Source organism: Rhinatrema bivittatum, chromosome 17 (assembly GCF_901001135.1).
Source record: "Rhinatrema bivittatum chromosome 17, aRhiBiv1.1, whole genome shotgun sequence".
Taxonomy (NCBI): Eukaryota; Metazoa; Chordata; class Amphibia; order Gymnophiona; family Rhinatrematidae; genus Rhinatrema; species Rhinatrema bivittatum.
In genome coordinates this window covers 9,977,525-10,049,613 of record NC_042631.1, presented here as the reverse complement: position 1 = coordinate 10,049,613, position 72,089 = coordinate 9,977,525, and the positions used below count along the sequence as shown (strand labels likewise).

The window sequence follows — 72,089 nt, the reverse complement described above, 5'->3', positions numbered from 1 at the left end:
TCTTTACTGCATATCAGGTGGGCAATTCAGTAAAAGTACATTTCTCTAGGTAAAACTGTACCCACGAAAGTCCCTCTGAAAATGACCCTTTCTGTGCTGCAGCACAGATAATATTTGTCATTTTGAAATGTAATTCAAATCTAAATGCCATAAAATATATTCATATCTCACTGGTTAGTCATGAGCCTGTAGTTAAAATCCTGTTTGTCACTAAGGTTACAAAATAGTGCTGTTCTCGGCTAGAGTTTGGGAATTCATGGATCAGAGCCCTACAGCAGCCCTCGGATCGCTTCTGCTATTGCTGCTTCCTGGTTGCTACACTAGGGGCCAGCATGGAACAGGAAATGCCTACTATTTAGATGAGCAGGAATCTTGATGTCAGCCAGATGTTGCAGAGATGACTGATCCATCAAAGGCAGGTAGAAAAGAGAAGCAGATATATAATAGAGGCTGCACATGTGTGCGTGTATCTCTAGAAGCAGGATTAGGACTCGTGTTTGACATCTCTTGCATGAAATGCATTCAGTTTGACAAAGTACATCATGAGTTACTCTTGAGGAAATTAAAAAGTCATGGGATAGGAGGAAGTGTTCTATTGTGGATTGAGAACTGGTTAAAAGATAGAAAACAGAGAGTAGAGCTAAATGGTCAATTTTTTTTTTCAACGGAGAAAGGTGAATGGTAGAGTGCCCCAGGGATCTGTTCTGGCACCACTTCTTTTTAACGTATTTATAAATGACCTAGGAATGGGAAAAAGTGAGGTGATCAGATTTCCTGATGATACAAAATTATTCAACGTTGTTAGAGGATTGTGAGAAATTGCAAGAGGACCTTGTTAGACTGGGCGTGCAAATGGTAGAAGAAATCTAATGTGGATAAGTGCAAAGTGAGGCATGTAGGAAAGAGCAATGCAAATTATAGCTACACAATGCAAGGTGCCACCACCCAGGAAAAGGATCTAGGTATCATCATGGATAACATGTTGAAATCCTTTTCTCAGTGTGCAGCAGCATTAGCTAATAAAGCAAATAGAATGCTCGGGATTATTAGGAAAGGAATGGAGAATAAAACAGAGAATATCATAATGCCTCTATATCGCTCCATGCTGCAACTGTACCTTGAGTATTGTATGCAGTTCTGGTTACTAAATCTCAATAAAGATATAGCAGAATCAGAGAAGGGTGACCACAATGATAATGGGGATGGAATGAGTCTCCTATGAGGAAAGGCTGAAGAGGTTAGGATTCTTCAGCTTGGAGAAGAGACGGCTGAGGGGGAATATGACAGAGGTCTATAAAATAATGAGTGGAGTGGAACGGGTAAACGCAAATTGGTTGTTTACGCTTTCAAAATGTACAAAGACTAAGGGTCACATTTAAAACAAGTAGGAAAAAATATTTTTTTTATGCAATGCACAATTAAACTCTGGAATTTGTTGCTGGAGGATGTGAGTGTAGCTAGGTTTATAAAAGATTTGTCAAGTTCCTGGAAGAAAAGGCAACAAATCATTATTAAGATGGATTTGGGGATATCCGCTGCTTATCCCTGCATAAGAAGCATGAAATTTATCAACCTTTTGGGATCCTGCCAGCTACTTGTGACCTGGATTGGCCACTGTTGGAAATAGGATACTGGGTAGCTTGATGACCCAGTTTGGCAATTCGTATGCTGTTAAGTTAATGGTTTCTTATGTATTGCATGTGGCCAGATGAAAATCCCATCATGGTCAGGTGACAAGGTCCATTCCTATGGATGCAAAAACCGAGCTGGAATGCAGATATTTGGTGGACGAATAATGTTCGCATGAGCTGTCACTGTGGCTGGTTCCTCATTACTTCCTGCATCCATTTCTGTGTTTTGCTTTCTGCTTGTTATTTACAAGGGATTCCTCCAAGGTTGGGATAGACAAGAGAAAGGGATCCTGGAGATGCTCTCCGGGACCTACTGCTAACCTGTCATGGAAATGTTTCTCTTCTACTCATTTCTTAGTTCCTACCAATGTACATAGCCTTGGTAAGGTAGAACCTGCTGGTGCAGTGATTTTGTCCATCTTTGGAATGCAATAATCTAGGTTTAGCGAATTATAGGAAATCCTCAGATTGCAGTTTGTAGTCAAGTTGTTATGATTTGGCATATTTCTGAGAGGCAATATGGAAATAAAGAATTTGGCCTAATTTCCTAAGAAATTTGAGCATATTCAGCGGTCCCACCAATAGCACTCAATCCACATATGGTCTTCAGAGAATGACTGTTGTGACTGTAGCTCTGCTGAAGGAATTTGCATCTGTTAACGTTATGGAGAAGTGGAATTTCAGTTCATTGCATCCTTCTATTAATGGTGCTTACTTCACTTCAGAGCAGTCTGTTTTATGAGTGCGTGTGTGAGCGGAAAGCTAGAAAGGATACTCACCCTGACTTCATTCAGAGCCAACTCTAACCAGCATACGTTCTTAGCAAATCTGACTCAAACTCTTCCTATGGAAACTGCTTAACAGGGATTATGGTTTCTCATGTGCCAGAGTCTTGATTCTATAAAGTCACTGATGAGATTAAAAAACCCCCAAAAACCCAAAGATCTAAGGGAATGTGCTTTCTAAGAAATCTATTACAAATCCTTACAAAATGAACAATGTAAAACTTTAGAATGAAAAATAAAATAAGAGAAAACAGTAATCTTGCTTAATATGCAGTTAACAGATAGTGCAAGGATAGGCTATAGGACCTGGCTTGGCCAAGGAGAGAGGTTATTCTTTACCAGCAAATGGCTGTCTCTTTCTTTCTTTCTCTCTCTCTATAATCATATCCGCCCTTTAATTAATATTTCTCAGTTTTCTGTACTTTTGTTTCCCTGGGTCTCGGAGAAGACAGAAAGCAGTTTCTGTGTTGGTCAGACAAAGGCATGGCCTTCTACAAAGGAAGAGTTAGGGAGTATATTTTGCGCCTCCTGTTTAAAATCTCCGTGACAATGTTAATGTTATTGCGCTCACATTGGGACCTCATGCCCAAAGATGTTAGCATAGATCGTAGAAACAATGGCTGCTCCTACATGAATGAATCTGTGGCCTAGCTATGGGTGGAGCTCCTTCTCCTTTGGCTCAGGCCCTCACCCCCCTAGCCGCAGGGTCATGTCTCATCTGAGTCAGCAGTTGGAGGGCCTGGAAGCACGGGAATTGTTGCCAGCCGGTGATCCCCCTGCTCCTTTAAGAGGGATAACCTCAGCGGGCAAACGCCACTGCCCTTGGGGCTAGATCTGTTTACATTTGGCAGGTGCTCATTTATCTCCCTCACCCTTCCGGCAGCCCCTTAAAAGTTCAGGAGTGCCTGGGCGGAAGCCTATTTACATAGCTGCTTTTCAGTAGCCCGAGAGATTAACCCTCGTATAAAGTGGCTGCGTTATCCACAGAGGGAGAGCGAGGAGCAGCAGAGGGCAGGGCAATGAAAGAGGGAAGAGGCAGGAGACGAAGAGCGTTTGCCAGAAATTAAAAGAGTTTTGTCACCACTGCGGTGAAGACCCGCATGGGACGGAGGCAGGGTGGTGAGCTCGGCCGCTCATGTTAACTTTGGGGCCGCCCCAAATTTCCAGTTCTGGCTGTGCCCCTGGATGGACTGCCGTTGACCTCTTGCCTATCCCAGAAAACCAGTTCCTGCAATGGATGCAGTTATAAATGCTTCTGGAGGTTACCATTCAGCTGCCAGGAGCCTGTCAGTTTTCCACTATAAGTCTACAAAAAAAAAAAGAGTTTGCAGAATACAGGAAAGTAAAGTTTGAGGGCCTTGTCATGCAGGAAGTTACCTGCTTTACACTGCCACACTGACATGGGATGAACCAAGGCTCCCATCCGCGCACTCAGTAGGTAGCCTTGGGCTACAGCATCATTGTACCTTCATGGCTGATGAATGTGGAGAGAGTCAGGCGGCAGTAATAAGATGAAAGTGAGCTTTTGTTGGTACTTAACACAGAGCTGCAGAGGTAATTCTCTCACCTAAGAGCTGGGGGGGGGGGGGAACCTTAGTGCCTGGGAGAAGGGCGATGCAAATTTGTAACCCAATAGCCTTGAGCTGCCGCAGATTCAGATCACCTGGTTTTACTGTTCTGGAGCCTCCATTCAGGTGTGCGAGAGAGCAGACTGGCCCGGGTTGGTTTACTGCCCCTCTTCTCTCCAGGCTCAGATTGAACCGGCTCCAGACATAATACAGGGGCCCTGCCTCCAGCAGTATTATCCTGGGCAAGGCTCTTAGCAAAGGCCACTTTAATGTGGCATTCAAACCCGTCTCATGCCAGGGAGAATAATCTTATATTTCACCAAAACGAACCCGTATTTGGTTTCCTGCATCCCAGATAATTGATGGGTTTCATTAAAAGGCTGGAACAATTGTTCACTATGAGTGGGAAGAAAAAAGCCGCTTTGCTTTAAAATTCAAGGTGAAGGTGTTTAATTGAGACAATAAAACTCGGATCAAAGCGGCCGACAGCAGGCTGGGAGAAGGTCAGATTGCCCTTTAAACTTTATCATCTCATGCAAGGACCAACCTCTTCTTTTTTTTTTTTTTTCCTTTCTCTAATCAAATTTCACAAAAAAATAATAAAAGCAGCTCTTCTTTTATGTGTGTAATTCAATCGGAGCTCTCGGCAGGAGAGGCACCTGCCTTTTCTGGCCTGTGTTTTTGGCCGGCGCGCATTCCCCGTGCGATAGCAGTTGGTTAATCCATAACCCAGGCGGGAGGGCCCCAGCAGCACCTGTCGTCCAGGTGAGCTGTTAACTTCATTACTGTCATTTGGTCCCTGATGACATAAATCTCCTCCCCCCCCCTGCTATCCACTTCAAACAAGTGTTAGGTGTGAGCAAGTGTAAATGTAATAAACCGAGATCGTATACAATCGTCTCTGGAATATGTTTCTCGTAACTTTGAACTGGGATCTCTTAAGGCTGCATGTGTGAGTTTTCCGGCAACTAAAGGTATAAAACAGAACTTATTGCGTAGACCGGAACTCTGTACCATCCCAGGTTATGGCAACGTATTTATGGGGGTTCCACGGTTCTATTTTATTCAGTCTATAGCTTTCACCTCTGGCCACGTTTGTTCAGAGTCTTGGCTTCGGTTGTTACTTCTGTGCCAATGACAGTCAGATTGTGGCTAGGCTGCATCCAAAATTTATTTATTTATTTATTTATTTAAAGGCTTTTATATACCGGAGTTCATGCACTAGTGCATACCACTTCGGTTTACACAGAACAAGGAACAGAAAATTACATCAAACAGATTGAACAATTAAACAAATATACAATTACATCCAACGATTGGGTATAAATAACATGGCTAACTTAGTAGGAACTTAGAGTTTGAGGTAAAGGAGAGAAATAGTACCAAGTGGTAACAGAACAATGTTAATAGCTAAATAATAAATATAAATAGTAAATACAAATTCTTATAATAAATACAGGTGCTTACAGATTACAGTCTTCATGAAAAGTTTACGTCTACAGAATAGGGTTAAGTAAATAAGAACAGGCGGTTATTTCTATAGGAGTGAAGACTTCAAAAACTGAGGTTACATCTGGATTAAGAGGTATTGGTGTAGCATACTCAAATATTTAATGATTTGGAATTGTTATGAAAATCATGAAAATAATCATGAAAATAATCATGAAAAAAATCATGAAAATAATGAAAATCATTGGATTCTCTCTAGGAGAATTCAATAATTGTCCCAACGAGGTTGCCAACTGGCTCTGCTCTTCAAAGCAAAAAGTGGATCCCGACAAATCTGAAGCATTGCGGTTTGCCAGAAACACGGAGTCTTTTATTCTCTCCCGCCCCTGTGATGTCAGATATTCAAATTCAACTCAAGGGAGTTGTCACGACCCTTGCACTCGTTTGACTCTCTTCCTCAAGTTTTCTCCTCAAATCTGTAACAGTTTGACCATCCTACTATTTTCAGCAACTTACCTTTTGCTTCAGATACTTTTTAGATATGTGCGAACTGAAAACATTGACCAACTCACTGGTTGTAAGCCATCTTGATGACTGCAACACCCTAGATCATGGTACAAAATACTGCTGCTAAACTTATTTTCGATAAAAAGAAATATGAGCGTGTGACTCTCTCCACTGGTTACCTATTTCTTATCAGATCCACTTTACAATCGGCTTCCTTGCATTTAAGGCTGTATAGCGGGGTAAACCTCCCGTCCCCCCATTTTGCTTATCTTGTAATCCTTCATCGACCCCGCTGTTCGTTCTCCCCAGGAAGAACTACTAAAACTGCCCTTTCCCAAGGAAATCAGAGGAGAAAATCCAGGCGATAAGGTTCTCCTACCTAGCCTGCAGTCTGTGGGATCCTCTGCCCCCTCAGCTTATGCTGAGAGAAAGATTTTTGTAAATTTAGAAAAGGCCTCAAGACCTGGCTTTTATCTCATGTCTATGCTACTTCAACTTCCTGCCTGCAATGAGGTACATTACTGACACACGATGCTTATTTTACGCCTTTGTAAGATGTCCTTACTATTTGCTTTATGCTTATGATTTGTGCATTTTATTGTATTTAAATTGTTTCTATGGGTGGTTTTAATATTCATTCTTTTATGTTTATGGTCTCTGTTCTTTTACTGTATGTAATCATGTGAATTTTATTGATTTACATATGGAAGAAAGGTGATTTATCCGATGTAATAAACTAATGAACTATCATTTGAATCCATAGTTTCTGTTGAATTCGTGTTTTGTGCTACAGCTCCTTCCCTCATAAGAACATAAGAAATTGCCATGCTGGGTCAGACCAAGGGTCCATCAAACCCAGCATCCTGTTTCCAACAGTGGCCAAACCAGGCCACAAGAACCTGGCAATTACCCAAACACTAAGAAGATCCCATGCTACTGATGCAATTAATAGCAGTGGCTATTCCCTAAGTAAACTTGATTAATAGCCGTTAATGGACTTCTCCTCCAAGAACTTATCCAATCCTTTTTTGAACCCAGCTACACTAACTGCACGAACCACATCTTCTGGCAACAAATTCCAGAGCTTAATTGTGCGTTGAGTGGAAAATTGTGCGTTGAGTGAAAAGCTCATTGATACATGGTGACAGGAGGTACATCTCAAAATTTCGGCACAACGCACCGTGACCAAGTCTTGCTCACCTAGAGAAGACTGTTACTGTTAATGTGTGAATCTGGGCTGCATGTGGTGACTAACTGACCTGAGACAGGTAGAAGCAGTGTCAGCCGTGATCCTCTAATTAGAGATGTGTCCTCCTCTTTTAAATCCCCTATTTCTTGCCCCTCCCCTCTACCTCTTTGCATGCCTTAGACGGCATTGCCTGAGAAGTGCGGCATCTTGGAGGGGACCCTCCTCTGAGGTTTAACCCTGAGCAGAGGGGCAGTTACCTTACCTCCTCCTCTTCCCGAACCCTCCGGGAGCTTCAGTACATCAACTCTTCCCTGTACCCAAGGCTCACCGGCTCAGTTGCGCTGATTTCCCCCCACACTCTCTCTCTCTTTTAATAAAAGTTGTGCCCTTGTTATTATGTTCATACTCCTCTGTTTGTAGTAATCTCTCTCCGTCAGGTCACTTTTAAGTGGCGTTGCACTCAGATTTTTCAGTGTCTCGGTTTTTCCTTAAGCCTTAGAGCTGAGCAAGTGGCTAGGCTAGAGGATCTTTTGTTAACTCCGTAGTTCAGGAAAATCATATCATGGCTGCTGCCACCTTATTTCTTGATTGCGTATTTATTTCCAGTCTCTAAAACCAGGAGTCGCTTTTCTTGGTCATGGCTTGCTGGTGTATCAGCTCCCGCTTCAGGAAGCAGTGCCGAGGGAGATGCTTGAAATAAGTGGAACGACTTCTCTTTGTCGTCCAGGCAATGACCTCTGTTCTGCAAAATCCTCAGCCGGGTAGGAAAAAGTTGCACTCGGGACAGAGTCGGAATACCCCACCCGCCCCACCGGAGTCGGTCTAAACAATTTTGCAGCTTGAGAAAATCTTCCACGGGCTGAGCATCTCCAGCCCTGCTCTTCGGCCGTCTGCTCAGCTCGGTAATGAGAGGAATTGGGCTGGCGGGGTGGCCATTCTTTTATGCTCCTGATTTGAACAAAAGCAAGAATTAAATATCAACACTCGGCTGCAGGTGCTAGTTCTCTCCTGAGCCAATATAGAACACTAAAATTTAACTTCATAAATCTGATCCTAATTTACCTTGAGACTAGCTTGGAAAAGGCAGAATATCAAATCTTCATAAATCTCAACATTCATAAAACAGAGTCTGACCTGCTGGATTCACTGGGCAGAAATCGTTTTTCCCAGAGTTGGCATGACCAGGATTTGTGCATGCCGAATTGATCCTGTCTGTGTGTATAAAGTAATTTTTTTCATCTTTGGAGCATTTCCCTTCCTGTTTCAGGGACATCTTCGTGCATCTTCAGCAGGACTCCATTACTTTTTCTGGAGATCAAGTCACAATTCCAGTATAGCTTTTCTCGAAACCTGCAGTATTTTTATTTTTTTTTTTATTAAATTTCATTCTCTCTCTTTCTCTCTATACACCAGGATATAGACTTCCTGAAATAATGAATTAGCAGGTGCCCTAATGGCTCTGCAATAGATGGCGTTGGAGTCTGCTGCGAAGTGTTGGCTTTTTTGCAATGCCTTCCGAAGAGATTTCAGGAGAACAGTGACAGCTTGCATATGATTTCATTTGTCATTTTAATCTGGCAGAATTTCCCTTCTGTATGATCAGCATAGCATAACATTACCTGGGGTGCGGCAACAGGGCCTCAAACAACCCAGGGCTTTGTGAAGAAACCAGAGAACCAGCTGAAGGAGACAGGAGGCCCGACAGGATCCCTGCTAAATCAGTGCTTTGATCAATTCTAGAGCAGAAGAGCTGTGGGAAAGGTTCACTGCGGTTAGAACTTGGTGAGAATTATCTCCGGGCAAAGCCAGAGCATTGTCAGCCAGAAGACATTAACTGGCGGAGCAGGAAGGAAGGTAAAGATTTTGCTTCAGCTGGCAGAAAGCTAGAAAGAAGAGGGGCTATTTGCATGCAGGTGAATATAAAAGCCGAGTGATTCTAGGGCAGTGCATGTACGCTCTATGCCTGCTGCAGGATGGGACATGCAAACCAGTACAAGGAAGAGTCATTTGGTGGCAGCAAAGACCTTTAAACAGCTGACCTAAGCTCCAGGTTTTTTTTTTGTTTTTTGTTTTAGAGTTTGTCGACTGTGGAAAAGCAGATTAAGACACATTCCCTGCTTTCAGCTGGGTTCTGACAGGCATGAGGGAGGTAAAGTGACTCAGCCAAGGTTACAGGAAGAGTCAATGGCACAGAAGGTGTCTCAGGCTCACACCCAGAGCTTCTCCTAATTCTAGCCTTGCGGATCTTAACCATGTTTACTTAAGAGGTTTCCGGAAATGTCTTTATTATTAGTCCTGCCTGTAAGCCCCCTTATATGTTTGTTTCCAGTGCCCTCCAAAGTTCAGGGCAGGGTACATAAAACATACATAATATTAAAACTAAAACATACATAATATTACATACATAATATTAAAACTAAAACATAATATTAAAACTAAAACATACATAATATTACATACATAATATTAAAACTAAAACATAATATTAAAACTAAAACTATCCCTAACTAATTAAGCTAGATATTTCACTTAGATGCAGCTCCAACACTGCTCTCTACATTAATGGTGGGGGTGGAAGGGAAATAGAACCAAAAGGTTACTAAGAGCCAAGAGAAACAGATAAGTATGGGAGAAGAAATGTGTGAAGCTTGCTGGGCAGACTGGATGGGCCGTTTGGTCTTCTTCTGCCGTCATTTCTATGTTTCTATGTTAAAACAAAATAAGACTTTCATGCAAACATCAAGAGGACGGTGCTGCTATAAACAACCAGTAGAGATATAACGTAGTGTCTGGAGGCAGGTGGCATAGAAGACATCTAGAAGATTTTGGCTGGAGGACCTAGTAGGGATCTAAAGACCTAGAGTTGAGCCAATCCAAGGGGGAAGTGAGATTATTCAGAAGGCTTTTGTATTAGTACAGCAAGTTTATGTTGTAGGCGCTGTTGCATCAGCAACCAGTGAAGTGAGTGTGGGACAGGGGAGATATGATCATGAATACTGGTACCTGTAAGTGGACGAGCAGCTGCATTCTGAATGATTTGGCGCGCTCTGAGTATAACATGTTACAGAAATCTAAGCCTGTGAGTATTAATGACTGGAATATGGTCCTAAAGTCACTGGGTTCAAGTGGTGTTAAGATGTTGGAGCAGCCTAAGCTTAGCAAAGGAGGTCATGTGTATCTGCCAATAGAAATGGTAGGCAGTAGAGACAGGAGACCACTCCTCCAGACAGATCTATAAAGCTGAGAAGGCTCAAGTATTATGAGTGTAGTTGAGCCTTCTAAGATTTTACTAGGGTTTTTTTTTCCTGCAGTCCTTCCCCAGGGAAATCTCTGTTTTATAATTGTTTTTATGCCATGGCACAATGGGATACTTACTTTTCATTTTTCAGCCTAGAACTCCTTTGGCGTCTCGGGGGTGAGAATATCCAAGACCCACGCCAGTTTCTCTCTTTTACTTTTGCCAGTGCTGCCCGAAAGCGAGCAACGGGCTCAGGGGGTAGGGCATGCGGAGAGCTCCCGACTCGGCCCCCGAGTGAGGTCTTCCAATCCCTGGATTGGCAGCACTCACTGCCCCCTGGGAAGAGGGAAAAAAATGGCATCACGGTCATCGCTTAACCTTGTTGTGTGTGTGTGTGTGTGGGTGTGTGTGTGGGTGTGTGTGTGTGTGGGGGGGGGGGGGGATGGGTGTCAGTTTAACTTCCAGGTAAAAAAAAAGAAGAGAGAGAGAGAGAAGAATTGTAAGACTTCAGGCTGCAATGCTCCATGCCGTTGATGCTATTACAGTTTGCCACACTGCAAACAGTTTTTAGGCTTTTACATGGAAAAGCTGCACCAAGCAATAGTTTGGAGGATGCGGAATATAAGGCAATTTACATTTAAAAAAAAAAAAAGGCTGCATGGAAGACTAATTAAAACAGCCAATAATGATTCTAACAGCTACTAACAAGTAATAATTGTCTACTATAGTGAGAATTCAGTTTCTTTGAACGATTGCCAGCAGCAGCGAGGGCTGCCCTGATTCGTTAATTGCTCATAATCTGTGTCCTGGAAGCATAAGCGCTTCGTGTGGACACGTAGAGACCAAAAGCAAGTGGGATCCGTCACCGACACGTTCATCTTGGGTTTTGCAAACTGGATATTTCAGCGCGCGTGCTAGAGCTGCGCGACGTTAACGAAATCGCCTGACCAGACAGCGCCGGGGACCGTGGCCAGGCCTGAGAGGAACCGCTCCCGTTGTCATCTGCAGTACTATGCCGGGCTTTGCCTTCGGGATCGGCTGCTGCAGTCTGTGAGGGCTCTAAGGTTTTAGATGCATAAAAGACAAAGGACGGAGCTCCGATTACTGAAGGCTTTGTTGGGTCTGTGGGGGGGCAAAAAAAAACAACGCTTAAAGGGCGAGATGCGGCGACCAGAATTGTACACAGTATTCAAGGTGCGGTCTCACCATGGAGCGATACAGAGGCATTATGACATTTTCCGTTTTATTCACCATTCCCTTCCTAATAATCCCCAACATTCTGTTTGCTTTTTTGACTGCCGCAGCACACTGAGCCGACGATTTCAATGTGATCCACTATGACGCCTAGATCTATTTCCTGGGTGGTAGCTCCTAATATGGATCCTAACATCATGTAACTACAGCAAGAGTTATTTTTTCCTTATATGCAACACCTTGCACTTGTCCACATTAAATTTCATCTGCCATTTGGATGCCCAATCTTCCAGTCTTGCAAGGTCCTCCTGTAATGTATCACAATCTGCCTGTGATTTAACTACTCTGAATAATTTTGTATCATCCGCAAATCTGATAACCTCACTCGTCGTATTCCTATCCAGATCATTTATATATATATTGAAAAGCACCGGTCCAAGTACAGATCCCTGAGGCACTCCACTGTTTACCCTTTTCCACTGAGAAAATTGACCATTTAGTCCTACTCTCTGTTTCCTGTCTTTTAACCAGTTTGTAATCCACGAAAGGACATCGCCTCCTATCCCATGACTTTTTAGTTTTCGTAGAAGCCTCTCATGAGGGACTTTGTCAAACGCCTTCTGAAAATCCAAATACACTACATCTACCGGTTCACCTTTATCCACATGTTTATTAACCCCTTCAAAAAAATGAAGCAGATTTGTGAGGCAAGACTTCCCTTGGGTAAATCCATGTTGACTGTGTCCCATTAAATCATGTCTTTCTATATGCTCTACAATTTTGATCTTGAGAATAGTTTCCACTATTTTTCCCGGCACTGAAGTCAGGCTCACTGGTCTATAGTTACCCGGATCACCCCTGGAGCCTTTTTTAAATATTGGGGTTACATTGGCCACCCTCCAGTGGCCAATGTACAATAAAGCTCTGGAATTTGTTGCCAGAGGATGTGGTTAGTGCAGTTAGTGTAGCTGGGTTCAAAAAAGGTTTGGATAAGTTCTTGGAGGAGAAATCCATTAATGGCTATTAATCAATTATACTTAGGGAATAGCCACTGCTATTAATTGCATCAGTAGCATGGGATCTTCTTAGTGTTTGGGTATTTGCCAGGTACTTGTGGCCTGGATTGGCCACTGTTGGAAACAGGATGCTGGGCTTGATGGATCCTTGGTCTGACCCAGCATGGCAATTTCTTAAGGGCGTAAAACCCCAAAATGGGATCGTTCAGACTTGCCTCCCCTCTGGCTTTTAAGGTACGCGGGCAGGGCCAGCACACGCATGCTTTTATGCGCAGATAGAGGAGGAGTGCCTGGAGGGTGGGCTTGGGACTCGAGCGTGCGCGTGGAAGTTGCGCTCACGTGCCTGCCTGCAGGGGCAGGGCTCTCTGTGCAGTTTTTCACACCCAGGTTTCCAAGGGATATTTTTCCCTTTGAAAATTGAGGTAAAGTCTGTGGGTGGGGGGAAAGTTAATAGTTGCCCTCTTAGTAAATAGGGTCCTCAGAATCTTATTCAAGGACTTTCTCTCCTTCTGTGCCTTGCGATCTGGATTGCATAAGACCCTGAGGATGGCTTGCAGACAGAGGACTTGATAACCTATCAGTGTGACTGTTGCCTCTCTGAGCATTTTAGTAGTCATCTGTAGACTTTCCTAAGGTCTCTTCACCATCACAAAGGCCTTTTCCTCTTTCAGAAAACCCCATGATTTCCATAACTAAGATAAAAAATGAGAGCGGGAGCACTTCATTCATTTTTTTTTTTTTTTTTTCAGATCGGAGATGGGACTTGGGTTGCGAAATGCATTTTTTTTTTTTTTTGCCAAGCAAGTCAGGTTGAATAGCGTTGATAACATGACCTCTAATATTTCCTCGTAATCTTATTTTAAGGAAATGTTTGAGAATTAAGTATTTTCCCACAGCATTAAGACAATCTGCTTTTTTCCTGCCAAGACGGTGTTCACATTGGATCCCCCCCCCCCTCGTCTCTGAGGGCTGAAGGTGAGGAAGGGCCTGGAACGGGTCCAGAAGCGCCTGGCTGCCAACTTGCTGGCGCTGATCACTATCAGGAGTCGTGTAACGGGAGCATTCGGTGCACAGTAAGGGAAGTCTCGGGTTGTGCACTTTATAGATCTTGCCCGGTGCGCTCGCCTCGGCATTCAAGGCAGAAGATTCTGAGCCCGGACGGGCAATACTCTGCATCGTGAGACGGGTCCAGAGCTGGCTAGCAGCAGCTATTCACTGGCACTTTGCATTTGATCCCATGTCTGTTACCTTTTAACTTCAACATACTTTTTCAAAGTAAATCATTATCCCCTCCCAGAAAACTGCCTGTCAATAAGATGAATTGAAACACATCGGTTTATTTTTTCTTGTGGCTTTTTTTTTTTTTTTCAAGCCTGCATGTTATCCTAGAGAAGGCTAGGAACCAAGGTTTCTGCTTATTTCATACTTCTGCCCTCAGACAGATGTTCATGTTTATTGATTTAATGAATCGTTTCACTGCAAGTAACCAAAGTCATACACATTTAACCTACCTATTGACTGGTCTATGCTTAGTGCATGATAAAAGTGTCACACAGCCAGTTCAGCGAATTCTGTCCCCGCTCCCACCTGTGGAAGCTTGGGACCAAAAATAGCCCTTCCATCTCACACTGCCGGGTTGCAAGAGAAGCACACCAGCCTGCCACATGCGACTTGGCAGTTTAATGGACTCATTTCAAGATCACTAGCACAGCGAACGCAAGATGCGTTCGGATGTCTCATCGGTCAGGGTGACATGGACCGTGTTGTGCGGGTTCTAAGCTGCAGGAAGCATTTCCAATGCTGACTTTTTTTTTTTTCTGCCAAGTTAAATCAGGTCACTGGTCCTGCAACCTGGAAATGTGACAGAGCACTTTCTGTTCTTCACTGATAGGTGGAGGCCGTCACTCAAGGAAAATCACCACTGGGCTTCTCTTTCACCTGTCGTCGAGCTAGGGACCATGGTTTGCCTGACAAGGCCATAAAGTTAGGTTTAGCTGAGAAAAGAAATGAGGGATACAATTATTCCCCATTTACTTTCTCCAAACCTCACATGATTCCAAGAACCTCTATCTTGTTTCTCCTCCATCTCTTTTCCAAGATAGAGAGTCCTAGTTTTCTGAGTCTTTCCTTACATAAAATTGTCACACACCCCTGATCATCTGTTGCCCTCTGCTGTATCTTTTCTAGGTATACTTAGTCTATTCCTTTTTGAAATGGTATGATTAATCCCATTAAAATCTCAATTCATTTAAATAGTAGCGATAGCTAAAGCCAGAAGAATACTGGGCTGCATAGAGAGAGGAATATCGAGTAAGAAAAGGGAAGTGATTATCCCCTTGTACAGGGCCTTGGTGAGGCCTCACCTGGAGTACTGTGTTCAGTTCTGGAGACCGTATCTCCAAGTGGACAGAGATAGGACGGAGGCGGTCCAGAGAAGGGCGACCAAAAAGGTGGAGGGTCTTCTTCGAATTACTTATGAGGAGAGATTGAGGAATCTAAATATGTACACCCTGGAGGAAAGGAGGAGCAGAGGTGATATGATACAGACTTTCAGATACTTGAAAGGCTTTAATGATCCAAAGACAACGACAAACCTTTTCCATAGGAAAAAAATCAGCAGAACCAGGGGTCACGATTTGAAGCTCCAGGGAGGAAGACTCAGAACCAATGTCAGGAAGTATTTCTTCAAGGAGAGGGTGGTGGATGCCTGGAATGACCTTCCGGAGGAAGTGGTGAAGACCAAAACTGTAAAGGACTTCAAAGGGGCGTGGGATAAATACTGTGGATCCATAAAGTCTAGAGGATGTGAATGAAGAGAAGAGGCATGGGGGTGGCTTGTGGGAATGATAGCTACTACCTGGAGATTAATACCCTTATTCAATAAACATACTCACTGTTAATGCGACTCCATCATTGCTCTATACTTCAACGGCAAGAGGAAATGTGGAAAAAAGGATTTGCATTCACAAAAAAGCGGGGCAGTAGCTTGCTTTTTGCGGCAGTTACTACCCCAAACCAAATAAGTCTGATACTTCACTTTCAATGCATATCCAGCATAGCTCTCTGCTTCAACGGCAGGGGGAAAAGAGGAAAAGAGGATTTATATTCAGGCAGCAACCATCAAGGTCTGAATTACATAGTCTGGGTAAACAAATAAGTATGGGTGTAGCTTGCTTGTTTCGGCAGTTACTACCCCGAATCAATTAAGCCTGATACTTCACTTGGAATACATATCCAGCACAGCTCAATGCGTCAATGGCAGGGGGGAATAAAGAAAAGAGGATTTATATTCAGACAACAACCAACAAGGACTGAATTGCACAGGCTGGGTAAACAAATAAGCGTGGAGAGTAGCTTGCTTATTGCAGCAGTTACTACCCCATACCAATTAAGCTTGATACTTCACTTAGATGCAGCTCCAGCACTGCTCTCTACATCAATGGCGGGGGTGGAAGGTAACTAGAACCAAAAAGTTACTAATAAGGGCCAAGAGTAACAGATAAGTATGAGAAAAAAAAATAGTGTGAAAGCTTGCTGGGCAGACTGGATGGGCCGTTTGCTCTTCTTCTGCTGTCATTTCTATGTTTCTATCAAATTATACAGGTCAGAAACAGAAGATATTAATCCTGAAGGAGGGAATACAGATTGACATGATTTTATTGGCTAAGTTCTGAAGGTAATATTATCTGTGGAAGTCATCGTTTACAAAAAAAGAATAATCAAACAATTTTATTGAAGGAGTTGCATCAATTATTCCTTTTAGGCGAATACACGTGCAACCAGTCTCTGTAACACAAGTCCACTCTTTCTCTTATTAAGTGAATGTTGCGCTAACCATTTCCTTTATATTCCTCTGACATTGCAGGAGGAAAAGGTTTAATGATATCATCAGGGGTGACTCTTGCCTGCTATAGGAACATGTAACTCCTTTAGAGGACAATAGTCCCCTCTCTGTTGGATTTATAATCTTACAAAACCCAAAAGCTGATTCAATAGTACCAGACATCCGTCTATATAAGAGACTACATGGTCCTCTGTTTGTTGGTAATTGGATTTATAATCTTGCTTGCACTAGCAGAAGGTGATAGAAGAATTCAATCCAATGGTAATTTCTCCTTCACAGAACTCTTACAGACAAGGTCAACGTTAAAACGGGCAGGAAGACTCTAAATAGCCAAGGTGGTTTTCTTTTGGCGAGTTAGCTGAAGATGCACGTGGAACAGAAATGGGTGAGCTGTGAGCAGGGAAAGAGTTCACACGCTCTGCTGCCATCCTGTAGGCTGCATTAACCCTGGTTTACCTGATCTGTTAATGGTGCCTTCTGCCTAGACCTTTGGAACATTCCTTGGTTTAATGTGGGAAGAATAATTTCTGGAATTAGCATATAAATTGGCCGGAGTCAGCAGCCTCTCCCTGCACGATGTTTCCCTGGCGTCATGGCACAATAACCTCTGATGTTAGAAAAATAGAGCGGTATTCATGTTTCGCTGTCACTCCCCATCTGAGCACTTGATGTGTGCGTTGAACTGAGTCCTTGGGACCTGCCAGGTTCATGCAAGTTTAAGATCACAAGAGAATAATAAGTGAAGGACAAAATACTTTACTGAGTGAGGCTCGTTGGAAGATGAGCACTAGGAAATATTAATGCAGTAAACAATATGTCAGCAGCTTGGTAGCCAAGTGACAAAGGGCAACCATAAAACCTGACCTGACTACCACTTTTCATGAGTAGGTGGTTAAGAACTGCCGTAGTCAGTGGAATTTAGACTTGTTTGGCTATCGGCTTTCATTGGTAGGTGGCCAAAATAGGCCACTCGGCCTGAGAGGGGTGTCTGCCTTGCCGATGAGGTTCCGGACCTCTGGAGGTTTCTAGGAGGGAGGATCTTTTGGTTTTACTTAACCACTCACTAACTTTGGATGCAACAAACAGGCGCGTGCCACACGGAAGCTTCCTTGTGCCGTGTTCATGCCCCAAGGAAGCCCATAAGAACAGGGCTTAAACCTTTCCATAGTCAGGTATTTGTTTCCCTGGTGGAGATGAGCAAAATTACTTGATTATTTTCTGATTGTCCCACACATCTTGAAAGTTTTGCTCATCACCACTAGGGAAACAAATACCTGACTATGGAAAGGTTTAAACCCTATTCTTATGGGCTTCCTTGGGGCATGAACATGGCAAAAAGAAGCTTCCATGTGGCACGCGCCTGCCAGTCCTGTCTTTTCAATGTCTGTCTTAAAATGTTCATATTTATTGTTTTAAAAAGTTTAAATAAATGTAGTGTACTAAAATAGTTAACACCGAGGCCATTATTCCAGAAAACTAAATTTAGGGACTGTTATATTCAGCTGAATTTAGGATCCTAAGACTAAGGTGGCCAAACAGGAAAAACCCAGAAAGATGCTTGGCTGCATAGGGAGAGGAATGGTCAGCAGAAAAAGGGAGGCGATATTGGCCCTGTATAGGTCCCTGGAATACTGAGCACAGTTCTGGAGACCGCACCTTCAAAAGGATATACACAGGATGGTCCAGAGAATGCCTACTAAAATGGTCAGTGGTCTTTGTCCTAAAGTATATGAGGACAGACTTAAAGATATAAACATGAATACCATAGAGGAAAGACGGGTTACGGAATTATATGATAGAGACCTTTAAATATTTCACAAGCAGCTCCGGAACGAGGTGTCATGGGATGAGGGCGAAAGGGGGTATACTGAGAAGTGATCTAAGAAAGTATTTCTTTACAGAAAGAGTGATGGATGCATGGAATAGCCTCCTAGTAGAAGTCGTGGAGACAAGGACAGTATCTGAATTCAAGAAAGCATAGCACAAGCACGAAGGTGTGGTAAGAGATTATAGAACTGAGCAGCTGGTGTGGATGGGCAGACAAGATAGGCCATATGGGCTTTTTCTGCCTCACGTTTCTAAGATTTCCTCTCAAAATCCACCTAAATTTACATCCTAAAACTTAGCTGGTTAAATGTAGGCCTGCTATTCATTTGCCTAGATTTAGGCTCCTAAGTTAGCTGCCTAGTATTATAAATCAGTGCTAAGCATCAAACATTTTTTTTTCTTGCCCTAACTTGGCCCTCATAGCCATTCACTTCTTAGCATCCTAAATTTAGGGGCTTAGTGAAATCCAGAGCCTAAATTTAGGCACTTGGTGCTAGTATATTTTCAAAAGGGACAATTTAAGGGGCCTAATTCCCAAAGTTAGATACCTAAATCCTTTGAAAATGTACCATATAGTAGATAATGGCAGAATAAAGTCCAAGTGCCCCACCCAGTCCAAACTGCAAGGATATATCTCAATTACCAGTCGTAGAAGCTTGGCAACCTGCATGCTATCTATCACGCCTTATCCAAGTCTTTGCTTTCTCATTGGTTCTCTAACATCCTGAATAGATGGCCATAGAAGATTAAAAAAAATAAATATATAAAACATATCGGGACACAAAAGAATTACGACTTTACTATGAGACCAAGTCAATGAAGCAAAAGAGCCAAGTAAAAGAGAAATTGATATTGTGAGGTCTCTAGCAAGTATTAGTGCATGAAAGGAATACAGAGCATGTGCTTCCCATTCCTGGAAGGACTTGGAGGCAAGTATTTACTTCTTAGAAGTACTTGGCATTCCTCGGAATCAAAAGGTGAGTTAAGGAGAAACGGTGCCCACAGGACATAAAAGCACAATGCTTTGACCACATGACGGAACCAAAGAGCAATGGTACAATCGCCAACACAACTGCTGAGGAGTCGCATGATTTCTGCTCAAGAAGTAAAGAAAGAAAGAAAGAGTATGATGTCCTTGTGCGCGTGACATGGCAATGATTTCTGGTTTGATTTTCATAGGAGAAGCTTACTGCTGAGTTGAAGTCCTGTAAAAGGTTGAATCTTTTCCTGCCTTTACAGCTCACGTGGAGACCTTGTCGACGTGGGAAACCATGCTGGAAAATATTAGAGGCCAGTCGTGACGATTTCTTGATGATATTCAGATGGGAACCAAAGTCAAAAGAGAGGCTGTAGAAAAAAAAATAACACCCCTTCAGCATTAGGTGGCTACAGGGAGACAGGGCAGTTCTAGCAGCCAATGATTATTCCAGACTATCTACTGTCTTCATGCTGAACAATTACACCATTTAATATTCTAAACCTGAGATGTTAGACCACAAACAAAAGCAAGAAAAATGAGGTCCCTAAAAACTAAGTTATATGAATAAGAATATTAATTACACTGCTTACAACATTTTTTTGGTCTGATCCACATCCTTTATTCTTTCACAACTGGTTCTCACGTTAGCCACCTCAGAAGAAGGAACGGCCGCAGCTCTTCCTGGCAAAACCTGAACCTGTGAACCTTGGGTCAAAGCAGCCGTTATGCGCCGAGCACCGCCAACTTCTCTGGGACTTCTCTGCAGCTTGCGCATGGGTCTTTGAACTATGACAGGCTGACACCTCAGCCCGCTGAACAGCAATAGCAGAAGACTGCTGCGAGAGCAGGGATGGGAGTGAGGCTCCTACTACATGACCCTGTCTAGCTATCCCTGCGGAGATGGGAAACCATAATGTTTCCAATGCAATTGCCAGCCGTATCTGCTTAGGTGGAAAGAAAAACTAGAATGATTACAATTGCTAAGTATGTTTATTTCCATCCTTTCAAAAGGTAGGAGACTGCTATCTAAGTAACCACCAGCTGTTTAGTTCTATTTTGGAAAATTAGCAGCATGCATATAATTAAAAGTCTGGCGTGCCGTCTAAGCTGTATTACCCACCGTCGTCAGCGGCTGGGTGAGTTAGACCTGCACATTCAGACTGCACTCTTTCATTTGCACTGTCAATAGTTCACTCACATAGATCCCGCAATTTCAAGTAATGATGTGAACGAGACCCACCACATCTAATTAATTAAATGAACTTAAATAATTTGAAGTTGGAGTAATTGCAGCATGTTTCTCCGAATTAGTGGTACTGGTGAAAGCATTTGACTTTTTCATGTGAAGTCTGAGTCAGAATTAACTCTCTAGATGTCTATAAATAAGCCCATGGTTTCTCACGAGATGGTGACTTTTTGGTGAGCTGCAGCAAGAAAACAAAGAAAATTCGAATTTCGGTACCTTTATTATTCATATTATAGCTTGCAGCCATGAAATGATGGCAACTAGGCATGTGCAGAGGGCAAATATTCATTTTGTTTTCTTCATTCATTTTGTATGTTACCTATCTTTATTTGGTTCATAATAAACAAAAAACAATTGTTTTGTGTTTTCATACCATTCATTTTGCATTGAGGTCAAAGGGGAAAGCAATCCTTAGGACTTAATTTCAAGTACAAATGAAATGGACTGGGGCTGGGGTCTGGCCCTGAGGCTGAGTCCTGGAATTGAGGCCTAGGCCTGATGTCAGGGCCCTACCCAAAGCCAGGCCCGACTAGAGGCTTAAGTCAAGGCTCAGGCACAAAGCCTAGGCCTAAGCCTGAGGCCAGACCCCTGCCAAGGCCGGGTCTAGTCACTTAGGCCTTAGCTGGGCTCTGGCCAACGCCAGAGCTAGGCTGAGGCTGGGCCCCATTGCTAAGGCCGAGGCCCGAGGCCTAAGCCAGATACCAAGGCCCAGCCAAAGCCGAGTTCCATTTCCAAGGCCCGGGCCTAGGACCAGGCCTCACTTCATCCTCTTCTGTCTTGACATCCTCTTCAAATGATGCCGTCTGCTGGAAGGATATGCTTCAGTGATGTATGGCTGCACATTTCAACAGCAGTACATCAACACGGCACTGTTCGCTTGGGAGGAAGGTGCTGTAGTGACATCACTTAGCTGTCTCCTTATAGTGGGGTGCAGTTTGAAGAGGGTGTCAGATGGAAGAGGATGATGCAAGACCTTGGCCTGGGACTCGGTGATGGGGGCCATGCCTTGGCTAGCTCCAGCATCAGGTCTGGGTCTTCAACCTCAGCTTAGGCCTATCAGTGCTGGGACTTGGGCCTGGCCCTGGACCTGGGCATCGGCCCAGGTCCATAGAACCCAGCCTTGCCGTCGGGTCCTGGGCCTAGGGCCAGCCCTCAGTGATGAGGCCTTGCCTCAGCTGAGCCTCAGCAATGGGACCACACTGAGGCCTGATCCCGTCGGAGGCCTATTTTGGTAATAGTGCATTTGCTAATAAGGTGCAACTATATCACAAAAACAAATTATTTATGAATTTTTTGTTTTTGAGAAAAAAAACGTGGGCCATTTGAAACGAAACAAAAACAGGATCATTCGTAACATTTCTAAATTTTTGTTTCAAACAAATGCACATCCCCAGTGACAACCTGCCTGTTCTCACTGGGGATGTGCATAGGGTTGTGTAACTTTAGAATTTTCAGACTCTGTACTTGAATCTTTCTGTAAAAAACTGACCCAAGATACTTGTGGACTCTGTCACAGCATTATGGTATATCTACACAGGCCAATGAAATGAAAAGAGAAAGTCTTTAATATAGAAATTGGCAAGCATTAGCTGAGGAAAACGTCATGGTCAGAGAAATTGTAATAGCACCTAGAAATGCCTCCTCTCTCTTTTCTCTTCAGAGCCTCTATGCTATTTTGCTGTCTCTGCAGTTCTTTACCATTTTGTCTATAATGCTCTCTCATTCCTTAGCTGTTTATATTCCGCCTTTCACTTTTAGAATTCAAATTTATTTTATACAGTTTGTCAATTCAGGATTTATGGAACAAAATTCCAAATGAAATGGTCATATAAAAGACGACCAACATAAAATGGAAACCCAGCAAGAAGAGTGTAAACAAATTACCTTGCCTATCACTTATCAAACAACTGTCTCTCCCAGCCCTTTGCTTTTCTCTTTCCAGCTTACTCTTCCCTTGCACCCTTCCTTCAGCATTTATCTTCCTCTTCTATTGTTGAACTGCACTGCACACTTGAGTGAAGTCTCACTTGCTAAGGGATTAGGTCTTCCTAAAGATCGGTTGATGGAAGAGCGGGACAGCACAATTGCCTTTTACTAAGTAATTACATATCCAGATATTGGTGGAGATGTTCAGAGCCTAGCACCTCTAGTGGAGGAGTAGCTTAGTGGTTAGAGTAGTGGATTCAAATCCTCCATTACTTCAGGTACAAAGTTAGGGCTTTATTTACTAAAGCGTTTTCCCCGTTGGCAAAGAATGGGAGGAAACCTTTAGTAAATGAGGTCTCTTTAGGAGATAGGGAAATACCTACAGTTCCTGAATGTAACTCACCTTGAAATACCAATGAAAAGGTGTCAGCTAAATAAATAATGAAGAGGTGGTGTCTGGTGCTTATATTAAATACGTGGGCCCACTAGTTGGTGTTCATCGGGAAAGCATTTCTTCAGAAACGGAGACCAGTAAGACTTGTTGATTTAATGAAGCTCCTGGTTCTCCAAATATTCACACTGAAACTTCTGTGAAAAATGAAAGTCTAAGCAAAGGGAAACCGAGGGATTTCATAATGGCCTTTCGATGTACTCAAATCTATCCTCCCCAGTGTCTTACCCAGGACGGCTTTGCAACAAAACCTCAAACTCAATCCAGGCCTCCCAACTGGCAGCAAAGACCACTAACACTGAATTGCAGAGAAGAACCACATTTTTTGTTGTCATAACTTGGCCCGCATATACTGGCTAATCTATATTCACTGTGCTTCTTAAACCATTGGCATTTTCACTGTCACTACAATCAACGAAGTGACCATAGAAAATGCTTTACAAAAGGCTGGCAAGGAAGCCAACCACAGGCCTACATCCTGCTATTACAAAAATACAATCTGTATCTTGGCATCTTGGCCTTGCAGCTGCCAGACACTCTCCTTATGTGGTCACTGCTGCTGGCTCTGATGCGGAACAGATAGGGGAGGGGGAGGAGGACGACCAAGGGGGAATCCATTCATCATTGCCAGTGACTATGCAACCATATGCATGTGCCAATTTGCTTGCTAATTGGATTGCTATTTGAAAAATTAATGCCGTGTCCAGAAAATTCCAGCCTTTCCTGCATTTGTATAAAAGTTTGCAGTTGGGCAGGATTAGAATACACATTTTTTTTTAGCACAATAAAAGGGTTTATGCAGGTACCCAGAATGGAGAATTTATTAAGCTGTTGAATGTTTTTCTGACACGATCAGGATGGAAGATTAAAAAAGAAAGAGCAGATTCTGAAATGTAAAGTTGCAGTGTGATTAGGAAAATGTACCTCTTGCCCGCCTATAAGAAAGGCACTTTAAATGCATAATCTATTATTGAAGTATTCACTAGGAGATATTATTCATTTAATCTCAATAAATGAACACTAAACAGATAAATAATTTCCTTGGCTGCATGCTCCTAAATAAACGCAAGAAAAAATATTAAGCAATATTAGAGGCACAAGCAGAGGTAGTTTCCTTAAAAAAAAAAAAAAAGGTACCAGATTGGGTCATTCCTCGCCAGCTTTAATAGGGAAAAGTAACCTGGCAGGACCTCTAGCCTTGGGCCTTGCAAAAAGCTAAAGTGACCAGAATTCCTGGGATGGCCGGCATCTGGTTACTTCCCATTCAACGTTTCCATAGGCTTGGAGAAGGCAAAGGAGAGACTTGGAGGAGACTTTCAATATTTTCTGCCCCTAGATGGAGTTTTTTGCACACAAATATTTGTGCAATGCTTTTTTTTTTTTTGTCTGTTTTTTTCTTTTTCTTTTTTTGAAATAAAAACAGACAGAAGGAGTGTGCAAGCACTTGGCTCACCGAGTGATGCTTAGCTAGCGGAGTAATGATTATGTAGCTATCGCCCGACACTTCTCAGAAGAGAGAATAAGAATTAGGAAACCATCACTTTCAATGGCCCAGAATTTCTATCTGTTGCGTACCTCTCACTCTCTGTATATATAAGGAGTTGAGATTTTGGTGTATATTGGACCATCAATCATACATAAAATTAATAACAAATAAGGAATATTAAAATATTAACAAATGTACTCTGCATGAATTATCATTTTTACTGATGAAGGCAATATCCTCAGATACTGAATTTATATTTTAGCTTTAATTGGAGCAATTTCAAACGTGCCAATTTGTTTAAACGCATACTTCCTTTGTGAATGGGATTTTCTCCGATATTGCAGGAGCAGGATGAGTTCGGTAGTGATCCATTAGCGCCCATCATACACACATGTTTTTGGACAGCTCTCTTTGCATACTTTTATCAATCTTAGATCCAATGGCAATATTCTAAAATGATGTGCGGGAAAATATGGACGGTGCCATCATGAATCCTGCCCAAGGAGGTCACGTCAGATTAAAGTTTGCCCATCCAGCCTGGAAGGGGCAAACTGCAGACAGCTCCGTGCCCTGCCACACCCCTCCCATTCTCCACTGTCTTTTTTGTGACTTGCATAGGAACTGGGATGGAGCACATCCTGTAAGGCTGGAAGGAAGGGAATAGGGAGTCTTTATTTGAGAAATGTGAACAATTTGGGATTTTTTTCATGGGGCACTGTTAAACCGCATGGGATGAATGAAGAAATTGAATGGCATAATGTGCAGTGTATTAGCCTGTTTAAATTAATGATTGCATGTGATTAATGCTTGATGCTGACTGGGCTGCTGGACACGTGATAAACATTTTACAATGGCTGCCTTCTCTGTGCAGGAAGTCCTTCTGAAGCAAGCAGGCAAAGAGTTCACCTCTGAGGTAAACAAAATCTCAAAACACAGGCCATGTTGGATTTTTATTTTTTTTTTGTGGAATATTTATGGTTATTATATTGGAAGAAATGCTGTTTTTGGATAAGTTTCATTTTTACTGCAGTAAATGTCTTTTGAAACATTAACATTGAACTTGTGACTGATGACTATACAGGGGATACTGACAATGTATGCTTGTTTTCAGCTATGTGCTGGTTCTGGGTATGAACATAACAACAAAAGATATGGCATAAAGGGTTACACCAAGGGTCCATCAAGCCCAGTATCCTGTCTCCAACAGTGGCCATTCCAAGACACAAGTACCTGGTGAGTACCCAAACATTAAATAGATCTTATGCTACTAATGCCAGCAATAAGCAGTGGCCATTCCCTGTTGATTAATAGGAGTTTATGGACTTCTCCAGCAACTTATCCAAACCTTTTTTAAACCCTCTAAACTAACTTCCTTAACCATATCCTCTGGCTATTAATTCCAGAGCTTAATTGTGCATTGAGTGAAAAAGAATTTTCTCAGATTTGTTTTAAATGTGCTACTTGCTAACTTCATGGAGTGCCCCCTAGTTCTTGCATTATCTGAAAGAGTAAATAACGGATTCACATTTACTCATTCAAGTCCTTTCATGATTTTGTAGACCTCTATCATATCCTCCTCCAAGCTAAACAGCCCTAACCTCTTTAGCCTTTTCTCATAGGTGGTGAGTTCCATGCCCTTTATCATTTTGATCACCCTTTTCTGCACTTTCAACAGGGCAACTACATCTTTTTTGAGATGCGGTGACCAGAATTGTACACAGTATTCAAGGTGCGGTCTCACCATGGAGCGATACAGAGGCATCATGACATCCTCTGTTTTATTTTCCATTCCCTTCCTAATAATTCCTAATATTCTGCTTTTTTGACCACCACAGCACACTGAGTCAATGATTTCAATGTAATATCAACTATGACATTCAGATCTTTTTCCTGGGTAATAACTCCTAAAATAGAACCTAACATTGTGTAACTTCAGCAAGGGTTATTTTTCCCTATATGCATCACCTTGCACCCAATTTTCCAGTCTTGCAAGGTCCTCCTGAAATTTCTCACAATATGCTTGTGATTTAACTACTCTGAATAATTTTGTGTCATCTTATGTCAGGCTCACCTGTCTATAGTTTCCCGGATCATGTCTGAAGCCCTTTTTATATATCGGGGTTACATTGGCATGAGCGGGGCATGGGCAGGACGGGACTGCACCCATGAAGTCAGATTCGTGCACTAGCACGCACCGGGATCCCACAACCATGTAACTTGCTTCTGCTATGGATAGCGTGTAAGTAGCTAATTTAAAAAAGGGTAGTCAGCGGGGTTTAAGGAGGTCGATGCTAGTAGGGAAAAAGGGAGGCAAGTTAGGTAGGGGGTTTAGGAAGTCCACTCCTTTACTGGGGCGAACTGGGAGGGAACTGGGAAATAGGCCTATTGCATTGCCGCGCGTACCTACTAAAATCCCCCTCCCCCATTTATGTGCTTGAGACAGGATTTGCGCGCACATGCACACGTCAATATAAAATCGTGCGAGTGGGTAGCCAATTTTATAACGTGCGCATAAACGCGCACATGTTATAGAATTGACGCGTCCATGTGTGCGTGCCTGCAAACATGCGCCACTCTTAAAATCTACTTTTTTTTTTTGGTTCAGTTTATTCAAAACTCAACAAGCATTACAAAACATGAATAATCCTTTGAGCTTACACGTGAATAGTTGAACTAATTTCGATATTTTTCAATATTTTATCCCCCCCTTTCTCCCCCACCTTAACCCCCGTCCACCCCCCTAAGAGGATATGTGTACAAATTGACTAATATAAGTATAGATGTATGCACATAAGAAAACCGTAAGAAACAATGAAAATACTATTGAAAGATAATGTCTTTACATAGGAGATCTCCATTCTCGTTTGGTACCGAACCAAGGGTGTTAGTCCAATGTCTCTCTCTAAATTTGTCTTGCCAGTCCTTCGATAAATGGAGAAATGGGTTCCATATCTTGTCAAACGCCCTTTTCTGGCGAGGTTCCGATAGAAGCCAAGTACGATAATCTAGTAATAATAAAGTAACCATCTCAGTTAGCCAAGAGTTTAGCGATGGAGCTTCTTGGTGAATCCACTTTGTCAAGATACATTTCCGCGCCTGCCCCAAGGCCTTGGTGATTAATAAACTATTGCTTCCTTTCCACTCAGTATCTGCAGATTCTATGCCAAGGACTGCCTTCACAGCCACCAGAGGAGGTAGGCCTCCCAGACTCTGTTCCATAAATGATCACATCTTGGTCCAGAATTCTTGGACTGTTGGGCATGACCACAATGCATGGGATAAAGTAGCTGCCTTATCTTGACATTTGGGACAATTTGGGTTGGAAATGATTCCCATTTCATATGCATGTAAAGGTGAGATCGTGACTCAATGAAGTATTCGCAGGTATAGTTTTCGACCCTGAACTGCAGGCAAAGCTTTCAGGGAGGATTGGATGGCGTCTAGCAGCTCGTCTTCCGATAATTCTATCCCCAGATCTTTGCTCTAGAGTTCAGCCAATATTCACAGCCCCTCATAGGTCACCGCTTCCTGTAGTGGTTTGTATAGAAATGATAGCGATTGTTTACGAGCTTTGAAAAGAACCAGCATCCTCTGATAGTGTTTGGAAGTTAAATTAGTCTCGCTTGTCCCAAAGGATTTATCCACAAAACTTGCAATCTGAAGGTAGGATAGAAAATCATGAGGACCCCATCCAAACAGTTCTTGGCAGCGGGAAAATGTATACAATTTGGAAGTGTTCGGCTCCATATGATCTGGAAAGGTAGCAATTCCCTGTCGTGCTAGTCTGTGATAGAAGGAGTCAGCTTGACCTGGAACAAATTTGGGGTTATCACATATAGGCAATAATAGTGATGCATTCGCATTTAGAGCTAGCCTTTTACACATGGTGTGCCACCCATATTGACCATAAGCTACCATTATGTTATTTTGTAGCTGAGTAGGAAGATCCCAAGGTGCTTGTGAAGTATGAATCTTAAGTCAATTGGCTGGGCTAGCTTACTGTCTAGTTGTACATCTGAAAAGCAAGTACTTCCACATAGCCAATCCCCTACCAAACATAGTGCTAAAATCTACCTTTTAATGCATGGAATACATCTGGACTGTGATTCTAAGATGGTATTTTTTAACAATGTCCATGCCTGTGGTACACTCTTAATCTTTGTAGCTGCACTTTTCAGTTTTTTCTATTTTTCTCATTTTATCAAAGTTTCCCTTTTGAAAGTTTAGTGCTAGAGCCGTGGATTTACTTATTGTCCCCCTTCTAGTTCATTAATTCAAATTTGATCTTGTAATGATCGCTATTACCGAACAGCCCCACCACTATTACCCTCTCACCAAATCCTGAGCTCCACTGAAAATTAGATCTAAAATTGCTCCCTCTCTCGTCGGTTCCTGAACCAGTTACTCCATAAAACTATCATTTATTCCATTCAGGAACCTTAGCCTGTCCTGAAATTATGTTTACCCAGTCAATATTGGGGGTAATTGAAATCTCCCATTATTACTGCACTACAAATTTGGTTAGCTTCCCTAATTTCTCTTAGCATTTCATCATCTGTTTCATCATTTTGTCCAGGTGGATGGTAGTATACTCCTATCATTATACTCTTCCCCAACACACATGGGATTTCTACCCATAAAGATTCAATTGTGCATTTAGTCTCTAGCAGGATCCTTATTCTTTTGGACTCAATACCATCCCAGACATAAAGCACCACCCCCACCCAGCAAGTTGCTCCTCCCTATCATTGCCTTATAATTTGTACCCTGATACAGCACTATCCACTTGGTTCTCATCCTTCCAACCTGTCTCTGAGATGCCAATTAAGTCTATGTCATCATTCACTGCTATACATTCTAATTCTCCCATCTTACTTCTTAGACTTCTGGCATTGGCATACAAACATTTCAAAGTTTGTTTTTTGTTTGTATTAACAGCCTGCTTTTCAGTTGACAGGGGTAATTGGAATATTTTAGCTCAGCTGATTCATTAATTATAGGCACATGGACTACTTTTCTTATTATTGGAACCTCTCTGTTGGGATACCCTAACTGTGATGCTTCATTAGTACCCTTTGAAGATACCTCTCTCCGAACCATGCACTACTGAGTGACTGTCGGCTTTCCCCTTTGTTCTAGTTTAAAAGCTGCTCTATCTCCTTTTTAAAGGTTAGCGCCAGCAGTCTGGTTCCACCCTGGTTAAGGTGGAGCCCATCCCTGCGGAAGAGACTCCCCCTTCCCCAAAAGGTTCCCCATTTCTTTAAAAAATTGAATCCCTCTTCCTTGCGCCATCGTCTCATCCACGCATTGAGACTCCGGAGCTCTGCCTGCCTCTGGGGACCTGTGGATAGATCAGGGAGCATTTCAGATGTTGCTGTCCTGGAGGTTCTGGATTTAAGCTTTCCACCTAAGAGCCTACATTTGGCTTCCAGAACCTCCCTACCACATTTTCCTATGTTGTTGGTGCCCACATGTACCACGACAGCCGGCTCCTCCCCAGCACGGTCTAAAATCCTATCTAGGTGAAGGTCTCCTTATATTTAGTGAATGCTGCTTTTATGAGTATTTTGTGCATTGGGAAGGTTTTCTAGGTGGAATTCTGTGTTTGTGTTATCCTTAAACAATAAGCGTGACCGCCTTCCACCCTGGGTGCCGTGAACATTGCCGCGGTAGCACTCCCAGCCCCAGCCAACCCAGTGAAGAGCAGGTCTGGAGACCAAGCCAAGGAATCGTCCGCAGGGCAGTGCCCAGCACTTGCCACCCGAGCCACCGGGGCTGGCGTATGTGCAAGCTCGTAAAAGAAACTCAGCTCTGTTTCGATTTTTACTCATTATCCGAAGCCAGCGGCCTCTGAATGTCCCCCGGCGTCGGTGGCGGCACACTCTCACCTGACCTGACCTTGCTTTCGGGTGCGTTTCCACCATCATCATCTGCTGCTGTGGTCTGTGTGTGTGTGTGTGTGTGTGTGTGTGTGTGTGTGTGTGTGTGTGTGGCTTTTGAAAGAAGGGGACCAGGAGTTCTTATGAGCACAGCTTTTACTTGACTGGATCTATTACCAGCTTTTAAGGAAATAATAATAAAAAAAAAAAGCATCTTAATCAAGATTTGTCAGGCTCTCCTGATTACCTCCTTGGTGTAATGAACTTTATTCTGGACGGGGGTAAAAAGAGGTTTCCGCTTATAAAACAAGACAAGGGGGTTAATTCATTTTGGCAGCAGTAAAACAGACCCTGTTGATTGCCCTTCTTAGAAACCTCACTCTTTTATTTTTTTTTTTTCCCCCCCCCCCCCCTGTATAAAGCACTTTCTGCGAATCTTTCTCTTCCGAGCCCTCCCCTGTGTTTCGCGGCCCCCTGCCCCAGGGCCCATGGTGACATACCTCACCCAGTTGCCACTGCTAACAACAACCTGTCAACTTAAATTCTTTTCAGCCTGCTCTGGGGCCCCTTTGTCTCCCAGCCTTGCAGCTGTTGTCAGGGGCCGCTCCAGCAGTCTGTGATCAGTCAGCTGCGAAATCTTTGCTGAACAACTTGGTATTCAGAGCTCTGGCCCGGGCCGGTGGACTGCTTCCTACTCTCTGGCAGTAAATCTCACCCCCCCCCCCCCCTGCTAACGGCGCCAGCCCCCGGCTCTGTCTCCCTCGGGCCTTTCCTGGACTCGGCTGTGCTCTGAATCTTAACTGCTGCCCATCTCTCTGTGCTGCCCTGAACTGCAGCACAGAGAAAACCACATGTGGGGGGGCCCGGAGGTGCTGGGGGGAAACACAAGGCTGAGGTTCCTGGCCCTTCCTGCACTTCTCCTTTACATAAAAAAAAAAAAAAAAGGAGCTTTACTGGTGGCATTGAAGCCCTCAGAGGAGAAAGTTTTCTTCTGATCCTTTCAATGTCACTTCAGACTCTCATTTTTAAATATTGAATGAAGTAGGTTTGTGGCCCTGCTAGGCCACGCACAAGTAAAGGTCACTAGACAACTCGTCGCAGGTGATTCCTTTTTACCGTCTGGCTTTCGAACATTGTACAAAATATTCCCTTCATCAAATCATCTCAAAACGAGCCAAGAAGGATGATTTGCTTTACATTCAGACATCGTCACCTTCATTTCGCCCTGACCCGATGAAGGGAGTTTAACTTTCCAGCACTAGTCACAAATGTATTAATTGGGCTGATAAAGCAGGAGAGGCGAAAGGGATGGCAGTCAAACATGAACAGAGTGCCATCAGAATAGTCAAAAGAGAATTTTGGAGCTAAACGCGAGGTGGATGCTCGAAGGGACCTTCTTAGACGAGGACAAATAGGAAAAAGCACGTGAAAGCGAAAACAATTAGCTTCCCGTTTTCAGAATGCTGTCAAATGCCACAAGAGGTGACTTTAATAAATAAAAAAGTGTATAATAATAAAAAAAACAATTAAATAAACAGTGTAAAAAGACCGTTTAAATTACATTATCCCAAGATGGTCTCTTTTTGGCAAATTGCCTGTATCAGGGAAAATTCACAGATATTATAGAACAAAAATTACCCCAACAATTAAGCAAAACACTAGACAAGCAAGCACGAGACAAAACATTGTGGAGGAGCCTCTGAATAGTAGAAAAGCCTGTGAACTCTGAGACAAAATCTTTCTGGTGATGAATGGGATCCTAGTGAGATCCAATGTCCCGACGATGATCCACAGTCTGGGTGGCCTTGTGTTTGTTTTTTACATGTGCAGCAGTTCTAGGCTATGGAAGCAGGAACCTCAAATGATTTATCTACACAGGAGGTCCCTGGTGGCGGAGGGACCACCACGCCAATCCACTGCATCGCAGACCGGAAAGAGCCGTCCATGTTGGCCCTGTGAAGTTGTATATCTACAGAGCTGATGGACACTTGTCCCACAGCTTTGCATGCAAAGCAAAACCTTTGTCTCATCTTCCTTCGGTTCTCCTCATTTTTGACTGCCCTCACTGTGTTCAGCTTGAGGTTCTCGTTTCGCTATTTTGATGCCACTCAGTTCATCGTTTTTATAATTTGAAAGATGGTAAATATAAAGATTAGGCCGTATGCATATTGTTTCTTCTCAAAGGTATTCCTGAACCTTTCCCTTTCGTTCCTTCCAGTCGCTTGCAGTATGATCTCATGACTCTATATTGCTATCCTGCCTTAGAATGTCTGGCATTAGGAGGAACTGGAATTGATTAGGGGAATGGTCAGAAAAAGAGGTTCCCAGCAAACAGGTGGCAGTGTCTGAATATGACATTGTGTGACATTGCATGCTGAGTAATGGGATAACATTGCGTACTGTGATAAAAATGGACTTTGATGATCAGGTCCAGTGCACAGAGTGCAAACTCTTCTTCTGTTAATCGTCTGATGATCTTTAAACCCAACAAACACATTTCTAAAAGCAAAATAGTTAAATAGGAATAATCCATGCATTAATGGCTATTTCATTTTAAAACGTGTCTTTCATTGAACTTCTTGAGAAATTTGCAAGGTTTGTTTATTTATTTATTTATTTATTTATTGAAGGTATTTTTGTAGGATCTCCAGCTGGCTTACTTGCCGGATGCCCCAGATAGCTACTGTTTCAATGTTCCCCAAATATAAATCCCAGCATGATCGACCAGCTGCGATGTATTTCCACCAGTCCTTACATACAGAGAGCTCAGACTGCTTTAAATGTGCACTGCAGATCAATACTACATCCCATTGAAGGCCCTTTCTGTCACGGCTGGACCAGTGGCTCAGTGGACGTGCCAGATGGAAAGTTCCCATGTTCCAACCTCTTCTGCTTCCTGTGTTGGCTGGGACTAGGTAAGCTGCAGAAGTAGCATTTACAGCCTGCAGGATGAAGGAGTTGTGGTCAAAAGAACATAAGATCTGCCATACTGGGTCAGACCAAGGGTCCATCAAGCCCAGCATCCTGTTTCTAACAGTGGCCAATCCAAGTCACAAGTACCCAAACATTAAATAGATCCCATGCTGCTAATGCCGGCAACAAGCAGTGGGTATTCCTTATTGATTAATAGCAGTTTACGGACATCTCCTCCTGGAACTTACCCAAACCTTTTTAAAACCCGGATACACTAGCTGTCTTAACCACATCCTCGGGCAATGACTTCCAGAGCTTAAATATGCATTAAGTGAAAAAGAATTTTCTCTGATTCGTTTTAAATGAGCTACTTGCTAACTTCATGGAGAGCCCCCTAGTCCTTGTATTATCTGAAAGAGTAAATAACCGATTCACATTTACCCATTCAAATCCTTTCATGATTTTGTAGACCACCAACCTCTCCCCGATCCCTTCTTCGTTTCCACTATTAATTTATGCATCAATGTTTTTAATGGTTTATTCTCTGTTTGATTTTTGTAAACCGTTATGATGGCTGAACCGAATGATGGTATATAAAACTAAACAAATAAACAAATAAATAAATAAATATCATATCCCCCACCTCAGCCATCTCTTCTCCAAGTTGAACAATCCTAACCTCTTTAGCCTTTCCTTATAGGATAGTCATTCCTCATTTTGCTCGCCTTTCTCTGTACTTTCTCCAGTGCAACTATATATTTTTTGAGATGCGGCGACCAGAATTACACACAGTAGTCTAATCATTGAGCAATGTATAGACATTATGAGATCCTCCATTTTATTCGCCATTTCCTTCCTAATAATTCCCAACAGTCTGTTTGCTTTTTGATTGCCACAGCACACCGAGCCAACGATTTCAATGTATTATCCACTATGACACCTAGATCTTTTTCCTGGGTGGTAGCTCCTAACTGTCTAAAATCCTATCTATCTTTAGTTCACATTTGAAATTCTTTCTTTCTGTTATCAGACGTAATGTCTCTGGTAGCAAATTCCACAACTTGGGACCCGTTATGGAAAGCATTCGGTCTCTTATTTATGTTAGATGTGTACTTCCTGTTGTAGGCACAGTTAATAGTCCTTTGTTTTGCGACCTTAATGTTCACTGCACTGTGTATGGTTGAAGTGTCACCCCCTAATAAGTAGTGGTTTGTGTCATTGATAATATTAAAAATTATTGTTAATACTTTATAATGAATTCTTGATTGAACTGGCAGCCAGTGCAGTGCTATCAGCGAGGGGGTGATGTGGTCAAATTTCCTTGTCCCTAATAAAAGTCTTGCCCAGGCATTTTGAATTAACTGTAGAGGTTTTGTTAATCCTGAAGGTAGGCCTGTTAAAAGGGAATTACAGTAATATATGTTTGAAAATATTAGTGTTTGTAAAACAGTGTGGAAGTCTTGTAAGGTTAGTAAAGATTTCAAACGATGCAATATTCTCAACTTGGAGTATCCTGATTTAATTAATTTGCTTATGTGCTTTTTCATTGACAAGTTCTCATCGATCTATATTCCTAAGTCCCGTACTTAATCTGAGGGTGCAATGTTAAAAGTACCCAAGTCTAGTGGTGGTGGTTTGACTATAGAGGAGTTTCTTCTTAAGCACACCATTTCAGTTTTTTTGTGTTTAGAGTTAGTTTCAGTTGGGAAAGTTCTTGTGTTGCCTTCATGTGTGTTGACAGCGTCGATGCAGTTTGTCAAATGATTTGGTGAATGGAATGTCATCTTTGTATAAGAAGAAGTTGATTCCTAGTTCTGCTGGTAATCTACAGAGGCAGTAGGTAGATGTTGAATAGTGTTGCCGAGAGTGCTGAACCCTGGGGGACACCTGTATCGATTGGGAAGGTGTCAGATATGCGATTGCCTAGTTTGATTTGGAATGTCCTATCTGCTAGGAAGGAAGAGAACCATTTGAGAACATTTTCAATAACTACAAACTAAATAAGATCTCATAAGCTGTAAATATTTCAATCTTTATTTCTTACTAACCTCAGAAACTCCATTTTGTGAGATAAATGTACAATCATTTTTGGAAAATATCCCTGTATAATTCAGTTCCTGCTGCAATTACCTAACCACACATATGAAGTCCATGTGACCTTCAGCACACAACTCCCAGATAAAAAAAAAGTTCACACAGTATGTTTTCCTGCAAATTACAAATTACATTTGCAGAAAGATTTGGTTCCAAATTCTTAGGAAGCCATTTCTGAAAGAATTCTGCTAGAGACAGGAAATGGGAGAACGTCAATAGCAAAGAATTACTTTAACCAAGATATGAGCAAAAATAATTACAGACAAGAAAAGCGTATGGGAGCTGGAAGTATTCTCTGTGTTATCCAGTCAACCTATATAAATGCTATGGAGCCGATTTGACTTTTCCCCTATTTTGTGTCTATGGGAAAAAGCTCAGTAAATCAGGTCTTCTGTTACTGGGAATTACAGGCCGGTTGTTGTGTGCAAATTAATGGAATCGCTGCTAAAACTGAGGATAGTGTAGTTTCTGGAAGATTTGAGGCAGAATGGTTTTACCAGAGGTAGATTTTATCAGATGAATCTGATCAATTTAGTTGATTGAGCGACCAGATAATTAGATCAAGGGACAGCACTAGATATAGTGCACTTGGATTTCACTAAGGCTTTTGACACAGTTCTGCACAGAAGACTTATAAATAAATTGAGTGCTCTTGGTATGGGCCCTAGAGTGAATGAGTTAGAAGCTGGCAGAGTGGGAGGCAACAAGGGGCAGTGGTAAATGGGGTTTTCTCTGAGGGGGGATGTTACTAGCAGCGAGCCTCAGGGATCGGTCCTTGGACAGATTCTTTTCAACATTTTCATCGGCATCATTGCAGAAGGAATGTTGGGGAAAGGTTTGTTTTTTTTTTGCTGACAATGCCAAAATCTGCAATAGGGAAGACGGAGAAAAACATTTGGAAAATATGAGAAGGGATCTAGCGAAGCTTGAGGAATGGTCTAGGGTCTGGCAACTAAGATTTAATGCTAAAAAAAATGCAGATTTATGCATTTAGGCTGCAAAATCTCAAAGGAGAGGTACAGTATTGGGGTGAAATTCTTTTAACATAGTAACATAGTAATGACGGCAGAAAAAGACCAAAATGGTCCATCCAGTCTGCCCAGCAAGCTTCCCAAGGTAGTAACTGCCGCTCCGTGCATGTAACCTGCATGGCGTACAAAAGAAGAGCAGGGTCTGGTGATGATTGTATCTGATGACCTTAAGGTGGCCAAACAAGTAGATAAAGTGACAGTAAAAGCCAGAAAGATGCCTGGCTGCATAGGGAGAGGAATGGTCAGCAGAAAAAGGGAGGTGATATTGCCCCTGTATAGGTCCATGGTGAGACCATAAATGGAACACAAGCAATAAAATATCAATCATAACCATAAAATTGTAAAACGTAATTGCAATCTCATGGGCAGACTTGTAAAATATCTGGACTGATAGGGGAATCACCCTTGCAATATTCAGAGAAGGCTGGGCGGAGGGTCTGTCCTTTATCATTTGCACTATTGGCAACTGCCCTGTAACATAGTACAGATTCTTAGTTTAAAGAGATGACACCAATCCCTTGCAGCATACTTCAAGTGCCACAGTCCTCTGTGGAACGCACTTGGCATCAGATTAATGAAGACGACATGCTGGAAAAGAACACCATAAATAGTAAAACTGTAGACACTTATCTTTATGGGCCAGGATCATACCGGTAGAGTCAATAGACATTTTAACGAGTCATTTGCTTCTGGGGACATTTGCTTCTGGTATGCTCCGAAGTTATCTACACTACCTCCTTTGTGCATTCCATCTTTCCCTACATGGGAATCTTCCAAAGGAATAAGAGAGGCAGCAGGACCAACAGGGAAGACTGATCACTGTGGCCTGTAAAAGGCAATGGCAAATCAGTATCCCCCCCAGAATGCAATAGTCACCTCGGGTGGGGACAAGCTTGCCCAAGTCTGCAGTGGATAAGGTACCCAGCTCCACTCCCATACCAATAGCCATCAAATTGTCCATTCTCTTCTTTTACATACAGAAGAAAATGGCTGGACTTAGCAACAATACAGAAAATATAGCAGAATAAGAGGCACAGCATGGTGTGCTTACGTAGAGAAAGTGTATACGACGTATAGGGGGTGGGCTGTACAGTGAGTGTACATATTCAGCAGTCTCCTACTAAAGTGACATATAGAAGTCTGGTCAGAAAAATAGCTGCCCTGCCTATATCCAAATAAAGAGCCACATGTAACTGTATCCAAGTATATTAGGTGGGAGTCTCCCGTGAATATTCGGGAAAAGTTACATGCATAGTTTTCCCTCAATCTTCGTGCCGCCTGTCGGCTTCCTGAATTTTAACCTCACATGTTTTCTACTTTTTTTTGTACCTTTCAGCATAGTGTCTGGGGGAAATCAATATACTTTAATGCATTTTGTTTGGGTGAGATTTTCTTTTGCAATTTCATAGAGTTAGGGCTCTTTTCAACAACAAGGGGATTTTGTTATTTTCTTAAATGTTTTTTTAAGTGTGCTTGCTGGGAAAAAAAAAAGAGTGCTGTTAGATGACTGCAGCGGTTGGAAGCTGGTATGTAACTTTGCTCTGGGTGATCAAAGTGCTGAGCAGGAATGCTGTCAGGGACAGAATGGAATTCCAGATAAATTAGCCATGTCCAGGAAGGCAATACAACAAGGATTAGGGTTTACAAAGAAAACAAATGTATTCATCCTACCTTATCAGAATTCCTAATAACTTTCCATTCGCCTTTCTCATCGTACTTCCTATATTAGTAAAGCTGGAGTAAGAAAATAAAAGGGTTAATATTCCTAATCCATTCCATATTTGTAGAAGAGCCTTAAAAAACTATTGATATTCGCTGCGGAGTATCCCCTGCTAATTTTCACTCGCAAAATGTTTTGTGCTGCGTGCTGTGATGCCTTTCAAAGTCCAAGCTCGGTGGAGTGGAATATTTTGCACTGAGAGTCACAGAACGGAGGGGGTCAGCTGTGCCAGAGTCCGCAGAGGGGACGAGAGATCGAGGCCATCCCCGACGCACCCTGGCTTAGACAGGAGAGGTTCAACTGCTGTCAAAATAGGCGCAAAACCAACCCACCTGGAGACGCCGCTCCGAGAGACCCCCCATGGGTCAGATATGAGACTGAAGAAGCAGCCGCGGATGCGATATTATGACGACATCTGGTTGCGGGCCGGAAGAGAGGGGGTCATATTGGGCCCTGTGCTTTGTGGATGTCCGCCACGCTGAAAAGACTTGTGTGCTTTTTTTTTTTTTTTGTCTTCCTACCCCCTCAAGACATCGGAGAGAGGCCCTATCTATCGTGGCGCATCTTTGGAAGGAGCCAGGCCTCACCTCGCTCCTCCCATCTTTGAAGGGGGACAATGAGACCATGAAGCCCCCGCATTCCCCGTAGGGTCAGCCCTATGTCTGGACCAAAAAAAAAAAGACAAGGACATTCATGGGGTAACACTGCTTATCTAAACTCGCCGATGACCTGCTTAATTCAAGAGTGACGGTGAGGCGGCAGGAGATACGAAAGGGCACCAGTGAAAAATGAACGCAAATGATTAATGGATCATCACTGTCTCTAGGGGATATTTCAGCTTTACATTTGCAAATTTTTCTGTACGATCCTCTTTTAAGTTAAAATCTCTATTTCATTTATTTATTTGTTTACAGGGTTGTGTTTTGTTTTTTTTTATACCACCTATAACAGAAAAACTGCTAAGTGGTTAACAATAAGACGCAAAATCATTTTCCGCTTAATTGATCAAAGAGCTTTCTTGGTAAGGATTATTTGTTGACTTTAGGGGAACATGGCAGAGGCAAGGTTCAGCAGTCAAGAGGCTGCTCGAGGGACCAGGCTTCATTCTGGCGGAGAGGGAAGTAGTTCAGGATATGCGGGGATGGGGGTCAGCAAAAGAGGGCAAATTATTTTTGAGAGAGAAGCTACCATTTCAACAAACCCCCAGACTAGCTGTAAATATTTGTAAAAGCTATTTTCCTGCTGGTAGAAATACCCTGGTGCATTTTATACCTACAGCACGAGGATTCTGACAGGGCTGGGGGTTTAGGATCCATGCACAGGTGCAGAGCACACATGCAGGCATGCGCGCCCCCCCGAAAGTGGGCTCTGTTAATTCTGGGTGAATCTTTTTGTTTAATGAAATGGAAACTGCTTAGCCACACCTTTACGTATCCATTTCCTGGTATAAATGAAATTAATGTTGTCATTTATTAGCACAAGATAGTCCAGTGGGGGCTGGATTTAAGGATTTGGTGCCCCAACGCAACGTGCTCTGTGAAGATGGGCCAGCGTATAGCCTTAAAGCAGGCAGAAGCAGCATCCTCTTTGAACCGGGTATTAGGTGCCTTCAAATCTGGTGCCTTAGGCAGTTGCTTCTGTGGCCTAAACCCGGGCGTGATTGCATTCAGCGAGTCGGCCATTTTGCATGACTTTTCAAACCGACTTGGTTTACTAAGAGACTTTCACTTGCATAGAAAACTGCATCAAAATTTCAAGCAGTTTGCTTCTTGTATCAGTTAAAAGAGCCACACTTTTCTGAGGATGCATGTATTAAGTATCTTAAAATAAATCTAGATGCCCTGTTTCTGAGCAAGGGGAAGATAGGTGAAAGGTACACACAGTACATCACTTTACAGACACAAAACCTTTTGTGACTGCAGCCCATTAAGATGCTTCAAATCCCAAAAGGGACCTCAGATTGCACTCACTGTTTTCTGTGCAGACAAATGCCCATTGAAAGAGTTAATAGGCAAGGTTTATACTGGCAGTGCATAAGACCACCCTATAAATGATCCTCGAGCCTTCGAGAATGCCTTATATTATGATGTATTTGGTCTGCAATAGGCCAAAATAAGCATGAATAAAAAGCCCTGTAAGAACATGGAACAAATTATTTTTCAACAGGGTTAAAGTGATATCTCCATTGTATTTAAGCTTTGGAAAAAAAAACCCAAAATGAATTTTGCATGAAGAATAAAGCATATCATCAGACCATCAGCGAGAAAAAGTGTCAAAATGTGCAAAAAAAAAAAAAAAAAAAAGAAGAAAAAGATGGCCTAATGTGAACATTTTGATTAAGAACATAAGAACATAAGAAAATGCCATACTGGGTCAGACCAAGGGTCCATCAAGCCCAGCATCCTGTTTCCAACAGTGGCCAATCCAGGCCATAAGAACCTGGCAAGTACCCAAAAACTAAGTCTATTCCATGTAACCATTGCTAATGGCAGTGGCTATTCTCTAAGTGAACTTAATAGCAGGTAATGGACTTCTCCTCCAAGAACTTATCCAATCCTTTTTTAAACACAGCTATACTAACTGCACGAACCACATTCTCTGGCAACAAATTCCAGAGTTTAATTGTGCGTTGAGTAAAAAAGAACTTTCTCCGATTAGTTTTAAATGTGCCCCATGCTAACTTCATGGAGTGTCCCCTAGTCTTTCTACTATCCGAAAGAGTAAATAACCGATTCACATCTACCCGTTCTAGACCTCTCATGATTTCAAACACCTCTATCATATCCCCCCTCAGTCGTCTCTTCTCCAAGCTGAAAAGTCCTAACCTCTTTAGTCTTTCCTCATAGGGGAGTTGTTCCATTCCCCTTATCATTTTGGTAGCCCTTCTCTGTACCTTCTCCATTGCAATTATATCTTTTATGAGATGCGGCGACCAGAATTGTACACAGTATTCAAGGTGCGGTCTCACCATGGAGCGATACAGAGGCATTATGACATTTTCCGTTTTATTCATCATTCCTTTTCTAATAATTCCCAACATTCTGTTTGCTTTTTTGACTGCCGCAGCACACTGAACCGACGATTTCAATGTGTTATCCACTATGACACCTAGATCTCTTTCTTGGGTTGTAGCACCTAATATGGAACCCAACATCGTGTAATTATAGCATGGGTTATTTTTCCCTATATGCATCACCTTGCACTTATCCACATTAAATTTCATCTGCCATTTGGATGCCCAATTTTCCAGTCTCACAAGGTCTTCCTGCAATTTATCACAATCTGCTTGTGATTTAACTACTCTGAAGAATTTTGTGTCATCTGCAAATTTGATTATCTCACTCGTCGTATTTCTTTCCAGATCATTTATAAATATATTGAACAGTAAGGGTCCCAATACAGATCCCTGAGGCACTCTACTGTCCACTCCCTTCCACTGAGAAAATTGCCCATTTAATCCTACTCTCTGTTTCCTGTCTTTTAGCCAGTTTGCAATCCACGAAAGGACATCGCCACCTATCCCATGACTTTTTACTTTTCCTAGAAGCTTCTCATGAGGAACTTTGTCAAACGCCTTCTGAAAATCCAAGTATACTATATCTACCGGTTCACCTTTATCCACATGTTTATTAACTCCTTCAAAAAAGTGAAGCAGATTTGTGAGGCAAGACTTGCCCTGGGTAAAGCCATGCTGACTTTGTTCCATTAAACCATGTCTTTCTATATGTTCTGTGATTTTATTTATTTTTATTTATTTATTTAAGGTTTTTCTATACCGGCATTCATGATAAGATCATATCATGCCGGTTTACATATAACAGGGGGTGCAAAAACTGTTCTTTTAACAAGTGCAACGGAAGCAAAAGTTACAATAAAACAAGGTTGTAGAACTGGGAGAGGAAGGAAATAAGGATAGTAGCGTAAAAATTTACAGAGGTAACTTATTTACATTGTGCAGTGATGTCTCTTTATGGATATTAACATTGTGCAGTGAGGTCTCTCAATGGATATTTGACTCCGGAAAGGCTTGCCTGAATAGCCAAGTCTTAAGTTTTTTTTTGAATGTTGGTAAGCAGGGTTCAAGTCTAAGGTCCGGTGGTAAGGTATTCCAAAGAGAGGGGCCCGCTGTAGAAAAGGCCCGGTCTCTGAGTGCCTTATGGAGTGTAGATTTAGTTGGAGGAACGGTCAGGGAGCCTTTGTAGGCGTCTCTGATAGGTCTGGATGATGAGTGCATTCTGAGGGGGATTTGGAGGTTGAGAGGGGCCTGTGAGTGGATGGATTTGTGGATGATGGTGATGGACTTGTGTAGGATTCTGTAGTGTATTGGCAGCCAGTGAAGATTAGATAGAATTGGCGAGATGTGGTCTCTTCTTCTGGAATTTGTCAGAATTCTGGCTGCCGCGTTCTGTAGCATCTGAAGTGGTTTTATGTATGAGGCTGGGAGACCTAGCAATATTGAATTGCAGTAGTCCATCTTGGAGAAAATTACTGATTGCAAGACTGTTCTGAAGTCATGAAAGTGTAGTAGTGGTTTCATTCTCTTGATTACCTGCAGCTTGTAGAAGCAGTTCCTGGTTGTATTGTTTATAAATGCTTTTAGGTTCAGGTGTTTGTCTATTACTACCCCTAGGTCTCTTGCATGTGTAGCAATGGTGTTAACTGTTGCAGAGTGTGGGGAGTTGCTATTTTCAGGGGAGATGAGGAGGAGTTCTGTTTTGGCCGAGTTTAGAATCAGGTTTAGGTTAGCGAGGAGTTGGTTGATCTCTTGTAGGCAGTTTTCCCAGTATTTGAGGGTTTTAGAGATGGTTTCTTTGATGGGTATCAAGATTTGTACGTCGTCGGCGTATAAGAAATGTTTTAGTTGTAGGTTGGTTAACAGTTGGCATAGAGGAAGAAGGTATATGTTGAAAAGGGTTGGGGATAGTGAGGAGCCTTGAGGAACTCCTTGTGAGGAATTGTAGCGGGGAGATTCTTTATTATTGATTTTAACTTTGTAGCCTCTGTTACAGAGGAAAGACTTGAACCAAGTGTAAGCAGAGCCTGTAATTCCAATGTCTGAAAGGCGGTTGAGGAGGGTGGCATGATTGACCGTATCGAAGGCTGCCGACAAGTCCAGTAGAATTAGTAGGAACGATTGTCCTTTGTCCAAGCCCATGGTGAGATGGTCAGTTAGTGATAAGAGAAGAGTTTCAGTGCTTAAGGTCTTGCGGAACCCGTATTGTGTGGGGTGAAGTATTTCATGATCTTCGAGGTAGGTAGAGAGTTGCGAATTGACCAGTTTTTCCAGGATCTTTGCTACAAAGGGTAGATTTGAGATTGGGCGGAAGTTGTTTGATGTTTAGAACACTTTCCACTATTTTTCCTGGCACTGAAGTCAGGCTAACCGGTCTGTAGTTTCCCGGATCGCCCCTGGAGCCCTTTTTAAATATTGGGGTTAAATTTGCTATCCTCCAGTCTTCAGGTACAATGGATGATTTTAATGATAAGTTACAAATTTTTACTAATAGGTCTGAAATTTCATTTTTTAGTTCCTTCAGAACTCTGGGGTGTATACCATCCGGTCCAGGTGATTTACTACTCTTCAGTTTGTCAATCAGGCCTACCACATCTTCTAGGTTCACCGTGATTTGATTCAGTCCATCTGAATCATTACCCATGAAAACCTTCTCCATTACGGGTACCTCCCCAACATCCTCTTCAGTAAACACCGAAGCAAAGAAATCATTTAATCTTTCTGCGATGGCCTTATCGTCTCTAAGTGCCCCTTTAACCCCTCGATCATCTAACGGTCCAACTGACTCCCTCACAGGCTTTCTGCTTCGGATATATTTAAAAAAGTTTTTACTGTGAGTTTTTGCCTCTACAGCCAACTTCTTTTCAAATTCTCTCTTAGCCTGTCTTATCAATGTCTTACATTTAACTTGCCAATGTTTATGCTTTATCCTATTTTCTTCTGTTGGATCCTTCTTCCAATTTTTGAATGAAGATCTTTTGGCTAAAATAGCTTCTTTCACCTCCCCTTTTAACCATGCCGGTAATCGTTTTGCCTTCTTTCCACCTTTCTTAAAGTGTGGAATACATCTGGACTGTGCTTCTAGAATGGTATTTTTTAACAATGACCACGCCTCTTGGACATTTTTTACTTTTGTAGCTGCTCCTTTCAGTTTTTTTCTAACAATTTTTCTCATTTTATCAAAGTTTCCCTTTTGAAAGTTTAGCACGAGAGCCTTGGATTTGCACACTGTTCCTTTTCCAGTCATTAAATCAAATTTGATCATATTATGATCACTATTGCCAAGTGGCCCCACCACCGTTACCTCTCTCACCAAGTCCTGTGCTCCACTGAGAATTAGATCTAAAATTGCTCCCTCTCTCGTCGGTTCCTGAACCAATTGCTCCATAAAGCTATCATTTATTCCATCCAGGAACGTTATCTCTCTAGCGTGACCCGATGATACATTTACCCAGTCTATATTGGGGTAATTGAAGTCTCCCATTATTACTGCACTACCAATTTGGTTAGCTTGAAGAAATAGCTTGAAAAAGTAAAAAAAAAAGTTTCATCAAACACAGCAGACAATACGTGCACTGCAGTCTCAAGTCGCAAAAGTGATTTGTATCTAGCGAAATCTCTTCCGCATTTTCTTTGGCAGTGCCATTGAATTCCATGTTATAGCTATAAATTTCCCTCCAGGAATGCTTGTTTTCCATCGGGGAAGTCTGTCATAAAAAATGGAAGCCTATAAAAACTCCCAAAATGCTTGGATCCGCTCATGATCCAGGCTTGCTTTAACCAAGAACCAATACTGGGCCTCGGCTTTAGGCAAGAGGACGGTCCCGTTAGCTCTCTAGCCTCACACTGTCCTGGATGCAGAAAGTGGCAGTGCCTTGCATGACCGGAAAATGAGTCTCCAGGACGTCTGCATGGTGGGCGCTGAGAGGACCCTGCAAGAGTATGCGGTGAATTTTGCCACAATACTGACGTCAGTAAAATGTGTTGGCCTGGTTGGTCAAGTCACATTGATGTGCCCCAGCATATTTTCAACTTGTCCCATGGAACTGGCCTTGATTTTCCAACGAGGAAGCACGGGGGAGGCGGGGCTACTTTGGCTTTTCAAACTCTCCACAGCCGCAGCCGTTCTCGCCCGCTTTTTCCGCCTCTAAATGTGGCTGAACGCACGCGCACCGTGGAACAGCACGTGGACTTTTGACCCCATTCAGGGAGGGCAGTTTTTGGGCAGACGATTCAGGTGTGTAATTCACTCTTTACCGTGTAAATGGCTTTGAAATTTCTGCCCCCAAATTCCAGGGGACAGCCCAAAGATACAAGTCCATAAGCCTTTTCAGCCGAAAGCAGTAAAGCCTGAGAAACAAAGGGCCTTCATCGTCTTTTCTTTTGACGTGGCAGTTTCAGCCTTTTCCTTTCTACTTCCAGCTCACTCGGGATTTGGGGGCTTGGAGCCTTCCCAACTTTACCTATTCAGTGATGGTCCAGGGCGGGGGCCATGCCCCACATCTGCCCACTAGGGATCACCCTTAAGGTGATGATGGTGGTGGTAGGGTAAGAAATGGGAGGCACCATTGATCTTCTCTCGTGTGGCAACCTGTATTTTGTCATTGGTTTATCAGCTCAGTGGCCATAAGAATGGGCTACATTTGCACGTCCAAGCTTCAGGTGCCCTCAGCCCCTGTTCTCCAAAGGATCAGGCATCAGGCTCAGAAAATGTATGGCCCTGCTCAACGCTGACCTCAGGCCCCTCAGCCAGCCTTATACCCAACTTACCACCATTCACGAGGCAGCCTGGGTCACATTTCTCTCCTCCTTTTCCCTGTTTACTGACTCTTGGTACTGCGATTTTGGGTGAGGAGATCCACAAGAATCCTTCAAAATCACTGAATAACTCTTCGATCCTTTCCATGCACATCCATTGCTTTCCTGCCTTAGTGCGTATCCTAGAGATCACCATGAACCTGCAGTAGTGTGAGCTTTTTCAATAAAGGGACCGATCCAGATCACGCATTAGAAATTCATGGCCGAACCAAGTTAAAATTTTCTGCAGCCACAGACTTGCTATTTTGCTTTGTAAAGTACACCCGACCCTAAGATATACAAAGAAATGTGGTATATTCAGTAAGGTAGTCGGATGCACTCAGTACATAATTCTTTTTTTTTTTTTGCTTAGGGGAACAATGCTAAGTGAACAGGACCCTATTAATTTGCTCACGAACAAAACAAGAGATCTTTGTTTCTTAGATTTAATATCTCCCGGTGATCTGCTATAACGAACACTTCTTCCTTTTGAACTTGCTTGAAACTTGCAGCCTAATCTCTCATGGTCTGCAGAGCTTGGCTCCAGAGAAAGCATTTGTGCAGCTACTAATTGAGCAGTGGACGTACATTTCGGTGGTTTCTATGCTCTGACTTTTTTTTTTTCTTTCCCCTCTCTCTTTCAGTTTGTCTAAAAATTGGGGGCCGCTTCCTGCAAGGCTGTGTTTGAAAGGCCCTCGGACAGCGCGGGCCTCTTGAAGTGGTGGCTTAATTGGCAAAATAGAGGCCTCGATTGTTTTTCTCCTGAGCTGGAAACCGCTGCCCTGCGCTACTGAAAAGAAAAACCGAGAAGGGCGCCCAGTTTCGCTGAGCAGCTGCCGCTGGAGATGTTTTAGGATTATGTCACCATTTGGGGGGAGGGGGGGGGATAAAAAGGGTCGGGGGGGACACTGAAAAAAAAAAGCCCCCCCCCCCCCCCCGAGAAAGGTCCTCCGACAATACTTTCATTGTCAATATAAGAGCTGGTAATGTTTTATGAATAGCGCATGAGCTCCCTTGGTTAAATGGTAAGTTGCAGACCCTAAATCTGTCAGCCGAACTCCTCTGTCACATGCTAGTGAGATCACTTTGCTTGGGATGCTGAAAGACTTGCAGTGTTGTACCACACTGCCTGCGAGGACGAACGCTCTGTTATATAATTAGATGGGCAAGGCTATTTATCTCGTTATTACAATTCTCGCATGGAACTGGGCATTCTTCATGTTTCTAGGCATTTTAAGGGCACTAACACTATTCATTTTTATGGTCCTGCCTAGGTTCTTCCAAAAAGATTGCACATCCAAGAAAAGAGATAAACGAGGAACTTCATGGGTTTGGGGTTTTTTTGCATTTCTACAGTACGTGAGGTTATTCAAGACATATTGTTGGAGTTTAGATTTGGCTCTGGTCAATAAAAATATCAATAGGCTACAATATTATTTTTGGAAAATGTGACCTAGACCAAATAGTGAGATGCCATGTGGGTGGTTTAGTGGTTTCCATAACAATGTGAAATATAAAGTGAACTCCACTGTGCCTGCAGGCTCTTGTGTTTTCACCGTTATCCTACCATGTCCTCAGATTAACTCATCAAGCCACTTTTCAGCATTTCTGCTTCAACTGCTCAATATTCAAGACGGTACCAAAACTAAGTGTTTGATCTTCTCCCTGGCAGATACTAAATGAAGCAAACAGCAGTACAGAAGCAAGTCAAACAGACCAGAAAGACGTTTCAAAAAGAGTTTTGGCAAAGCAGGATGTGGCTGCGGAAGCTCCTTTGCAAATAAGATTCACAAGGGTTTTACAATGAAGGGGCAAAGCAGCCCATGCCTCTTCCTGTTGCTGTGTTTTCCTTGGTCAGAAAGGTCGGTTCCAATGTGTGAGGCGTTATGGGAGGGGGGGAGTGTGTGTCACATGACCTCTCGCATCAGCGGATACCGGAAGAGCTTGTTGTGAGATGCGTCCAATGCAATCATCTTTCCTATGCTAAACCGTATTTCCAGGGGACTCGTTTTTCACATTAAACTGTCATTTCTGCATTTTTTCTTGCACTGTTAATGTTGAAATATGCCATTTTACCAAAGGACAGTTTATAAAGGAGCAGTGTAGAGTTTCACAGCTTAATGTCTTGAACTTCCAAACCTTGAACCTTATTGTGACACCCCTTGACTTGCTTATTACATATATCTGGGTGCTCGCTGTTATTCCCTACTGTTGCTGTATTTGAACTTCCAAAGGCCATCTGAAGTTTGGACAGTGCGTGTTCAGAAGAACAGTTACATCTTTCACCAAGCAAGATCCCAATGCCAGTGTCTTTCCTTTCATATGACCTTTGCCAAGTCACTTGTGCCTGTTTAAATGTCATTGGAAAGTAATAATAATTTATACATGATGTGTTTGTAAGTTACACTAGAGTCACTTGAACTGAAATTATTTTTGTAAGCTTTGAAGGCAACAAATAAAGCGGAATATTTATTTATTAATTACATTTAATTAATTCCCTTTCAAACAAAAAGATACCAAGGTGAGTTAAAAAAAGAATACATGCACTATTATCGTAAAATTGACAAACAACATAATAAACATACATCCACCCTACTTATAAAACTCCATACCTGAAATATAGTCAAAAATTATTAAAACAAAGAAAAGTTAAAAGATTCTAAATACGCATGATTGGATGCCATGAATTTCTAACGAGTTTGCAGTACTGGGAGGAGCTATTGTTCATATTCAAATTATGCAACTTATTTGGGATAAATGATGTGACTCATCTGGTTAAAGTGGAGTTTTATATTTCAAATAGCCAGAGGTTAAGCTGAAAATGTCAGCACCCAACTATACTATACTAGGGACTGTGTTTAGGAATATTTATGGATTACTATTATGAGATTCTGTTCACTGGCATATTCTTACTATACACTATGCAAATCTTTTCAGCATTCAAGCCCCTGAAGAAGAAAAACTTCAAAACACCAGCGGTGTCGGGCGTGTTAGCAGAGCGAGCAGATGAGCTCTATGGACTCTAGCTTTTCTTCTATTGGAAAAAGATAAGTTATCTATTTACAAGAATACCTATTTCCAAGAATATAATTTCAAGTTGGAGGCTATCGATAACTTTTCAAAAAAATCTCCTGAAAAAAAAATTGCGTTAAATTTGAGATTGAGAAACAACGGCATTATAAAGTTTTGCCTTAAAAAAATAAGCGGCGGCGTCAATCACGTGTTGAAAAAAAAGGTTACCCTATGATTGCAATTTGAATGGGCAGCCACATTGGCATCAGTGCATAAAAGTTAAAAACGTTGTTAAGCGGAAGTGTACATCGGCCCACGTATGAGGGTATACCTTATTCAATGAATTGCGTGATATATGTGACTTCATTTTGGGCTAATATTCTTACTATAGGCAAGAATAGGGAACAATATATTCTTATAGCGAATTAAATTCTAATTGACCTGATCTCCTGAATAATTTTCAGTGTTCAATTTCATAATATAGTATTACTAAGATTAAAATCAATTAAAAAGAAAGTGGAAAAGGATAACATTGTCCATGAATTATACTCTATTAAATATGACAGAGAACTCATTGAATTGAATGAACAAATAATTATATGAAAGATATATATATATATATATATATATATATATATATATACACACACATATACAGAGAGAGAGAGAAATTCCCAAAAGGAAAAAAAGCACTAATGAGGAGATAATATTAAAAAATATTTAATTCAAGAATTGCACGTTAAAATGGATGAGCAATGCCTGCTTTTTACCTTTCTTTTTTTTTTTTCATTTGAAATATTTATTAAATTTTTTACATTATACAAGTATCCACTTATTTGGTAATTCCTTAAGTACAGAAAAACAAAACTATGTTAAAATAAGCAACAAGATTCAATAATAATTAAATTAAATTTTCTGCTCTTAATATAATAAAAGAAATAATGGAGAGCTTGGTAATAAAGGAGCATACAAAAAAAAAAAAAAAGAAATTCCAAATATCTCAATTATATGGTGATCTGAACAGGTCCATATCTCAATTATATGGTGATCTGAACAGGTCCGTCACTATTCTTTTTACTATCACACAAGCATTGGAACTAAGTTGGAGGGGTTTGTGAGTTCAGGAAGGAGCTCAACTGAATGGTTCCATAAAAACAAAAACCTGTTCCTGATAATATATGCAACACTTACAGGGATAATTTTATTGAAACTTTGCACCCATATGTGACACCTCCTCTCTCATGCTCAAAAACAATTTTCGTCTAGCCTGAGTTTAACTAAGTCAGGACAGCACCATATCTTGTAGCCAAAAAAATAGTGCTTGACTATTCCGAAAGAAATGCTTAAAAATAGTATTTTTATCAATCAAGAAAGCAAAAGAGAGAACACAACCAGTTCTCGTGATGAATCCAAAAGTAATGAAAGGTCAGGCAGTGATTGTTCATCTTGATTACCAGAAACTGGTTGATTTGAATATAAGTAATAAGCCTTTGTTATTACTGGCTTTGTTTCCTCCGGGATTTTCAAAACATGTGCAATATAAAACTTGAACAAATCCAACGGTGTAATATTTTTCAAAACTGGAAAGTTCAAGAAACGTAAATCATGAGCCCTCATGCTGTTTTCAACTCTTTCCAGCCTTCTATTTATCCCATCGTCACGTTGGATCATAGTAGTCTGAACCTTCTCCATTTCAGACATTCGAAACTCCATTTTTTCCAATTTCTGCTTCTGCTGCGTTATTTCTTCAGCATTATGATTTACTTGATATTTAACATCCACAACTTCCTTAGTTAAACTCAGAATTGCCTTTTCAAGCGATTGGAGAGCGCCCCGTATCTTCACCAGAGTTATTTCCTTAGTAGGTTGCAATATTAAATCCAGTTTGGGAACTTCTCGAGCCCCTACAGCCCCTCCTCTACCCAATGCTCCGCCAGCGTTTTCTTCCAGGTCACTAAGACCAAGTCTTACAGAGAGATTTAATCCCTCTCCTTCTCCTACTCAAGACTGTACCTTCATCTGAGACTCCTCGGTGGTAAGTCCTTCAGCTGTTTCACAGTACCGTGCCGCTCCTTCTCCAACTCGAGCTCCCTCGGTCGGGTCGGCGGCCCACCTTTCTGCATCATCATTTCTGCTGGACCTGGTGGCGCTGGTCTTGTAGGTGATCCGGGACGCAACGAAATTTCAGTCAGGGAGGACGGCTCATGCTCCGTAGCCAGCCCTCCAGCGACTTGGTCTCCCGGAGTAAGTGGCGGTATTGCTTGGAAAAAAGCTGCCAATTCGGGGTTGAGATGTCTGCAGAGGTGTAGAGGCGTTCTCTACACCTCTTACCCGTGCTTTCCGCTTAGTGTGAGGCAAAAAGGCAATCAAAAAACGCTGCAATGTCGGGAGCCTCTCTCCAGCACGTCTGCTCAGAGCGCCATCTTGGAAGCTCTCCAGTTTTCTGCTTTTTACCTTTCAACCTGGGACATTACACATCGTAGGCTGGTTACATATTTTTTGTCTTTTAAGAATGTAACATTTGTTGTACTGACATGCAATGAATCTATGTACATGTACAACTAGTATTTCTGAAATCATATATATTGAATAACTGTTAATGATATATGATTGTTAATTTAGTATATCTTACATATTTGATTGTGTTGATCTTGCAACATACTTTCATGCCCTTTTTGCAATTATATTATGTTGTGTTCCATTGTTGTGCTTCCAACAGTATTGTAGTTTAACAATATTGTATTATACTAGACTATATCATATTGTTTAGGTTTGATTATAGCAGGCATTGCTCATTCATTTTAACATGTGTAATTCTTGAATAAAATTTTTTTAACATTATCTCCATGTGTATATGAGCACCTTTATTAAATCTGTTGATACTTAGACAACAAGCAAAATAGAAAATTATTTTGAAAGAAATAAACAGATTTGAAAAAAATGGTATAAAAACAAAAATGGCCCTTTGAAACTCAAATGGGAAGTGCCTCTTATTTATCAAGACTTCCAGCCATTTGGTTACAGAGTTTTATATACAGACTTGTTGACCAAGCGCATAAACTGTGTCACTGGAGATTTTCCAGTATCTCACATAAAGGTCCATAGACGGCCATTGCCATGCATATGGCACACACCCAGACTCTGGCTGCATGATGGGGGATGCTCATGGAGGGAAAAGTATAATTGGCCTGGTCTGATGGGCAGATTCTGATTTTCCCCAGAGCACAAACTCCATTTATGGAGGTTCAGGGTTTCAATCAGGACCTCTAGATGTGACACTGTGGAGTCAGTTTAATGGAACAAAGTCAGCATGGCTTTACCCAGGGCAAGTCTTGCCTCACAAATCTGCTTCACTTTTTTGAAGGAGTTAATAAACATGTGGATAAAGGTGAACCGGTAGATATAGTATACTTGGATTTTCAGAAGGCGTTTGACAAAGTTCCTCATGAGAGGCTTCTAGGAAAAGTAAAAAGTCATGGGATAGGTGGCAATGTCCTTTCGTGGATTACAAACTGGCTAAAAGACAGGAAACAGAGAGTAGGATTAAATGGGCAATTTTCTCAGTGGAAGGGAGTGGACAGTGGAGTGCCTCAGGGATCTGTATTGGGACCCTTACTGTTCAATATATTTATAAATGATCTGGAAAGAAATACGACGAGTGAGATAATCAAATTCGCAGATGACACAAAATTGTTCAGAGTAGTTAAATCACAAGCAGATTGTGATAAATTGCAGGAAGACCTTGTGAGACTGGAAAATTGGGCATCCAAATGGCAGATGAAATTTAATGTGGATATAGGGAAAAATAACCCATGCTATAATTACACGATGTTGGGTTCCATATTAGGTGCTACAACCCAAGAAAGAGATCTAGGTGTCATAGTGGATAACACATTGAAATCGTCGGTTCAGTGTGCTGCGGCAGTCAAAAAAGCAAACAGAATGTTGGGAATTATTAGAAAAGGAATGATGAATATTTATTTATTTATTTATTTAAAAACTTTTATATACCGGCATTAGTAAGCATACATCATACCGGTTCACATTGTAACTGAAAGGCTGAAAATACAATCAACAGGGAGGGGAAGCAGGGAGGAATATACATAGTGCAGGAGACAATGAAAAAGAAGCATTAAAACTGTAACAGGCTATTTACAGGTCTGGATATACAGGCTATTTACAGGTCTGGATATACAGGCTTAAACGTGTTGCTTACAGGGTCTATATACTTACAAGGGCCCAAGGGTCTATATACAAGAGGTTCAATGAAGGGGGGTGGAGATTAGACAGGGTAGGCTTGTTGGAAGAGCCATGTTTTAAGTTTTTTTCTGAACTTGGAGTAACATGGCTCAAGCCTGAGCGTGGTAGGGAGGGCGTTCCATTGTTTAGGGCCTGCAATGGATAGTGCGCGATCTCTGGTGGCGGAGAGGTGGGCTTTTTTCAAAGGGGGAAGGGAGAGGGTACCTATGTTGACAGAACGAATAGGTCGGTCAGAACGTATGGGACAGAAGGGTTCATCCAGCCAGTTAGAGTTGTGAGAGTGGATAGATTTGTGTAATATAGTTAAGACTTTAAAGAGAATACGAGATGCGATGGGGAGCCAGTGGAGTTCTTTGAGTATGGGGGTGATATGATCGGTTTTCCGAGTGTTGGTGATAACCCTGGCAATTACATTTTGGAGCAACTGTAAGGGTTTGGTAGTGGAGGAGGGTAGACCGAGGAGGAGGGCATTTCAGTAGTCAAGCTTTGAGGAAAGGGTAGCTTGGACGACAGTACGGAAATCATGATAGTGGAGGAGGGGTCTGAGCTTCTTCAGGATATTGAGCTTGAAGAAACCTGCTTTGAGGATGGAGTTGATCTGTTTTTTTAGGTTGAGTTGTTGATCGAGAATTACCCCAAGGTCTCTTACAGTAGGTTGGGATACTATAGTATTGAAGGCTGGGTCATTGGAGATCAAGGGTTTAGGGGGAAGGTGGGGAGAGATAAGGAGCAGCTCTGTTTTAGCGGAGTTTAGGGCGAGGTGGATGTTGGTGAGGAAATCGTTTATGTTGGCAAGACATGTGTTCCAGAAAGCGAGGGCGTCTGAGAGAGAGTTGTGAATGGGAATGATGATTTGCACGTCATCTGCATAGAGGTAGAATTTGAGGCCGAGTTCGGTGAGGAGCTGGCATAGGGGAGTAAGATATATATTGAAAAGGGTAGAGGAGAGGGAGGAACCTTGGGGGACACCTTGAGCCAGGGGGTAGAGTGTGGAATTGGCGTTTCCTATCTTGACAGAAAACTTTCTGTTGGATAAATAGGATTTAAACCATAGCAGGGCTAGGCCTGAGATGCCTATTTCGGTCAAACGGTTGATGAGGAGGTTGTGATTGATGGTGTCAAAGGCAGCTGAGATATCGAGAAGGGCGAGGAGGTAACAGTTGCCTTGGTCCATGCCTATGAGCAAGTGGTCAGTGAGGGAGAGCAGGAGTGTTTCGGTGTTGAGGTACTTACGGAAGCCGTATTGGGCTGGGTGTAGTATATTGTTATTTTCTAGATATTCTGTAAGTTGGGTGTTCACAATCTTTTCCATAATTTTGGAGAGGAAGGGCAGGTTAGAGATGGGGCGAAAGTTGGCGGGGTCTTTGGGGTCTAATGCTGGTTTTTTTAGGAGGGGCTTAACAATTGCTTGTTTGAGGGCATCAGGGACAGAGCCTGAAGAGAGGGAGGAGTTTATAATGTCTGCAATGGGTTTGGATATCGAATTAGGGATGGAGAGGAGGGATTTTGTAGGGATGGTGTCTGAAGGGTGGGATGCAGGTTTGAGTTTTCTAAGGATAGATTCCACTTCTTTGGAAGAAGTCAGTTCGAGGGTTTGGAGGGTGGGTATGGTGGGGGAAGGTTGGAGCGGAGGGGAAAGGGGGATTGAAGGGGAAGGGAGTTGAAATCTACGGAGGATGTTAGTGATTTTTGCGAGGAATAAAACGGAAAATGTCATAATGCCTCTGTATCGCTCCATGGTGAGACCGCACCTTGAATACTGTGTACAATTCTGGTCGCCGCATCTCAAAAAAGATATAATTGCGATGGAGAAGGTACAGAGAAGGGCTACCAAAATGATAAGGGGAATGGAACAACTCCCCTATGAGGGAAGACTAAAGAGGTTAGGACTTTTCAGCTTGGAGAAGAGACGACTGAGGGGGGATATGATAGAGGTGTTTAAAATCATGAGAGGTCTAGAACGGGTAGATGTGAATCGGTTATTTACTCTTTCGGATAGTAGAAAGACTAGGGGACACTCCATGAAGTTAGCATGGGGCACATTTAAAACTAATCGGAGAAAGTTCTTTTTTACTCAACGCACAATTAAACTCTGGAATTTGTTGCCAGAGAATGTGGTTCGTGCAGTTAGTATAGCTGTGTTTAAAAAAGGATTGGATAAGTTCTTGGAGGAGAAGTCCATTACCTGCTATTAAGTTCACTTAGAGAATAGCCACTGCCATTAGCAATGGTTACATGGAATAGACTTAGTTTTTGGGTACTTGCCAGGTTCTTATGGCCTGGATTGGCCACTGTTGGAAACAGGATGCTGGGCTTGATGGACCCTTGGTCTGACCCAGTATGGCATTTTCTTATGTTCTTATGTTCTTAAAAGTGGGACAAAATTCAGCTGAAATATAATTGTAATCGCAACTAGTTAAAGAGAAGTAGTGCCATGAAAAATGTAGAATCTGAAAAATTCTTGTACATTCTCGGAATCTTAACCTGTTTATTGATGCCACAATTTGAGAAACATAGCCAGGTAAACTGAGTACATGCAAATGAATATTAATGGTTTCGTTGGATTTGAGTCTGTCCTAGTGGGTCTCTCACTTATTCCTCGCTACACTGCTTATCTCCTTTTTCAGTTTTTCCCATCTCAGAAGTTTTGATGCCTTTCTATCTATGGAGTCTGAAAGAGAGACTCTTAGGTGACATCATTCCAGTTACACAGCTCTGTATTTTCAATTCCATAAAAAGGTTATCCTTGAACTCTAAAGATTATTCACATAAACACAGACTCTAAGTCTTAGGTCTGTCTCTTTGGCATGCTTTAGCTAGAGACATTCGATCTGTCAAAGATTACCATGTAAGACTTGGCTATGTAGAATTGCCATTAATGAGGTGAACCGAGGTAATTTCTCTAAAGTCTAACTGTGTATAGATGGATGCTTTTAGTTATTTGAAGGGAGGTTAAACTGTATTTTACTTTTATTTCTGTTTAATATATGTTTTTATGAATTTTTAAAGATGTTATGGTATCATTTGTTATTGATCTGTTATTGGATATTTGTTATTACTGTGGAATTGTATTTTATATTGTATGTTCGGTATCTGCCCAGAGCTGATGGGGTGGTGTCAATAATGTCACCCACTTGGGAGCAGAAGAAAAGCAAACATAACAGTTTTTACCAATAACGTTTGATATTTCCATACAATTAAATGAGACACATTTTTGGGGATGTCAGGCAGAGGGATCTGTACTTCAGGAAAGAGGAGCATCCTTCCGCCAAGATGGATGCCCAAGATTCTGGCTGGCAGGGTAGAGGAGAATGAGTGAAAGAGGGAGGAAGCTAATGTCCCACGTCAGGAGGTCACACAGTGAGGGAGTAAGCAGGCGCTGGCCTGAGATATCCAGGGCATCCTTGCTCTCAGCTCCAGGCAGTGAAGCAGTTCAGCGCAAGTCGCTTCAGACTTTTCAGCGCACATAATTCCTGCTTTTGTGTCAGGAGCTGGAAAGCTTGAGCTCGTCTCAGGGGACCTCCACTGGCAGATAAATGTTTCTGCACCGGGTCTAATTATAAAAAAAAAAAAAGGACGGCTGCCCCTTCCCCCGTTTCAGGTTTAACTCTTGCATTGGCAGCTGAAGGCTGTGGTATGGAGGCCCTGGAAGGCTCAGCTCAGAAGGAAAGATAGCTAGGGGTTCTGGAAACCTGGACCGACTTAAAAAAATCTTGAGTCACTTCCTCAGGAAGGTGGAATGTCCCGTGGGATTTGTTTGCTGGGGCTGTGTGGGTGGAAAAGGAAAAGGAGAAACAGTGCTCTTGCATTCTTAGACCTGCTAAACCCCCCCTTCCGCAAAACCAGAGTGGAAGGAAAATGTGATGATGGTAATAATATCAACCTCCGTTTCAGTTTCAGATTCAGCGACACCCTGCTAACTGCGCTGAAATGCATCATTAGACGTTACTGGCAGTGCTCAGCACATCAGGTCATTTATATTAGTAGAACGCACCGCAAGATTTCGCCATCTCTCAGATCGCATTAAGCGGCACGTTTATAACTCAACCACACATTTCAGAGGCAGTGGAAACAATTTTTCCAGACATAGAGATGGAATGGTAAGCAGAAAGCCTATCAGCTGCGTACCAGGCGGATTTCTAACTTACTGGGACAATATTTTTGGTTAGATTGTAGCAGGCCCGGATTTAGGAATAAGCTACATAGGCAACTGCCTAGGGGCACCAAAAATCAAGGATAAAAAAGGATTGCTTGCTTAGTTGCTTTAGCTCCTTGTCCTGACATAGCTTCAAAGGGGCAATGCCATGACGCCCTGCCTATGGGCCCTAAAATCTCAAATCCGTCCCTGTGTCATAGACGTCATTAATATGACAGTTTTAATCGCTCTGGGTCGATTGCCATCTGGCACTGCATTCACCGTAAAATGTTCATACAGTGGTGTGCCTGTTAAAAGCTCATTCCACGGGCTGCTTAAGATGAGCCATGAAAATAAACTGCTTCCAGTGATACATATAACACAGATCATACACACTGGTGCCTAAAGGAAGCATTCGAGTTAAAATGATGCGTGGAGAAAGAAAAAGCTGACATGCAAAAAAAACAAAAACCCACTCAGAATCACAAAACATTCTGTTCTACAGTAGGAAATAACACGTGCACAATTATAAACAGCTTTTCTTTTCTCAAGATGCGTCTCCGCGAGATCTTGAGGGACCTTGAGTGAGGGAGCGGATGCAAGTGACGTGAGCACGCTACAGACACCGTGTTAGATTCCAGACGGAATGGGTCATTTCCAGAGATCCGCTAGATCGAATTCTTATATTCGTTGCAATCATTTCCTGGTTTTGAAAGAGGACTCTTACCTGGTGATGATTAAAGTTGGGTTTAATTAGAGTTGAGACCAATGCCTCCAGCCTCCCACGATTCTGCAGGGGAAGAGAAGAAAACACATAATTAGCCCGTTTCCATAAAATTTACAACCTGCATAGAATCAACAAACCTGAAGCTCCCCCTCCTTCCGAATAAAGCTGCATCCAGTCTTTTTCCTGCCTACTCCAGCCTCTCTAATCTCAGGCAGCCTGTAGGGGACTGCAGGAGAGGGGAGAGAGGCTGATGCTAGAGCAGGCAGAGCATGCTAGTCCCTTCCCTGCTAGTAGGGGAAGGATGAAGTTAGACAGAAAAAGCAGTCAGAATGTTTGATCCGTCAATGGCGGCAGAAAAAGACCAAATGGTCTATCCAATCTACCCAGCAAGCTTCTCATGGTAGTATCTGCTGTACCTTGCAGGTTACCCCCGTGTTTCTCTTAAGGGTAACAATTACCACTTCGTGCAGTTATTCCCAAGTCTTATGATAACCCATGAATAATTTACTGCTAGCAACATTGTTACTGGGTGATGAGCTTTCTTGAAAATTCAGTCAGTGCTGACGTGTTTTGCTTATGGACTTGGCCTTAGAAGCAGTCCTGTGCTTTTTCACTTATGTCTGTGTATTAATACCCCAGATCATAAAAGTCAGGGCCCATGTTGATTGTCATCTGAATCCAATTCCTCTTCCATCCCCCCCCCCCCCACTGTTGTTCAAGTGGAGAGCAATGTTGGAGTTGCATCAAAAGCATCAAGGCTTATTGGTTAAGGGTAGTAAACACTGCACCAGCAAGTTACCCCCATGCACCTTTTCCTCATTCCCATCCTCTGGGCTTTAGGGATCTTCAGTATTTATCCCATGCCCCTTTGAATTCTTTGACTGTTTTCGTCTTCACCACCTCCTCCGGAAGGGCATTCCAGGCATCCACCACCCTCACTGTGAAGAAATATTTTCTGGTGTTGGTTCTGAGTCGGCCCCTCTAGAGTTTCATCTCGTGACTTCTAGTTCTCCTGATTCCAATGGAAAAGGTTTGAAGTTCGTGCATCCTTAAAACCTTCCAGGCTGTACATATTCAGATCCTTCAGCCTCTCCTCATAGGTGTTCTTATGCAGACCCCACACCATTTTAGTCGCAATTCCTGGATGGATTAATGTCCATTTAGAAGAATTTCATTTTTATATGAAGGTTCTTGCACCTGCACATGTGGCCAACCATATGCCAGCTACAAAGCTACACAGCTGGGAGAGAGGGCATTAATTTCAATTCACAGAAGCATTGGTGACTGGTACTTCTTGACAAGTTTCTAAATTATGCTAATTCAACTTTCTGTGCCTGTTGCCATGCATGCAATATATGTGCACATATCTTTTTGTGTAATTAACAGCATGATTGCTGATGCTGGGGGTGTTTTCAGCTCGCAAGAGCTCATATACTCAGAAAGACAACAAGCACAATAAAATATAAAAATCATGGCACTATTTTAACTCAAAACAAAAGTCACATTTCTTAAATTTTTCTAAATAAATAAATAAAGCTCATAATTAAAAGTTTGTTACTTGTAAATAGTTGATTTTTGTATTTGGTTAGTTACATTTGCATATAATTTAAATAGTGTTTTAAAAACAATGTGAAAGGTTTTCAATAAAAAAAAAAATGGACTTAATCACAGATGTGAATCTTTATGCAAAATTATGAAAATTTGCCACACAATTGCTACAAAATTTTGAAACATCTGCCACTGGAAAAAGGGGGGTCTGGTCGCAGCCAGAGAAAGAAACTAAATCTTTGCTGCTTTATCACCTGACCCGGTAGGTCCTCTTTTTGTGTTCTTTAAGGAAGAGAAGTCGGTGATGGCACTTCCCAGAGATAAGAAATGCTTGATAGTTTTAATTAGTCACATGGGATAAACCTTTAGTCCATCGGGCCCTCTCGAGAGACAGAAACAAAGGCCAAGAGAATGACTAGCCCTTTCAACAGCCTAGCAGAGACTGGGCCGATATCGAAGCCAAGCAGAGCATCTACTGTGGAGGACCGGCCTTGCAGGGCTGCTCTGGGAAGGGCCCAGTTTGAACAAAATCCACTCATATGACCCCGTTCTGGATGTGGTTCTTCAGATAATTTACAGCATGTTCGAGAAGTCTACCGCCAAATTCCAAGCGAGCAAAAAAGTAAACAACGCTGTCAAATTTCAAATGAATCGAAGACCAGATAACTGAATTAAAGAGCATGACATAACGTTTGAACTATTTATACGTACCCTACTGAACGGATTCTATTGGGAGACACAGGAAATAGCCAGCAAGCCTTACTGACCAAAATACTCCATGGCCACTTGCTCCCAGAGAACAAACAGAGAGTTCATTTGGACATCGGTTGTTAACAAGACTTGAGAAATATATACTGTGCAAAACAGAAATGATCAAAAAAGTAAACATCTCGTTATTAATGAAAAGTGACCTTATCCTTTGCTGCTTCTTTTCATGAAGTCTTGATTAATTTATATGGCTGTTACCCAAACTAGGTCAAAATGGAAAAAGATAAAACAAATTATGATTTAATGAGTAGGGGTCGTCCCCCTCCCCTACTACATCCACATCCTAGACTGAGTCTGACGTCCTTTAACCCCTTCTTGTGATTTTGTTCTGCTTGCTCCTGAAAAAACAAAGTGGTGAATTATGACAAAGCAATAATTCACTTTCCTATAATCGCAGGCTAGTGGAATAAAATAATTGTAATGTTTGTTCCTTAAATCAGGTTATCTGATTCATTCTTAGCCTGTAAAACTGGAGTTTTTCACAGTCTACAGACAAAATGTTGGACATAGGGATGCCCAAAGCCTTCTGACATGGCTGTCAGGGACACACCCATCGTAGGATACTCATGCCCTGTTGAACTGCAGGGCCTTCTTTTTTACAATTTGATAAAAATATAAAGTTATTTGGGAGAAACTATGCCCAACTACTGCAGATTGTCTTTTGGAAAAACAGACTATTTTCCTCAGATCTTTCACTTGAGTGATTATTATGTAGCTAGAGAAACTTGTCATGTATCCGAGCCAGTGAGCATGAGCAAAGTCTACTGCCAAGTGCAGTTAAATGGAGACGTCTAAACTCTGAGCAGCAGCTTATTGCTGTGTGCTTGTAGAGTCAGTCACTTCAACACAGAGCTTGAAACATTAGAGAAGCTCATTATTTGAAAGCGTACTATTTTTTGGCTGGGGATCTTACGAACCATAAATTAAGAGCTCTTACAGCTTAACTCCTCTAGAATGGAAGGGGATGGTAGTTCTTCACGCTTGGGCCTTTTCTCTTACTGTTCTTCATCCCATTTACTGTGACCCTAATAAACTACATACTAACCTGAATGCAGTAATCATTGTTATCATCCCCATAATGTGGGAGGTACTGTATATGCTTCTCCTTTGATGCTTCCCCATCTCCCTACACCTCACCTAATGTGTCACCACACCATCCTTGGCAGGATCACTACAACTACCTCCAGATTCAAGAGGTGAAAAACATCCTTCGGAGAACTAGCCAATCCATGAGCCTTTTAGACCCAATCCCCCCCCTCGCAGATTTATCTGCAACCTGAAAAAGGACTTAGCCCCATGGCTATCCTCCGTAATCAATGCCATCTTTTTTTTTTTTTTTTTTAATTCTTTATTTATTAGTTTTTAAATACAATACATAAATATAATTATTGTATTTGTAAAGTACAGAAAAGGGAAAAGAAAATACCAATACAAATGTAACCAAATTATTATATATATATATCTTCCATTTTTCTGTAATCTATTGCAAGAAAATAAAGAGAAAGTGTACTTTTATTGGAGCAAACTACAATGAAAATTACAATGAAAAGCTTTGCTTTAAGAAAAGTAAGCTAATTCCCCCATTTCTTTCTATTTCTCCCCCGACTTATCTAATCCCACAAGTGTGCTGAGATGTTCTGGGTCAGTGTAATGATAAGTCTGTCCCTTCATTTTGACTATGCATTTACAAGGGTACCGAAGTAAAAACTGTCCTCCTCTCTCAAGTACAGATTGTCTCGGAGCGAGAAATCTTTTCCTCCTAAGTTGCGTTGACTTAACTATATCTGGATATATCCATATTTTGTAACCATAGAAAGTTTTCATTCTATTTCGGAAAAAGTATCTTAATATGTTTTCTTTATCCGAGATAAAAGCCAATGTAATTAGCATATTACCTCTCTTTTCAATTACTAATTCATCCTGAGATTTTTCTAGGAATTCTGATAGGTCTAATGTTAGCTCAGCCTTATTCATTTGCTCTTCAGATTTTTTAATTTGTTTTTCCACTTGCATTTGCTCTTTTACTACGGTACCAGTCTTTGTATTAATATAAAAGGCTTTGACTATTGTTGGCATAAGTGTCTCCGGTATCTGTAAGATTTGTATAACATAGGATCTAAAAAGTTCGATTGGATTTACTTTACTAGTGATTGGAAAATTTATAATCCTTAAATTCAATATCCGGGAATAATTCTCTATATTCTCTAACTTCCTCAACATCTCAGTCTCCCCTTTTATCTGATGTACTTGAATTTTTTCTATTTGTGATACCCTTTGTTCCATAGCTTTCATATCTTTCTGTTGTGCTATCATTGCCTCTGCGTTGCTTTTCACAACTGAATTAGTCTCATTAACTGCCTGTGTTAAACTATTAATAGAAGAGTCCAATTTAGACAAAAATGTCCATAAAGTTTCTAAGGTTATATTTGCAGGTCTCTCTGTCAATTCATGTAGTATTTTCTTCTCTGTTGCAACTTCCTTTATTTCTTTTATTCCCTTTCCGGATGTTTGATCTCTTTCCGATTTACTTTCTGCACTTGTGGGGAGGTATAGACTTTATATTTAGGATCTCCAACTCATCTCCAGTTGTTATTTCACTTTCTTCCATACTCCCAGTTTCTCCTTGGGGATTTATTGGCTTATTAAGGGATATTATCCCTTCTTTGCCAGGTGGTGTTGGTGTTTGCGGGGCCCCTGGACTTAATGAGATGTCCTCGGCCAATGGGGATGTAATATGCTCCATATCCATCCCCATAACGGCCCTCTCAACAGGGGTATTTTGTGGGGAATTGAGCCAATCTGTCACAGTCTTTTGAGCAGAGTTCACAGTTGGAGTACTTGCAGTTGGCCTAATTTTGGCCTTACGTTTCGTATGTGGCATATATGCCTTAAACAAGACCCTGTTCCAGACGGGCAGCGGCTGTGCTTACTATAGTCAATACACTTCTCTTTAGGGAGGTTAAGGATAATATATTTTACTTGTAATGAACTACTTTGCAGCTGTTTCCACCAATTTCTAATAGCCAATAATATAAACTTTCATCAATACTGTTTCTTTTAAAGAGTTTTTACCTGCTTATCCAGCGAATCCAGTCGGAGCCGGTCAGAGCCGGCTTCGGCAGCGCGCCGACGGCAGCTATGCGCCGTTAGGAAGTCAATTTATGTAAATTTTTCGGCCCCTCCTGTTGACGTTGCAGCTGATGATTGGCTGTTGTGGATACCGTCGGGGCAGGCTCACGTCTACCCCCGGAAGTCCCGTTTCAGTAAGGAAGTGAAGGCAAAATGCTTAATTCAGATAGAAAGCCGCAGGAAAGTAAAGAAGCTCTTTGCAAAGTCAGCAGGTAACGTCTCCTCACCTCCAATCAATGCCATCTTATCTCAAGGCTCCCTACCAAGCTCCCTTAAAAAAGTGATCACCAATCTACCAGCTTGATGTGATTTTTAATCACAAATGCTGGTATAGAAAAACTAAATAAAATAAATAAAATAAAAAAATAATCTTGAAGAAACCAGACTTTGACCAAAACATTATTGAACATTATCATCCACCCTTACCTTTCCATCCAAACTAGAAGAAAAAGTGATCTACTTCCAACTCCTCTACTTTCTTGAAGAGAATAATATCCTACACCCTTACCTATCTGGCTTTTAGAAAAATCACAGAACTGAGTCCTATTGCCCATCACCAACAGTATTCATCCACAGACCCACATTGGCATTAAGGGATAGAATCTTTTCTATCCAACAGAACATGAACTGTTTCATGGGTCAACAAACCATCCATCCCAAGGACCACATTTGTGTAGTGCCATAGTGCTCTCCCCAATGCTCTTTAATATTTATATTCTACCAGTCTGTGACCTTATCCATTCCTTCAACATTGAATGCCACCTATTCAAGGATAACATTCAAATTTGTTTCAAACTAGGATATGACCAAGCCTCTTCCAGTGCTAATTTTAATAACTGTCTTATTGCAGTAGCCCATTGGCTTAGTAACTCCAAACTTAAGCTAAATCTGAACTTCTCTGGCTCTTTCTCAGGACTCGCCTTCATCCCAAAGAATTAGTACAAAGCCTTGTGATTCAACTTGACAAAAATCTCATGATGGAATTCAAAATCTCTAAGGTAGTAACAGCTTCTTTCATGTATCTACGCCATATCTGCCAATTATTCAAATATCTTGATCAACACAACCTAGTCAACATAATTCATGCACTAATCACCATTTGGATAGACAGTTGTAACTCTGAATGGCATTTCCCAGTACGGTTTGAAAAACCTCCAACTCTTACAAAATACTGTGGCCAGAATCTTGGTAGGGGCTTCATAACACCTGTCTTTCATAAATTGCTCTGGCTGCCAGTAAAAACCAAGATTAAATTTAAAACCCTTTGCTTCATTTTCAAATGTGTAAATAAACAAGCTCCAGAATACCCCTCCCTTCTTCCTGGCCCTACATCCCCACTAGAGAACTCTGATCCTCTCAAAAGGCCCTTCTCGCCTCCCTTATGCTAACTTCCGCAAACTGGTTTGCACAAGACTTCAGGCTTTCAGTTGCAATGCACCATAAATCTGGAACAAGATGCCTCTTTCCCTTCACCTTGAACTGTCCTACCTGACGTTCCAAAAAAAGGCATAGGCATAGTTGTTCACAGGCATGGTTATTAATGAGGAAGAAATATACATTATGCCTAGAATTGATTCTACGATAGCCGCACACTACCTTTGAACATATGCTATCACTTGTGTACCTGTTGTCTATCCTTATTGTTTGTAATCCACTTTGAGGCCATTTTGGAATATCAAACATATGGAAATGAATTAGTAACTAAAGGCCCGATTTTAAAAGGCCTGTGTGCATAAAAAACGAGGGTTATGCATGCGGCCTCCTTAATTGGAGCGGACTGGGAGGGAACTGGGAAAAAGGCCTATCGTGTTGCCGCATGTAATTGGAAAATCCCCCTCCGCGCGCGAGTCGTGGGCCGCCCGCTCATGGGCGGATGTTATAATCCGGCGCGCGCGAGCGCGTGGACATTGTATTTTATAACATGCATGTGCCGATGCGCGCATGTTATAGAATGATCGCATCCATATGCACGCGCCGGGAACTGCGCGCATTTTAAAATCTACCTTTAAGTGTACACTGTGCTCTAGTCTGGAATGTGCATTATATTGCTGCAGGATCCACCTCATTCCTGCCATGCCATTGTCTATCCTCAGTACTACCCAATTGCCTTCAGTCCTAATGATGCTGGGGCATTCCTGCCCCATTGAGAGAAGATATTTATGCTGTTGAGACAACAGAGAGTCTGAAATCTCAAAGAGATGGCCTCTTGCATGCTAACCACTGGTTTCTCGACCTAGTGAGTGCAATGATTTTCTTTTTGCGTAGTCTCATTTTTAGTGCTATAGTAACAGGGCCTTACTGACTCAAAATAACTCACATAGAAAGAAGTCTTGAGAAAATCGTTACTGAATAAATTCTACACTTGGAAGGGAAATGGAGGTTTGGACTTAGACTGCATCTTATTCTAGTGCAGATTTCACATACTGTTCAATGTCCTACTTATTCCTCTCTTAACATGGCACAGGAAAGTGGAAAGGGTGTGGAAAACTAGTAAAAATAACCAATGACTCATCATTTGGCAGGTTGGAGGAGCACAGGGCTTCAGTCCTTGACTTCCCTGCTAAGCAGCAGCTGCTGTATTCATTTATTTACAACAAGGGCCTCTTTTCAATAGGCTTTTAAAGCAGACCAGTGGTGTCCAAGTTGGATGGATCAGGCTTGACCATGAGCTTCCCTGACCTGGATAAAGTAGCCCTTCATTGAAATGAAAATTGAACTGAGAAAGTCCAATCGTTCCTTATATTGACCTAATGGGAAGATTATGGGGATGTCCTGGCCAACCCTAACTTTCTAATCATATGCAGCCTGCTGTTCACATGGATATGTATCTGTATTTTACACTTCATCATGCATGTACCATGTCTTCCTTATGTATGTAGTTTTCTATGACATCAGGCCGGGCCTGTAGTGCCCATTTCAGTGGCCACATTCTGCCTCTATGGAAGGTAAAGAAAACCATCATTCAGGGAGTTCTGTGCTTGTTTATATTTTACTGGTTGTGAAAGTCACTTAATCACAGTCACGGCAAACCCTAGGGAATGAAGATCATTTATAATGGCAACGAAAACACGAATGTGACATACTCTGCCCCATACACCATGTTATACTGTCCAGGTCTATCTGCATTCAACACGGACCCTTTTAAAAATAAATATGTATGCATAAAATAAATGTTTCTCGCCAGTCGTAATGCAGAACAGATTCTGTGAGGTTAAGGACCACAATGTTTAGAAATAGTTAATACACAAAGGCAAATTTCAATTTGCAGTGGATAGATGCAAAATCTTGCCTTGAAACCACTTTCCTCGTGACATTCACTTTTCACTCCTCGCTTCATACCTCTGCAGTATTTCCCATGTCTAGGAGTGTCTTTATAGGTAATGCAACATTATTGGGTGCCTAGGTAGTTCATAATTTCCGGAAAGTTTAATCGGGCGATAATTTTCACTTTCCCCTATCCTTGTGGTGATGCGGCTGAAGGCAAAAGCAGCACAACGCCTCCTCTGGAGCTTTGGACCACTCCACTTTTTCTCATATGCTGGCAACATATTTCTGCTTTCCCTCAGGGGTGGCATCTGAGGGCAGAGACCCTACATGAAAGGGCAAATGTTATTGTAGCCTTCTGTTTGATGTTCACATTTCTCTCTCCCTGTACCAAATGGAGAAGAACCAGGGAGGGAGCCCGAGTCATAGTTAACACCCAGCTGTGGAATGGCTAGCGCTAGTGCAACATTCTGAGCCCCCTGGCTTTCTCAGGCCCTCCTGCAGCATTCTGCTTAGCATTTGGCTTACACGGCATGTATTTGGTTACTAGAGAAATGTATAACAATAAAGGATAACAACTTAAAAAAAAAAATCACAAATAGAGTTTGAAGATCTATGATGCATATTTGCGGATGTATATTTTGTCTTTTGGTTTGTGTTTATTTATTTTATTTATTTAAAGTTTTTTCTATACCGACTTTCCAATAACAGAATTATTGATCAATTCGGTTTACATTTTGAACAATAACAGTGACAAGCAAATGTCTTACAGAGAACAGGAAGAATAACTTGGAAATGAATATATGGGGTTAAACAAAGAAATACAATATACATAGCCTAATATAGGCAGAGGCAGATAACTTCTGTGTGGGGTTGATTATAGCTTTTAAGACTGTCAGGAGGTTGGGAATTGCATTTTGTACTTTTGGGCTGCCAAGGATTTAAAGTTGAAGAATTCTTTGGGGAATTCTTTGTGATGATCTATGGAGATCTTTGTGTTGTTCTATGGGGTATTGAATAGGGGTTCAAAGAGTTTTTAGAATTGAACTTGTCTAGTTCTTGTGTAGTTCTCTTATAGGTTGTTGACAATAGCTGATGTTCTTATATAGTTCTCTTATGGTTTGATAGAAAATGATTTAAAGGGGGACCTTGGCAGAGAAGCTTGCGCTGTCTGATGTTATGGAAAAGCTTGGTGGAAGAGCCAAGTTTTAAGCCTTTTTTTGAAAATAATGGGGCATTGCACTGATTTGAGTTCCGGCGGGAGCGTATTCCAGAGTTTCGGACCAGCTGTGGAGAATGCTCTTTTACTTAAAGCTGATTTCATTGGTGGTATCTGGAGATTGTTTCGGTAGGCATGTCTCACTGGTCTAGTAGAGGTGTGGAGTTGGAGAGGGGTTTTGAGCATGAGTGGGGCTAGGTTGTGTAGTGCTTTGTGTATTGATGAGAGCACTTTGAAGAGTATTCTGAAATTGACGGGCAGCCAGTGTAGGCTTTTTAAAATGGGTGAGATGTGGTCTCTTTTGTTGGTCTTGGTTAGGATCCTTGCCGAAGCGTTTTGCAACATCTGTAATGGTTTTAAGGCGTTTGCTGGTAGGCCTACTAGAAGAGAGTTGCAGTAATCTATTTTCGTGAGTATGATCGCTTGTAGAACCAATCGGAAATCTTGAAAATGGAGTAGTGGTCTGAGTCTTTTTAAGACTTGTAATTTGAAGAATCCGTCCTTTACTATGTTATTGATGAGCGCTCTGTAATTCATTTGGTGATCAAGTATAACTCCTAGATTTCTGACTTGTGGTGAAAAAGTTATTTGGGTGGATAAGTTGGTGCTGGGAAGTGAGTAGGTTCCATCTTGAGAAATGAGTAGGTATTCTGTTTTGTTTTGATTGAGGATAAGATTTAGGCTTGTGAGTAAGTTATTGATGGCTTGTTGGCATGTGTTCCAGAAATCCAGAGTTTTTTGGAGTGATTCGGTGATGGGGATTAGAATCTGTACATCGTCTGCGTATAAGTAGTGGATGAGTTTGAGGTTGAGCAGGAGTTGGCAGAGTGGTAGGAGGTATATATTGAATAAGGTTGGTGAGAGTGATGATCCCTGAGGGACTCCCAAGTCGCAGGTGATTGGTTGAGATTCTTCCTTGTTGACCTTGACTTTATATTGTCTGTTCTTAAGGAACGATTTGAACCAGTTGAGAGCTGTATCTCTAATTCCAATGTCTGACAGACGATCTATTAATGTGTTATGATTGACCGTATCAAATGCTGCTGATAGGTCTAGTAAGATGAGTAGACAAGGACATCTTTTTTCAAGATTCAGTAATATGGAATCCGTTAAGGAGATTAGGAGGGTTTCTGTGCTTCTAGATTGGCGGAAACCAAACTGGGCTGGAGAGAGAATGTTGTTATCATTTAGGTATTCTGTGAGTTGTTTATTTGCTACTCGTTCTAGGATTTTAGCGATGAACGGTAGATTAGCTATTGGGCGAAAGTTGGAAGGTATATCTGGTGAGAGGTTGGGTTTTTTCAGGAGTGGCTTTATGATTGCCATTTTGAGAGAGTCTGGGACTAGCCCTTGGGATAGGGAGCAGTTGATGATTTGTGCAATGGGTTTGGATATGGTTTTAGCGCATGAGATGAGGAGATTGATGGGAATGGTATCCTGAGGATGTGAGGAGGGTTTGATTTTTTTTAGGATATTTTCTATCTCTAAAGAGGCAGTCATTTCGAATTCTCTCAGGCATGTCTTTTGTGATGGGGAGGTAATATGTGGTGTGACTGGTGTAAAATTGTTGTTGTTCTTGGACTGCATTAGTAGGTTTGGGATCTTATTCTTGAAGTAAATTGCAAGTTCTTCTGCTTTACTTGCCGCTTTATCATCTGGTATGTCTGTCGATGGCGGTTTCGTGAGGGATGAGATAAGTGAGAAGAGCGCTCTGGGGTCAAAGATGAAGTGGTGTATTTTTTGTGAGTAGAAATCTCTTTTTGCTTGGAGGATGGATGTTCTGTATAGGTGCATCGTGGACTTGAATGTCGAGAGGTTAGAAGCTGTTGGATTTTTACGCCAGTGAAGTTCTTTTTTTCTGAGCTCCTGTTTTATGGATTTTAGTTGTGGTGTGTACCAGGGGGTTTTTTTGTCTTTATTTGTTCGGGCAGCTTTGGTGATAGTTGGGCATGAAGTATCGGCCACTTTTTTGGTGATGTTGTCCCAGGATAATATTGCTGAGTCCGCGTTTGTGAGGTCCAGATTGTTAAGTTCAGTAGTTAGGCTGTTGTTGATTGTCTCCTGGCTGCATATTTTCCTGAATTGGATAGTGTTATTTAGCTTTTTTGGAGGAGTAGGTAGGTTTATTTTTAGTACAGTGTTGATCAGTTTATGGTCCGACCAAGGGATTGTGAGGCATGTGGGGTGAGAGGAGGAAGAAAGTTGCTGATTTATGAAAATGAGGTCCAGCGTATGGCCTGCTTTGTGGGTAGGATCTTTAATTAGTTGTTTAAAACCCATGAAGTTTAGTGTATTTAGGAATGTTTCACAGCTCGGAGAGAGCGGAGATACATCCACGTGAAGATTAAAGTCCCCCAGGAGTATCGCTGGTGTGTCAGTATTAATGTGCTTGGTTATATTTTCAATCAAAGGTGAAGGATCAGATTCTAGGTAACCTGGGGTAGCGTATATGAGACCAATTTGTATGTGGGCAGCTTTAAATACTGCGAATTCCAGGGAGTGTGATGATATAGTAGTTTTTAGCTCCATTCCCAATGATTTTCTTGCTGCAAGGAGGAGACCGCCTCCTCGTTTTTTGAGTCTAGGAATAGAGAATATGTTGTGCGAGTGCGTAGGGAGTTGGTTGATAATGGCGATGTCTTCTGGTTTTAACCATGTTTCAGTGACTGCAAAAAGGTCAGTGTTTGTTTCTAGCAGGTAGTCATGCAGTAGGTGGGTTTTCTTAGTCAAAGACTGTGCGTTCAACAGTGATAAGGTGAAGAGTGAGAGGCCGAGTAGTTGGTTTAGGGGTGAAATGATGATAGGAATGAGTCTTTTTTGTAAGGATTGTGGTGTAGCTTGTTTTTTTGTTGTGAATCTCCTGAAATTGTGGATGATGGGAATAGTTGATAAAGTCATGTTTGGTTGTGTGAGTAGTATAGTTTAGGTTCGCTGTGCTTAATTTAGATGAGGTCCTTTGAATTGGTGGTAGGATAGTATAATGATAACCCTGGGGTGTAGATTCTGATTGGCGGTGATGAAGATATAATATGCTTGCTGAAGGCTTGCAGTAGTACGGGTTGATGTTGTGAGTTGTTCTGTACTTACTGCAATTGTCCAATGGTTGCTTTAGTAGGATGGTGATGCTCCAGATGTCTGCACTCAGGTCTGCACTCAGGTCTGCACTAAGGAGCGCACCCCTTTGTCGCGCTCCTTCGGCGTGCGACGCCCGGCGCGCGACGCCGTGGACTGCAGGTCCTTTTAAATCCTGCCGGTCCCTGGTCGCTGACGTCACCCCTGCGCCCGGCGGGGCGGGCCTCGGTGCGTCGGGTCTGGTGGGGATGGGGGCTCGCAGCCCTGCAGTCTGAGGAGGCCGGTTCACGGAGGAAGCAGGCCGGATCGCGGGACGCGTTGCGGGCAATCAGGTAAGTTAGGCCGGGTAAGAAAAGGCTGGTGGCCGGCGTGGGAGCCCGGTTGGGGAAGGCGGAACAAGGAGGCCTTACCCCGACGGGCTTTCAGCGCCGGCTGCGCAGGCCCAGTTTACCGATCTTCCCGTCGAAAAGAGGGAGACGCCGGGGACTGCAGGTCCTTTTAAATCCTGCCGGTCCCTGGTCGCTGACGTCACCCCTGCGCCCGGCGGGGCGGGCCTCGGTGCGTCGGGTCTGGTGGGGGTGGGGGCTCGCAGCCCTGCAGTCTGAGGAGGCCGGTTCACGGAGGAAGCAGGCCGGATCGCGGCCTGCTTCCTCCGGATCGCGTGTTGTTGTGGCTTACTAAGATTTGGAGGCTCCATTCTTCAAAAGTTAAACCTGCCATGAATTTCTCCTTTGATGAGTCTGCCATAGTAATGCTTTGCCTCAATCGAACATTTTTCATTGGCTGCAGCTCGGCTGTCTTACCCTTCCTCCGATGTGACTGAATGTCTTCTGCATTGAGCTTCGACAAAGTCCACTAGAATGATCCAGATGACCATGGCTACTCCACCTGTCTTCTTTGAACACATTCTCCTAAGCATGTATCAGGGAGACCATATCAACGCAATGACCGGTTAGAGCACAGAGCCAAAAACCGCAATCCACAAGCAGATTCCATTTATTCTGTCGCTGTCTATCTTGTAAACTGAGTCTAAAATGGACTCTTTATATCAATGCCCGATTAATGCCTATCACATTATCACCCCTATTTATATCATTATCCTATTATTGTCAGTTACTGACATCTACATGCTACTTGTCCAGCATGCTATGCATTTTATCTACATAAGTATT

The 72,089-nt window shown here is 42.1% G+C and overlaps 1 long non-coding RNA gene across 1 annotated transcript; it reads left to right on the top strand.

The window, feature by feature from the left end:
- The first annotated feature begins 25,189 nt into the window (after nucleotides 1–25,189).
- Nucleotides 25,190–52,190, top strand: LOC115079399. Its single transcript, XR_003853281.1, has 5 exons — nucleotides 25,190–25,249; nucleotides 25,448–25,569; nucleotides 46,428–47,138; nucleotides 47,456–47,645; nucleotides 48,721–52,190. It is a non-coding gene; the product is annotated as an uncharacterized LOC115079399 (long non-coding RNA).
- The last annotated feature ends 19,899 nt before the right edge of the window (nucleotides 52,191–72,089 follow it).